At 36.5% G+C, this 72,089-nt stretch overlaps 3 protein-coding genes across 3 annotated transcripts; 2 read left to right on the top strand and 1 right to left on the bottom strand.

The window, feature by feature from the left end:
• The first annotated feature begins 31,861 nt into the window (after positions 1-31,861).
• LOC141674054 (uncharacterized) lies at positions 31,862-33,994 on the top strand. Its single transcript, XM_074480781.1, has 4 exons — positions 31,862-32,154; positions 32,257-32,338; positions 32,432-33,221; positions 33,474-33,994. The coding sequence occupies exons 1-4, from the start codon at positions 31,862-31,864 to the stop codon at positions 33,992-33,994; spliced, it is 1,686 nt and encodes a 561-aa protein (XP_074336882.1).
• A 2,759-nt stretch (positions 33,995-36,753) lies between these two features.
• On the bottom strand, positions 36,754-38,707 carry LOC141674053 (uncharacterized). Its single transcript, XM_074480780.1, has 3 exons — positions 38,600-38,707; positions 37,822-38,220; positions 36,754-36,927 (listed from the first exon to the last, which is right to left on the bottom strand). Exons 1-3 carry the CDS (start codon positions 38,705-38,707, stop codon positions 36,754-36,756), a joined length of 681 nt encoding a protein of 226 aa, XP_074336881.1.
• A 21,167-nt stretch (positions 38,708-59,874) lies between these two features.
• On the top strand, positions 59,875-60,396 carry LOC141674052 (uncharacterized). The gene has a single exon (XM_074480779.1). It carries the CDS (start codon positions 59,875-59,877, stop codon positions 60,394-60,396), a length of 522 nt encoding a protein of 173 aa, XP_074336880.1.
• The last annotated feature ends 11,693 nt before the right edge of the window (positions 60,397-72,089 follow it).

Genomic DNA, 72,089 nt, shown 5'->3' with positions numbered 1-72,089 from the left:
TTAAGAATTTAATTTTTGGAAATAAAATCTAGAGAGAGAATTATTTCTAAAGTGTTTAGAAAAATGATTAATAATTAAAAGGTGTTTTAATTATTAATGTGAATAATAATGGGTTAATAATAATAATATTTTATGGAAAAATTTTAGCTGAAAATTTTGCCTATAAATATACTATTATAAACCCTATTTTTATTCTAACCCGAACCCCAAAATTTTATAAAACCTAATTCTCTCCACCTCCTCCTCCTCCTCCTCCTCCTCCTTAACGTCGTTTTCTTGGTGGATACCGGTGGAGTGCTTCACGTTTGAGGAGCAGCTACTAAGGATCTCCGATCGTTGCTCTTGGATCGCATATTAAAGGTTAGTAATCGATCCCTATGTTTTACCACGATTTATATGCTTTTATTTGGATTTTGTATGTGTAAAAGTGTTTTACCATGCCTCCGCTGTGATTAAAATCCAACATATTCCTCACAATAGGGGGAACGTAATAACAATTATTCAAAATAATAGTCTAGCCCGTAGGCATATGATCCTACTTCCCTTTAGTCCTTGTAACGAATTGCAAATATGAGAACCACAGGCGGTATCTAATACCCAAGTAGAAATTTGACCTAGTGACATATTAACTTCGATCATGAACATGCCTGAATCAGAAGCGGTAGTCTTACTACCTTTCTTCTTCTTCAATTCTGCAAGGTAAACCTTGCAGTTCCTCTTCCAGTGCCCCAACTTGTTACAGTGAAAACAAACAGCTAAATTAGGACCAGTCAACTTGTGAGCATCTAGTATGCTCCGGAGTGATAGTGCAGAAGACATGACGAATATAGTAAATCTGTAAATGATAAACACATAACAACACTTAGCAAATATTCAATTTCATTTCAAAACACTATATGAATCGGGTCTTTATTCATAAGTGTATCCCACTAGTTTATCTAATTTATTCAACCCCCTAAGTGAAAATTAAGCATTCATAATGCTAGTGGGAATAGGGATCCTACATTCCATCACACAACCTCGGCTGTGGCACGAAACGTCATGTGATGTTCAATAGGCAGACAACTCTTGTCAATTACATCTTATGTTATTCCCTAATATAAGTTTAGCCTCTTGAATAATTGAGTCACGGCTGTGGCACGACAAACTCAATATTCTAAGTCAAGTCTAACCCAACATTTCGTACAATTGAACCAGTCTCCAACGGCCCACGGCTGTAGCGCGTACCGACCTTTAGATTCTAATTCAATGTACACATCTCTATGTAATAGAGAAGTATTTCTTATTTCAAAATCAAAGCCCTCGGCTGTAGCACGAAACGACAATGATTTAAAAATAAGAACCACTTTCTACCATGTTGGAAGGCTATGACCGACACATGCCCGTTGTGTCATTGGCCAATTACTACTTGATATTATTTAATTTTAGAGGGATTATATTACGTTACAATCATAATCATATTATAAAGAGATTCTTCCTTTTAAATTAAATATTTCAAATCAATAATCGATAAGTAGATGATTCCCAGATCGGGTGGAGCATTGTCAAGAGGCGTCACTTAATAACCCTTTCTTACAGATAGAAATCTGTTGTTGACAGAATCATCCTTTCTCTCAATATTGAAAATTCATATTCAATTACGTGTTTCATAAACACAAGAATCTCATGATCGTATTCATAATATTTATTGTTAAGGCAAGAACGATTCCTATTCTAGATTTTCTAGAGCACGCCTTATATTGATTTAAGTTCATCTAAATCTATCATCGCATGGTAAACATAGGCATATATCTCATATATAAAATTAAATAAACAAGTAAATGTAAAGTGCAATAAAGTAAATGTGTTTGGTTATGGCCCCATCCTATGTGATCTTTATCAAGCTCATGATAAAGATCAAGGTCAATCTAATATGGTGATGGAAATAAATACAACTACTTATTACATAAGTCTTCTCCTTTGTTTAGACTTCTTGTATGCCTCGTCTTCTTCTTTGTATCACCTCCATTGGATAACCTTCTTGAGTCTTCAATTACATTACATGATTGAAAGTAAAACTAATCTAATGAACTTACAAGAATAACTCGAGTTACATTCGAGATTTATGATTACAAAGATTGACGACATGCAAGTCGTATTTAAAACCAAAACCATTAAACTAAGGTCGAAAGGCCATAACCATCCACCATGCTCATACAACACATAAAAGAATGTTAAAACACATAATCTGATCTTAACATATCATATTATCCATGATCTAATCATAAAAAAAAATATGACAAAAATCAGAATCAAATCTGAAAAACAAGAATCACTGTTTATGGACAGTAAACGACATCAAAGGCCTTACAGACGCGTCGTTGATAGCTTTTGCTATCAGTTTTGTTCAGAAGCTCGTTTACCTATGGAATAGGGTATTTGTTTGCGTAAATCGGACACCAGACCCAGATTTCAGCAAATCTGCAACAGCCAATTCAGAATCCGTATCTAATATGATTCTCATAATTAGAACAAACATAAATTATATATATATATATCAGTATATATACAGATTATATAATCATCTTATGACTATACAACTCACATGAATATCATATATTCAAAACCATACATATATAAGCATATTATATTAACATCAAATCGTGGCGAATCACGTACATGCTCATATATCGAAAACAGTTAAACACATAAACGAATTAAAAACTTTTTGCAAGTAGCTCTGATGCCATTGAAGGGTTTTTAGCACATAGACGCAGCGAAAATGTAAATTTAAATCTTAAAAAAAAACCGAAACCCTCCGCAGGATCCATGCGAAAAATAATATTTAATTCGTAGTTCAGTATGTTTACCTTAAGAAGCTTTACGTTAATGGAAAGATGGAAGTTTTTAATGGCGATCCAAAAATGATGAACGGAAATCCTTAGCAGCTGCTCCTCAAGTGTGAAGCACTCCACCGGTATCCACCAAGAAAATGATGTAATGAAGGAGGAGGAGATGGAGAGAATTAGTGTTTTGTAAATCTTTTTGGTTGAGGCAAAAATAGGGTCTATAATAGTATATTTATAGGCAAAATTTTTAGCTAAAATTTTTTCCATAAAATATTATTATTATTAACCCTTTATTATTCTCACTAATAATTAAAATACCTTTTAATTATTAATCCTTTTTCTAAACTCTTTAGAAATAATTCTCTCACTTGATTTAACTTCCAAAAATTAAATTCTTAATTAATTATATTAAGAACCTTTTCTTAATTAATTTATAATCAATTAAATCTCATTTAATCAATTATTAAATTTTCCAATTAATTATTTTTTTCATAAATAAATAATTATCAGCCATTATTAATTAATTCCTCCACCATTAAATCATTCTCTTTTATGGTGTGACCCTGTAGGTTCAATATTAAGCCGGTAGTAGAAATAAATAATAATAAAACTATTTTATCATTATTTATATAAATTCTCTAATTCATTAAATATGATTAATTAATTAATCATATTTATTCTACATCGTGAGGGATACTTCTCAACATATCGCGACTATCCGGATAATACGAATTCACTGCTTAGAATATCAAGAACCTATTCAGTGAGTAGTTACCGTACAATCAATTCCTTCTACCCTGCAATGTCATGATTAAATACAAGGTATGGAACTTGTGTCAAGCCTATCTTATTTAATCCCTTGCTTTCCCATTCACTATGCTTAGTTCTATTTAATGTAAATTAGAAACTCCTTTCTAATTTCATTCACTCTAGCCAGAGATTCCTGAACTAGCAAAAGTGGATCAGCATTGAACATTCTCTTCCTTCACTGGAAGGGGTAGATCCTTTATTGATCATAAACTATCTTTGTGTACAAATTCCTATACCCAGTAGAGCCCTTATAATTGTCACTTGAGACTAAGAACTAAACCAAAGCATAGTTCAGTGTACACAAGATGACTATGATAACCTCAAGTCTAAGGATACTTGTACAACTATCACTATGTGAACAACTGCTGACACGTTAGTGAACTCCATCAGTTGTTCAGCTGTGTGAGTCATGTTCAATGAACTTATTCTATAATAAGCACCTAAATACTAGCTATAGTGTCACCACACAAATGTCTATGAGAACAGACATCCTTCATTATGAAGCAAGCATAGTATGTACTGATCTTTGCGGATTATTAATTACCAGTTAGTAATCCTACGACCAGGAACTATTTAAGTTTAGAGTTATCATCTTTTAGGTCTCATTATTATGATCTCATCACAATCCATAAAAAGCTTTACTCTAAACTGTGGTATATCTTATTTAAACATTTAAATAGATAAAGCCCGCAATAAAAACAAAACAAGTCTTTTATTAATATCAATGAAATCAAAACAGATTACATAAAAGTTATTCCTAAATCCTCATACATGATTGGACTTAGGACATATCTCTTTCAATCATTCGTTGAGATCTACAAAAACACTACATTAAATCTACTAAGGTATTTTGGTGAACTTATCAAGTCTTTGACATATTCCTAACTGATAGGGAATAAAATAAACCCTGATTGTGTAATTAAAATTGCATTAATTGTATTAGAATTGGGCTGGCTGTTAAGCCCATTAGAAGAGGCCCAAGACCCTTGATAGGGGCCCAAAAATAGCCTAGGAATATAATTGGCGTTGAAATTAATTAGACCACATACGGTCCAAAAATGAAGCCCAATTGGAAAGGGCCCAAAACCCTGAATATTAATTAATTTCGTAATTAATTAATAAAGGAGAAATCAGCTGTTAAGATGAGTCCTAACGAGGACATAAATCCTTGCAGGTTAGCCTCCAAGGGACCTAATAGGATAAAGAATCAGATTCCTACTTCCTAGGAATCCTAAGTCCATTCTAATTCTGAGACTTGGCCACCAAGTCTCTTAACCCAAGTCCAATTCAAGGACTCCCAATACCTATATAATGGGTCTAATCCCCACCAATTAGAACTACATTTTTTGGCTTGATTCTATAACTCATCTACGTAGACATCTCGTAAAGGAGCCCAAATAGGGGCAACCGAACCTCAGCCTTAAGGGACGATTCCCCCGGCTCCTCAAGGGAAGAATTCCCAACTTCAACAGCTACATACACCTGTGAATTCTCGACCCATTGGGTATGAGTATTCAACAATCGTGACCACTAACCTCCCCTTATGGGATGCCCCTTTACCCCGAGGTTAGAGAAAGTGGACATGCTAATAGGAGTGAAGCACAAGGGCAGACTCCCCAATATATAGTGGTTTGGCTCCCATCCCTGAGGATCAAAAATTTTCTGGTCCTTATACTGAGAGAGACTCTGAATCTTTGGATGATGATGTGGCCCCAAGAAGGAGGCGTGCTGGTAAAGAGCCGATGCCTGATGGTAACCAACGTCCTAGGAGCACCCGAGGGACGAATCCCCAAGAATTGCAGGAGAGAATCAGGGCTCACGAGGCTGAGATTCAAAGGCTGAAGCGCGGCTTGGAGGCGCACCAGACCCCCAGACCCCCACTACCTCCAAGGAGGAGAAATCCTCCTCCAATCATAGACCTAAATGGTCCGCTACAGAGAAGGACTGTTGTCCCAAGGGCTAATCCAAGCAATCTTCTTCTCCTTGGAGATCCTGATGATCCTACTCCACCATTCACTGAAGAAATAATGAGCGCCCATATCTCAAGGAAGTTCAAGATGTCCACCATCAAAGCTTATGATGATATCGGAGATCCCGCTAATCATGTCAGGATATTCTCTAATGCACTGCTGTTGCAGCCCATGAACGACGCTATTAAGTGTCGGGCCTTTCCTCAAACCCTGTCGGGAATGGCTCAAATATGGTATAGCCGTTTGCCCCCCAAAATTCTATTGGGTCCTTCAGAGAACTAAGTCAGGCTTTTATTAAGCAGTTAATCAGCGGGAGAGTGTATGAGAAAAGTTCAGCATCTCTCATGAGCATTGTGCAGGGAGCAAAGGAATCCTTGAGAGACTATCTGAATCATTTCACAAAGGAAGCTTTAAAAGTCCCAGACCTTGATGACAAGGTAGCTATGATAGCTCTGCAATAGGGAACTAAGGACGAGTTCTTCAAGATGTCCTTGGCCAAGCGCCCCCCTGAAAGTATGTTGTGGCTCCAAGATAGGGCCGAGAAATATATCAAAGTGGAGGAGAGCATGAGGAAGACAGTAGTGAATAACAAGCCTGCTGGAGGCAAGAAGCGAAAGACTGATCTGGAATATATTGCTAAGGACAAGTATCCTAGAACTGAGCAAAACCTTGATTCAACCCCGAAGAAGGGAGGACCTGGGCAAAAGTTCACTGAATATGCTAAGTTAAATGCTCCTAGAAGCTAGATCTTGATGAAAATCGAGAAAGAAAGAGATATTCATTGGCCTAAACCCCTGAAGGCTGATCCTACCAAGCTAGATAAGAGCAAATATTGCAGATTTCACAAGGATGCTGGTCATGACACCGATGAGTGTAGACAATTGAAAGATGAAATAGAGTTCCTCATTCGAAAAGGAAGATTGAGCAAGTACACTGGAGATGGAGGAGATAGGAACAACAATGGGAGAAAGAACTTTGAAGATCGTAGGAGGGACCAAGATGACCAGGGGTGGAATCCCCAGCCTAGGGGACCGGTGATAAATGCAATCTTTCGAGGACCGCGACCCCGAGGGCCTATGATAAATACAATCTTTGGAGGACCAACTGCTGCTGGATTATCCAGGAATTCTAAGAAAGCGTATACTAGAGAGGTTATGCATATTTTCGGGGAAGCCCCAAAAAGGGCTAGGACTGGAGTGACAATGGCATTTGATGATTCTGACTTGGAAGGTGTGAAATTTCCTCATGACGACCCGCTGGTCATAACATCGATAATAGGGAACAGCCCGATGAAGAGGGTCCTTGTAGATAACGGTGCCTCGGTGGACATTTTACTCCATGATACCTTTTTAAGGATGGGTTACAATGATTCTCAATTAACCCCGACCGATATGCCGAATATGGATTCGCAGAAGTGGAGTGCCCCGTGGAAGGGATAATTAAGTTGCCAATGACCATATGTCAGGAACCAAGACAAGAGACACATATATTGGACTTTGTGAAGGCTAGTTCAACTTACAACGCTATCATGGGAAGAACGTGGATACATGCTTTCAAGGCAGTCCCTTCTTCCTATCATTCAGTAATGAAGTTTCCCACCCGTAATGGGATTGGAGAAGAGAGAGGAGATCAAAAGATGGCAAGAAGTTGTTATGTGGCCTCTCTTAGGGCAGATAGAGTTGGGGGCAAGTTCTACCTATTGAAGACCTCGATATCCGTGAGAATGATGAGAAAAGAGGGAAGCCAGCAGAAGAATTGGTTCCGATTCCTTTGACTCTCAAGGATCCCGAGAAAGTGACTTTCATTGGAGCAACCTTAGAGGAGCCCCTTAAAGGGAAGTTGGTGAAATTTTTACAAGAAAATAGTGATGTGTTTGCATGTTCGACAGCTGATATGCCAGGAATAGACCCGGAACTGATCACTCACAAGCTGAATGTGGATCCAAATTGAAAGACAGTGAAGCAAAAGAAAAGAAGCTTTGCTCCAGAGAGACAAGAAGCTATTAAACACGAAGCTCTTAGAGGCTAGTTTCATGGAGGAGATACAATTTCCAGAATGGTTAGCTAACCCTGTGATGGTAAAGAAGGCTAATGGGAAATGAAGGATGTGTGTGGACTTTACTGATCTAAATGACGCGTGCCCTAAGGAATGTTTCCCATTACCAAGGATATATACATTAATAGATGCTACTGCTGGACATGAGATGCTGAGCTTCATGGATGGATTCAATGGATACAATCAGATCAAAATGCACAAGGATGACATCCCAAAGGTATCATTTATTACTGACTTTGGTGTTTATTGTTATCTTATTATGGCGTTTGGTCTCAAGAATGCAGGAGCCACCTATCAAAGGTTGGTAAATAAGATTTTCAAGGATCTTATTGGAAAGACCATGGAGGTTTATGTCGATGACATGTTAGTCAAGAGCCTAGTGAAAACTGACCATATAACCCATTTGAGGGAAGCTTTTGAGGTCCTGAGATATCATAAAATGATGTTAAATCCTGCGAAGTGTGCTTTTAGAGTGGGATCTAGAAAGTTTTTGGGACTGATGGTCTCTAAGAGAAGAATTGAGGCCAATCCCGATAAAATAAAGGCAATTTTGGACATAAAGCCACCAAAGACTATCAAAGATGTTCAAAAGCTCACTGGAAGGGTTGCTGCATTGGGGCGGTTCATCTCCAAATATGGGGACATGTGCTTGTTCTTCAAGTCCTTGAAAAAGGTTAATGATTTCATATGGTCTGAGGAAATCCAGAAGGCATTCGAAGAATTAAAGAAATAAATGGATCAGGCCCCGTTGTTGGCAGAGCCTAATCTGAATGAAACTTTGTACTTGTACTTGGCCGTTTCAAAAAATGCCTTGAGCGCTGTATTGGTTAAAGAGGAACTTAAAGTCCAAAAAGCCATATACTATGTTAACAAGATTCTACATGGAGCTGAGTTGAATTATTCAACCATTGAGAAGTTTTCTTTAGCCTTGGTGATAGCCTCAAGAAAGTTGTGCCCTTACTTATAGGCTCATAAAATTGAAGTGCTAACAAATCAACCCTTGAGAAATATTATTCATAGTCCCAAAGCTAGTGGAAGGCTGATTAAGTCGGCAATAGAGTTGGGAGAATTTGACATCAAGTACAAGCCACAAACGACAATAAAAGCCCTAGCATTGGATGACTTCGTGGTGGAATGTACCATACCCAACCAAGAAGTCGGGGCGCAGGAAGATACTATACCTCAAGACACAGAAGGTGATAAAGGAGGCAAAGAAAAGGCCGTTAAGGAGAAGTAATACTGGGTTCTCTATTTTGATGGAGCATCAAAAATAAATTCAAGCGGAGTAGGATTAGTTTTACAAAGGCCTGATGGGTTCTTAATTGAATATGCTATGAAGTTAGACTTCCTGACTATAAATAATGAAGCAGAATATGAAGCTCTGATAGCTGGCCTCGGCCTAACAGGGACACTAAGAGTCAAGAACTTAAAAGTCTGTGGAGACTCGAAGTTGGTCATATCCCAGGTCAAGGGAGAGTTTGAGGCAACGGATGATACAATGGCTAAGTATATCCGCCTAGTAAGAGCTGTGATGACTCAGTTCAATGAATACCATGTTGAGCACATCCCAAGGGAGGAAAATGCTAAGGCGGATGCATTGTCAAAGTTTGCTTCATCAGAGATAGAGAAAAGTTCAGGAAGTGTATACTTCCGCGTTTTGAAAACACGGAGCATTGATGTTAAGCTTGTAGCCCCCATAGTGCTGGGAACATCATGGATAGATCCTATTAAGGCCCATATTCAAACTGGTTGGCTTCTAAATGATGTGACTGAAGCACGAAAGTTGGCTGTTCGAGCACTGAGATACTCCTTGATCGATGGGATTTTGTACAAAAGATCTTATGTGGTTCCTTACTTAAGATGTCTCAGGCCCGATGAGGCACGCTTGGCTCTTGAAGAGGTACACGAAGGCATCTGTGGGCAACACCTGGGGGCAGGGCATTGGCTCATAAAATAACCCGTTTAGGCTTTTATTGGTTAGAGATGATGGCTGATGCCAAAGAATATGTGAAAAAGTGTGACCGTTGTCAGAAATATGCACCGGTTGTTCGACAACCACCCGAGATGTTGACTTCAATTAACTCTCCCATCCCCTTTGCCATGTGGGTAATGGATATACTTGGGCTTTTCCCCATGGCCACGGCCCAAAGGAAGTTCCTGATTGTGACTATTGATTATTTTACTAAGTGGATTGAAGCCAAGCCTTTGGCCAAAATCACAACTAAGCAAGTTGCACAATTCCCGTGGAAAAATATCATGTGCCGATATGGAATCCCGCGCATCTTGGTCCCTGATAATGGAACACAATTTAATAATGAAGAGTTTAGGAAGTACTGCGAGGAGAATGAGATTAAATTGCGGTTCACCTCTGTAGCTCATCCACAAGCCAGTGGGTAAGCGGAAGTAGTGAATCGTATAATTCTAGATGGGTTGAAGAAGAGGATTGAGAAATCCAGGAATAATTGGGTGGATGAAATACTCCCAATACTTTGGACTTACAGAACTACTTGTAGAGTCACTACCAGAGCAACTCCCTTCATGTTAGCATATGGGGCAGAGGCAATTGTTTATGTAGAAATATTGCACTCATCTCCCCGAATCCAAGCTTTCAATGCTGAGGAAAATGAGGAGGGGCAAAGATTAGCCCTGGATTTAATAGATGAAGTAAGAGATTCGGCGTATGCAAGGATAGTGGAATGTCAGAAGAAAGCCTCCTTTTATTACAACCTAAGGGTAAGAGAGATTCTTCAAGCAAGGAGATTTGGTCCTAAGGAAGGTAGAAGCCTCTGGTGTAGGGAAAAAAGGTAAACTCGCCCCAAACTGGGAAGGGCCATACAAGGTTAAGAGCGTTCAAGGAAGAGGGTCTTATAAATTGGAGACCATGGATGGGGAAGAAGTACCTCAGACTTGGCATGCTCAAAACCTGAAAGTTTACTACCTATAGCTCATGCATACTATAGTGGTAAAAAGGTTGAAAAACACCTTGAAGCTTTGCTTGATTAAGGTTTCATGTGTTAATAAGACTATTAATTTAGATTCTAGTTCTACACAGAATTATGTAAAGGATGAATCCCAAGAGTTTCCATAAACTTGTTTTAGAACTGTTTGGTTCATCTCATCCTAGAACTGTTTGGTCCATATTATATATGGTTGAGTTTGCTTATTTATTTTTAGTACAAGTACGAAAAAATGAGAGGGAAAGCTACGAAAAGGCAAGAAAACTATCTAACTCCCGTAAATAATGCAAGTACTTGGAAAAAAATAAAAGGCAAATAAATTGCTGGAAAATGACATAAATAAATCCCCAAAGGGAATGAGTTCAAGATACAATAAGTTAAGAAAATAACAAACATAAAAACATTACTCCTCCATATGGGAGCCTTCCTTCCCCTGCTCCTTCTCAGCATTAGTGGAAGGCTCAGCATCCTTCACGAGAGAAGCAGGAAGAGAGGTAGTGTTGGGGTCCAGGATATGATCATCAGGCTGAGGAGAGTTGAAGAGAACATCCAAGCTATCCTCCGTCTCTGGCTGTTAAGGACTTATAAAGTCCTTAGGATCTACAAAGCCAGGATGCTTCTCCGAAACTGCCTTCACAACCGCATCCCATCCCTGGGTAAACTGCAGAGAATAAAGACCCTCATCATGAATTTCAGTGAGATTCTTGAATTTTTCAGAATCCATGTAATTATCAATGATGGTTTCCTTATCACTCCGAAGCTTAACCAGCTCAGAATGAGCCTTAGACAGCTCCTCCCCTTTGGTCGCCAGCTTCTTCTCCAGAATCTCAGCCCTATCTTTTCACTTCTTCATCTCCCTCTCGAACTCATCTGAGTTCCCCTTCCAGGACTTGGCCTGATGAAGGGCCGCCTAGAAGTAGGTGTTGCTCTGCGCAAAGAAACATGAGTTAATACAAATTTATGAAGAGAGAGAAGTTGAAACTGAAAAGAAAAGAAAGAGATATTACCGAAGCTTGGGCATGTGAGTCCAAAAGCTCAATAGTCTCAATATCACTCCCCGTGACAATATCAGTGAAATTATGGGGAGTTATGGAGTGGTATGACCAATCCTTAGCATGCTTGGTGGATCCAACCACCGTATCACTTCTCCTAAGACCCCAGTTGGGCCTAAAGGAGTGTTCCTTGAGTGGAGAATCCACATCATCCCCCAGTTCCACCACCTGAGCATGTGGCCTAAGAAAGGAAGGAGCATCAGGTTTGCTCCTTGGGTCCTTGTTCAGCTTGGCCCTCTTTTGGCGGTCAGATTCTCCCTCCTTAGGCCTATTTATGTTATTAATGGCTTCACAAGCTGAAAGAAAAAGAAGAAAAACATTAAAAATATGGAAATAATAGAGTTGCAATAAAAGAAAGAATGAAATAGTTACGCAGGTAAAGTTACCCTTATCACTGGCATGAGATAGACCAAATTTATTCAAAGAGAACTCCTCTAAAAGGGTCCAGGTATCTGTTTTCCCATCATATGAAATAAGGGCCTGATAGGCCACCTCCTCCTCATCAGTTAACCTAATGCTAGCGGGACTACCATCTGACACTCTACAAAAAGGCCTGCGGAAGAGAGTGGCCCAATCACCTCCAGCCCAAGTCAGCCTAACAAACTCATCCCTCCACTTGGGGTTATTCTCAATAATGGAGTTACCATAAAAAATGTGGGGAATTTTGGGCCTTTGACATATCAAAACCCAGCCCGGTTGAGATAAAGCACTGTTATAAAACTGGAATTTTTTTCTAAAAACATCAACGGAAATTGGAAATTTATTCCTAAGACATAAAAACCATAAAAAAAATAATATTCCTCCATGCTTAGGAGGGAGCTGACATGGGTTTATTTTTATATCTACAAGCAGATGAGGAATGAATTCATAGAACGGGAACCTAAGACCTGCGGTTAGGGCTCCTCAATAAACAAAAAGTTTATCCCCCTCCCAATTACATGTCCTATCCCCAGGGGCGGCAGGAGTAATCCTAAGGTAATGAGGGAGTTTATACATGGTGTTGAAGGCTTCTATCCTACCCTCTAACTCATGGAAAGTATTTCCATGATTATATGAATCTAAATCAGATAAAGAGGGATATTCATCGCCTCTAGAATTTATCATATCAATGAGAGAAGTATAGGGAGATTGGATTTGAATTACAGTACCTCTCTTGGAAGAATTCATCTTTCCCAGTCGAATTAGATCACAATACGCCATTAATGTTCTTGGGATGAAGGCTTGAAACCCAGAAAAAGTTTGAAGATGGTGGAGCTGTGGTGGCTGAAATCGCCGGAAATCGCCTTTCTCAGGGAAGAAACTAGAGAGAAATTTGAGAAGTTTGAGAGAAATTTGAGAAATGAAAAGTGAAACGAGGATTCTCACTTCTCACTTCTCTTTTATAGCCGAAAATCTCGGGATACGAAGCGCCTAAAGCCCATAAGGCAAGGCCCAATTTGAGAAAAGCCCACCAATAGGGAAGCTTCAGGGATATTCTAGAAACAGGAAAAGAAACTGAAAGGTCAAAAATCGACCAAGATTTTGAAGAAAGTATTCGATCAGAGTCCTGATCGAAAAAAGGAAGTACTGTGATCGAAATTTCATTCGATTACAAGGGTAAAAATCACTTAGTTCGATCAGAGTTCTGATCGAAAAAAAGAAGTACTGTGATCGAAATTTCATTTGATTAAAGGGGTAAAAAGTCACTTAGTTTGATCAGAGTCCTGATCGAAAAAGGAAGAACTGTGATCGAAATTTCATTCGATTAAAGGGGTAAAAATCACTTAGTTCGATCAAAGCCCTGATCGAAAAAGATAAAATCCTGGATGAATTTTCATTCGAACAAAAAGACAGAAGTATGTTTAATTCGATTAGAATCCTGATCGATTTCGATTAGGATTCCTGGCCTATTTCACCTCAGACCTCATTGTCAAAAATATACTTAATTTGATCAGGATCCTGATCGATTACAATCAGGAATCCTGGTCGAAATTTCATCGACTAGAGTGACAAATCGGAAGCTAGTTCGATCAGGATCCTGATCGATTTCGATCAAGAATCCTAATTGATTTCGATCAAGAATCCTGATTGTTAGGTAATGAATCACACAGAGGGGGTGTGAATGTGTTTTTCTAATTTTAGGCTTTTCTTAAAAGTTAATGGTTGAACAAAGTAAATTAAATCTTGTATAGAAAAGTGTTCATGCAGAATATAAACTTGCAGAAAATAAAGAACACAGATCTTCAAAACTCACTTAATTTTTGTATTAAAAATTAAGATGTTTTGCTACAAAAATTCTAAGCTCTTTGAAGTTAAAGAGCTCAGCTTCTTCTCGAGAGTGTTACAAGAATTTTAATCTGAATTGTTACTCCTAACTAGAGGACCAGTGTTAAGTTTATATCTCAATTAACTGCCGGTTTACATAGTAGATAATAAACATGCTATTAACTTTTCTAAATTGTCACTTGTCATTTCTATTTATAGAAAAGCAAATCTTCCATTTCTGGCTTAACATATCTTTGGCATCCCGTGTTTACTTTAATCTTCCTCTGTTAGTTAATCTTTGCCATTGATCTTGCACACTCTTCAAGCTGCTTTTTGTAGACTTGTCAATCCAGTTGTTGGATTGTTTGTTGATTATTTATCTTGGTTGTTAAACTGATCTGCAATTCTGTACTTTGAGACTGTACTTCGAGATCTCTAGTTTGAATTTATAGAACACTTGACATCTCGATAAGTACATAGGCTTATCGAGATCTCTAGCTCTCCATAATGAGTTTGGCTTGCAGAGGTCTTCAGCTTATCGAGATCTCTAGTCTTCATATCTTCACTTTGACTCATAGATATCTCTGAGTTCTCGAATGAATGTAGACTTATCGATAACTCTGATTTCTCTAGTGAAAGAATGACTTATCGATATCTTCTTGAGTTCTCGAGTAGCTTTCTTGGCTTCTTACTCCCGGTGGATAAGGCTTATCCGTCGAGTAGACATTGTTCATCCATCGAGTAGACATTGCTCATCCATCGAGTAGATGTTGTTGATCCATCGAGTAGACACTGCTCATCCATTGAGTAGAAGTTGCTCATCCATCAAGTAGACACTGCTCATCCATCGAGTAGAAGTTGCTCATCCATCGAGTAGATTTTGCTCATTTGTCGGTACTCTCTAGAGTTTGAATGACTTCTTGATAAGTCATTCTGGAGTTCTCGAATGACTTCTCTATAACATTAAATCTGTGACTTGTAGAGATCTTGACTTAGAACATTTTTCTCCAAATAGATTTATTCAACTCCAAGCTTCTTCAAAATTCTTCTGAGGCATGATCTTCTTGATCTTCTTCCAGATAGAATCCTTAGGCTTGATACTGTTTTAGGAAAAAGACTTTAGTCTACTCCTTTACATTTTTAAAGACTTTAAGTGTTACAAGTACAAAATACAAATTTAGATAACAATACAACTTACTTAGGGTTAACAAGTTGTCTTAGTCTTGTTAAAGTACATGCATGTCTTTTACAACAATCTCCTCCAATTTGTGAGAAGATTGCTTCACAAAAATTCATGTCTGTTAACAAGACTTACCCCAAGTTTAAAAATGATGGAAGATAAGATTAAAACATTAAGCTTGATAGAATTACAACTTGTATAACATAAGATTCACCAGGTTCCAAGATTACAAGAATCAGGTAAAGACAGTTTTTACATCTGTTTCTTCTCTAAGTTTATCCTTCAAGTGATCAAGACTTTTAAGTTCTTCTATAATGAGTGTTCCACTTAGAGCTTCCATAAATTTTTGCCTTGCTGCCTTAGGATACCCCTGGTCCAGATACTCTAAACTGAATCTTGAGAATCCACCAACAAATATACCATCTTTAGAAATTCTACTCATTCCTTTTTCTTTCAACTCTTCTGATATTTTTATAAACATATCTATTTCTTCATCATGTTTCCTTCTTCTTTCTTCAGCTTCAGCCTTATCTCTTTTCTTTGTTTCCTCCATTTCAATCAACCATTCGGCCAAAGATGATCTCCAAGTCCTTGTAACAGTGTCCTTGCCTTTTAACAAACTTAACACTTTATTAATTTCTGCAGGAGTCAAAGAGTCCATTAAGTCTTTATTTAGAAGAGTGAATGTACCATCCTTAAAATAGACTCTAACTTCTCTCAGGGATACAACCCAGACTTTGACAATTTCCTCAGCTGGATTTTGGAAATGGTCTTCATCTGAGATGCACCAATTTAGAGGTAGAAAGTCAGATTCTTTAAAGCAATTACAGATGGCCCTTTCAGTGACTTCCACTTCTTTTACAGGCTTGACTTCTTAGGCTTTCTCCCCACAGATTTGAGTTTGAATTTTAGTGAAGGTTTGGCTAAAGGTAGGGTTGTTATTTTCTTGAGATTTGTGAGGCTTGAGGTGATTGGAATTTTTAGGAAGGAGTTGGCGGTTTGTCTGTAAAAATTTTTTGGCTTAGGTGTTTGGGAAGATTTGATTTTAGAGATAGTTGATGCTGTGGGTTGAGCTGAGGTCATTGAATTCACATATTGGTCATTGAATTCTATTCGTTGGCCTCCAATTGTAACGCCCCCAAATCCGGGGTCAGGAACCTGGGTTGTCACGCAATCCTTCAATCATGTGTAACTTGTATTAACTCAATAATCCAATAATTCCATTTCACAGACTCCCAATCTCACACACTCACAAGTTATAGCCTTAGAAATGACGTACAACAAGTATCATCTGTTATTGAAACTCAAATGTACTTTACAAGATCTCGAACAATTATTCATAACCTCTACATGAAGTTATAATAATTACGACTGATATCTTATACCTATATGATACTCTGGCCCATCTGAGACAAAGCTGCCATGGATTCTCCCCATGACTGCAAGCGACTAAGTTCCACACTGGCATGCTTGTTATCTGTTGTGTTGTGTCATTTAAAAGAAAGCAAGAGTGAGCTATAATGCCCAGCATAATAATGTACAGTATGAAATGACTATATGATAAACTCAAGTAAAACGTCATATATGATAAATACATTTTATTCAAAAATAGTTTTCTTTGGTGATACACACCATCTTTTGAAAACAATTCTTTGGTGAATTTATTATCCTGCGAATACCTTAATGGTAAACCCAACACCTAGGCTTGGGTTACGGTATTGCATCACAATTCTAATTGGAAGAATAGGACATTCATTGGAGCCACCGCATACAATGATCAGTCATACTACGAAAATAGTAACCTTTTCTACTAGTAGAAGGACGACACCTTTGAAAGATATGTGTCCTAAGTCCAATCATGTATGATGATTTAGGAATAATTTTTATGTAATCTGTTTTGATTTCATTGATATTAATAAAAGACTTGTTTTTTAAATATTGCGGGCTTTATCTATTTAAGTGTTTAAATAAGATATACCATAGTTTAGAGTAAAGCTTTTTATGGATTATGATGAGATCATAATAATGAGACCTAAAAGATGATAACTCTAAACTTAAATATTTCCTGGTCGTAGGATTACTAACTGGTAATTAGTAATCCGCAAAGATCGGTACATACTATACTTGCTTCATTATGAAGGATGTCTATTCTCACAGACATTTGTGTGGTGACACTATAGCTAGTATGTAGGTGCTTATTATAGAATAAGTTCACTGAACATGACTCACACAGCTAAACAACTGATGGAGTTCACTCACATGTCAGCAGTTGTTTACATAGTGATAGTTGTACAAGTATCCTTATACTTGAGGTCATCATAGTCATCTTGTGTACACTGAACTATGCTTTGGTTTAGTTCTTAGTCTCCAAGGAAAATTATAAGGGCTCTACTGGGTATAGGAATTTGTACACGAAGATAGTGTATGATCAATAAAGGATCTACCCCTTCCAGTGAAGGAAGAGAATGTTCAATGCTTGTAACACCCCCAGATCCGGGGTCAGGGATCCGGGTCGTCACGGTCTTTCTTTCCACAATATCACTTCACTTAATTAATAAGTAACCTTATGATGTGACCCTACACTAACACACACCACAACCTGTTATAGTCTCAGAGATGAAATTGAAATAAGTACAAGTCCTTGAATCCACAATTAAAAGTTATTACAACCCAAAATGATTACTTGATAAATTTACAGTTAATTGCCATTATCTACCACAAGTTATAATTATACATAATTAATTCTCAAAAGTAGAATGCCTGATCTACCAATAGATCTCCCTCTGCAGCTATAGCAGCTACAACATCAACGGGAAGACGCGGGACGCTTCCCACGCGCTTGCGCTGGGTCTGCTGGAGTCTGGCCATCTTTCCTAACTGTTGTTGTGTGATGAAGAAATAAAGCAAGAGTGAGCCTTACAGCTCGCAAGATCATACATAGCGATAACAATAATACAAGTATCTAAATGGATACTTACTAGTATCTTTTATCATGTGTAAGATAATTACTTACTAGATATAAGTTTTAAAAGAAGATAAAGTTACCAATTACTTCACTATACTTATACCATTTTTAGAAATCTACTTGAACTACTACTGTTCAAAGTATAGTAAGATTCATGAGGTCATCCCATAGATGAGACCACAAATAAAACTTGAAAATATTTGATCTTTGAAATATTTTGAAAAGAAATGAAGTTACGAGATACTTCATTCAATGGATACACCAATAAAACTATTTGACCCTGTCAATGCTTCGGCAACCACCCATTAGTAGCCTTTCGATCGAAATGCTATGGGTAGGGTTGCAGAATTATCCAAATGGATGATGAACTCATTACGGGAGTTTGCCGCGCCAGGAAGACCACTTACGATGATCAGTCGTAGTAGTACAACCCCACCATTTTCTACATGTAGAGGAGAACCTGTCGGATTTACTTGTCAACCGAACACTGAACTCCTAAGGAATGGACCGCCTTAGCGGAACTTCCAGGCCATTTGGGCCAATATAATAATACGGCTGGGCCGGCGCTACTCGGCCACTTACGCCACTCCTAGTTCAGATAAAATCCATGACTCTGAAACGTAAAGCTCGTCCCCACTTTCCCCAAGTAGAAACTTGTTGATACGGCTCCACCAAGAAGTCGTATCTAGTTGGAAAGGAAAACTCACCGATATTTCCCAGGCGATGCCTGTTAATGGATTAACTTGTTCCAAGAATTTTACTTCCCGAGTATTGGGTAAGTAATCAAAAACTCTTTTATCAAGACAGCAACCTTGTTGCGAATATAAAACACACCACAGAGCCGGATCCCTCAGGTTTTGAGCGAGTATTTAAATCCCCTTCGAAAGGAGGATCTTAAATATAAAAAAATGAGTTTTGGGATCCGCTCTAACTTTTAAAAATCATTTTAAAGACTCGAACACACTTTAAAGAGTGTTTGGAATAATGCTGATTTAATAAAGTAAATCAGCCTCAATAAAAAGAAATATCTGGATATTATTATTTAAATAATATTTCCATAAAGAATAATCTTTATAAAAATAATTGAAGTAGAAGTTTTAAAACTCTTACTTGAATGAAAATTAAATAATAAAGGATATACTTATACAAAAGTACTATCTTTATTTGAATAATCAAAAATAAGTTTGATTATCGAAACATTATTCTTTAATAAATTAAAGAATATTATTAAATAATAAGCGGAGTCATAATACCTCGAATGAATATTATAATTAATATTCATTAAATAAAATAACGGAGTCATACATCCTCGAATGAATATTCAAGTAATATTCAATAAATAATATAAAGGAGTCATAAGTCCTCGAATGAATATTCAAGATAATATTCATTAATAAAATAAAGTTATCGAATAAACCTTATTCGATTAATAGTTTTGAAAACTATTACCATATATATATATATAAAATCTACTCGGGATCCTCGACACCCGGTTTTAGAAAATGCTTCTACCTTTGGGTCCCTATACCAAGGGTATATGCAAATTACCGCTATTCTCTAGCATAGGTATTATCAACTGAACCAACAGATATATATGGCAAGAATACGAAACAGGCATGCATATATATACCATATCAGCATGCTACAATATATCGCAAGAATTTGCTAATATAACCATCATGCATCTACTACAAGATAATGCATATACAAGCGTATACATCACAACAACAGTATAACAGATAGAAAACTTGCCTGAACGACTGGGGGTGATAAAAGGCTCGGGACGAGTCTGGTAACCTATAAACAACAAGTAAGTTGGAACTAAACCAAAGTCACTTGTAAATCTATACTTTAACCAACTTAGACTCTAACGCTCGTTTTGCGCTCACTGATTCTCTTAAGTCACTCGAGTACCCTCGGCTCCACCATTTTTAATAAATTAACCATTACGAGTTTTAAGGCGATTCCTTCGCGAGTGTCTTTCCAACTGCCTAACACTCTTACCATAATTGTTTCATGCATTTATTAACCCTTTTTGGTCTTTAACCTATGTTTCAAAGTAAGGCGAGGGGAAAAGTTTCGTTCGCGAAACGCCGTTACTTGAAACGGTCGTTTCTCCTAAACCGTATATCGGAATCAAACGAACTACATATCAAAACGAAGCTCGTAACATGAACTATCTAAACATGGCAATGGTCAAAATCTAAAGGGGGTTCTCGGGTCCTAATGTTATGAATAAAAGCAGTCTAAAGTAAATCAGACATTACGACGGCTATGTTTACGCGATTTCCCAAATTCAAACCAATTCAAACAACCACAATTTCAACTCCAATTCACAACCCAATCAAACCTCCATCTAAACTACATTACAACAGCCCCAACTCAACTCATTGTAATCAATTTACTTAACCCCAAAACTTGTATTTAAACTATACTACATTCTTTAACCAACTCTTAAGATTTCAACAAATCAACCACCACCATTCCAACCCAAACTCTTAAACAAACAAGTTTCAAGCTACTCTATCACCATAATAATCAAAATCATCTTATTATACATAGGAATCTAGGGTTTGGAGATGATATACCTTCCTTGAAGTGGTGGGAGTAGCTAGGAAGCCTTAAGAAGCTTTGAGAAGTCTTAGGGATGCTTGGATCTTAAAGGAAAACAAGAAAAATACAAGTTAAAAACTTTGAAATCACTATTCATTATCTTCTTCATTGATTTATTGAAGAAGATTGAGAAAGAATTGAAGGCTTAAACTCATGATATAGCCATAACTATGCATAAGGATGATTAGGGAATTGTCTTACCAATTTAGGAAGCCTTGATCTTGAGTTTTGAATTTTCTTGCCTTTGAAATAGTAAAAAGCCGAGAGCAAGCTTTTGTTGAAGAGAAAGAAATGATTTTGTGTTTTGATGAAAATGATTTGTTTGGCTTGGTTGATTTGGTTTTGTTTTTGTTTTAGTTAATTACCTATTTAACCTTGGACTTTGTGTGGTTCTCATTCAACCACACCTCCTTCCTTCCCATGTCATGCTTATGTCATGTTATGATGTCATCTTCCCCTCTTTGTCCTCTTCTCATTGGTTGGGTGACATCATCTTCTCTTATCCCTTTGATTAACTTCCTAATTGTTTGCCTAATGACCGCTGATCTGTTATACGGTTCGCTTAACTTTCGTTTTCGTTTATCGTTTGAGGGATCATACCCGGGATCTTATTACTTAGGTTCCCTTAACCTTTCTCAATATATTATATTCCTTTTATGATCCTCTCTTATAATCCTTTAATTTAAATCATTTTTATCCTGTTACCTTATACTCAATTCCTTCCGTATCTAGTGGATTTCAGGGAAAATCAAAGTGTTCGGAATTGGATTCTGACGATCTTTACATACACTTATATACCATATAGAGTACTAATAAAATCTCAGAATATCCATAACAGAACCCCTACATAGTGTGGCATGAAAAGTTTTCTCATTCAGCAAAAACACTATTCATAAGGGTTTCAAAAATTTCCAAAAATTGGGGTTATTACAATGCTGATCCACTTATGCTAGTTCAGGAATCTCTGGCCAGAGTGAATGAAATTAGAAAGGAGTTTATAATTTACATTAAATAGAACTAAGCATATTGAATGGGAAAGCAAATGATTAAATAAGATAAGCTTGACACAAGTTCCATGCCTTGTATTTAATCGTGACATTGCAGGGTAGAAGGAATTGATTGTACGGTAACTACTCACTGAATAGGTTCTTGGTATTCTAAGCAGTGAATTCGTATTATCCGGATAGTCGCGATATGGTGAGAAGTATCCCTCACGATGTAGAATAAATATGATTAATTTATTAATTAATCATATTTAATGAATTAGAGAATTTATATAAATAATGATAAAATAGTTTTATTATTATTTATTTCTACTACCGGCTTAATATTGAACCTACAGGGTCACACCATAAAAGAGAATGATTTAATGGTGGAGGAATTAATTAATAATGGCTGGTAATTATTTATTTGTGATATAAATAATTAATTAGCAGATTTAAAAATTGATTAAATGAGATTTAATTAATTCTTAATATTATTAATTAAGAATTTAATTTTGGAAATTAAATCATGTGAGAGAATTATTTTTCTAAAGTGTTTAGAAAATGGATTAATGATTAAAAGGTGTTTTAATTATTAGTTAATTGGTTAATAAGAATAATCAATTAAAAGGTTAATAATAATAATATTTTATGGAAAATTTTCAGCTGAATATTTTGCCTATAAATATACTATTATAAACCCTATTTGCCTCAACCCAAAATAATTAACCCTATTTCTAAAGTAGAACAAGAGGGAGGCAACTAATTCTCTCAACCTCTTCCTCCTCCATCACATTGTACTCTTGGTGGATACCGATGGAGTGCTTCACACTTGAGGAGCAGATGCTAGGGATTTCCGTTCATCGTTCTTGATCTCTATTAAAGACCTCCATATTTCCATTAACGTAAAGCTTCTTAAGGTAAACATACTGAACTACGAATTAAATATTATTTTTCGCATGGATCCTGCGGAGGGTTTCATTTTTTTTTAAGATTTAAATTTACGTTTTCGTTGCATTTATGTGTAAAAAACCCTTCAACCTTCGTATCCCGGTTATCACCCTGGCCGCATTCGGGCTACGTGTCCCATTTTGGGTATACACGTACTTTACAAGTTCCTGAGTACACAGAGTACCTTTGCCTGCGGTACTTTTGGTAGTCCATCTAGCACAAATAGTATCAGAGTCTACCCCTCCCTTGTCCTTTAAAAGAATTCTATCATATTTCGGGAACTCGAACCACATCGAAGTTCCCCCAAGCGTTTTGCTTGTCGATAGAAACAACTTGATTTATTAGCGTATATATGTATATGTATACGTACTTTCGAATTTTTTGGAGGAAGTACTAAGGATGCGTAAGTTGACCGTTGTCAACAGATAATTAAATAAGGGGGAGTTTCTTTTGAAACTATATTCAAAATATTTAAAATTAGTCGAGATAATATTCTCCGACGATCTGAAATTATTCGAATGATTTTCCAAAAATCAGAAGGTATTTTAAATCAGGTTTTATAATTTTTAAATCACAAATAAATCCTTTAATAAATAATTAATAATTAAATATTAATCGATAAATAGTTAAACCTCGAATAGTTATACTTTTAAAAGAATATTGGAATAATATTCCTCAACTTATTTATGTTTAAGTAATATAATCATCTTTAGTATTTAATCTAGTTTGAAATAAATATTCACTGGAGAATACTTCATCCATAGTAAATTAATAGTTAATAAATATTTGTTATTCGGGCAATAAAATATAGTTGAGGGAATACGATCTTTGAAAATTGCTTTAATAAAAGTTCGAGGTGTTTAATATTTCGTAAGTGGACGTTGATTCCCTTGGAATAAAATAATTACGGATTTTTAATCATCCAAAACATCTCCGGGATGTTTCCCGAGTTTATATTTTATAAAATAAAACTGACCGACTCTCGGTCTTACGACTTATACATCACGCTCTACTATAGCGTTAATATTCTTAATTAAAACACCTCCGGAATACTTCCGGGTTTTCATCAATTTTTACCGATCGATCCCTGGTCTAAATCATATACGTACCACGCTACTCGTTAGCGTTAATGTTTTCAAATATAAACTCCTCCGGGATACTTCCGGGTTTTTATAACTTACTCCGACCGACTCTCGGTCTAAATATAACATTTCAACTTGGTATGAACATATACAAAAAATTATTAGTAATTGAGCAATGTAATATATCTCAATTTCATAAAACGGTTTAAAGCAATCTCATGCATATATCACAGTTTATAAAATATTCACAACACAAGAGTTCTCAAAAGGTAGGGTTTGAAAACTTGCCTGGGTATCTTGAGGTGGAGGATGCTCTAGGTTCCGCTCAGAAATCTATAATCATAAACACAAGTCGTTTTGTTAGGTCCCGTTGTAATTTACGGCTACCCGCACTCATGCGCTAATCATTATGCACCCTCTCAACTTATATTACCCTTATTATTTCTTTAAGTCCTTATTCACATTATGGTCGCTTCCTTTTTTAAAGTATCTTAAGTCCATTTTCATTTTCGTCGTCGGCTCCGCTTATGGATTCTACGATTTCTAATCGTGCGATCTGGATCCGATATTTTTATAAAATTGAAAATTAATTATTTTTACTTGAAATTTTTATGAAATTTAGGAAACTCAATTTACTACTCTCTGTAAAAATTTCATGATTTATGAATATTTTTAAGTCGATTCTTTTTTATTTTCAAAGTTCGTAATTCGTAGCAGTTTTTGTCGCGTAAATCACTTTTAGTAAAACGGCCATAACTTTTGATCCGTAAATCGGAATCAAGCGATTCAAGTTCCTAGACGATCCTTATAACATTGTATATCATAATATAGGGTTATTTTTCAAGAAAATACAGTTTACATCTTCGGTACTTTCTGCAGAAACTTAATGTTACGTATTGTTCGTTTTAGCGAGATTACGATTACGATCGGAGTTTCGTTTATGCCTTAAATCATTATACTACCACCAAAAATCAACATATCATCATCACCACACTAAATCCTCTCAAGAACATCATGTTCTTGAGGCAACATCAATCAATCTTAAATTTACTTAGCTAAACATCAAGATTATAACAATACTTCCACCAAAACTAGGTTTACACCTATGTTCTAAAAGGATCTTGAACTTAAATCTTAAATAAGGTTGGGTCAAAGATTTATAACTTTCTTGAGATCTTGAGATGTGTTCTTGATGATGGTGAAGTCTTGGGAGTGCTTAGTATGGTTTTTGGAACCTAAAACAACCATTAAAATCAAGAAATCAAAGAAGAGTTACTATTCACACTATTCATTATCATCTTTGTTGAATTTATTTCACCCATCAAACCTTGATAAAAAGAGCTCAAAGATTTATCTTACCTTATTTTGGTTGGTTGGAAGCTTGAGAATTAATGGGAGGATTTATCCATGGCTAGAGCTTGATGATTTGTTTTTGATTTCTTTGTTTTAGAGAGAAGGGCAGAATTGAGCTTTGTTTAGGGAAAGGGAGAGAAATTTTGTGTTGCTTCTTGGGAGCTTCTTGAAAATAATGCGGTGTTAGCTTGTAGTTGATTTTTATTCCTTAGTATATATCCTAGGATTTGATCTTGGTTGCCAAATCTTGAGACAAAACTAGCTAGCCTTTGTAGTTTACAAGCTAAACTACTTGGTTTAGCTCTTTAGCTCACTATTTGCTAGCCCTTGGTTGATCATCCTATGCCTTAGCTCACTATTTGATAAAGTAAGCATGGTTACTTTTCTACCATGGTTAATTAGTGCGTTACGTTTATTTAATCGTTTACGCGTTCGCTCGATCGCTTAAACGTTTTCGTAATACTTTCTCATAAATGGTTCGCGACGTAATTTCCTTCCGTATTTATTCCTTATGTTTTGAATTATCATATATGGATATAAATCCGTAGGGTTTTAAATTCGTAATTATATTGTGATTCCTGTAATCCTCGTCGATTCGTAAATATGGTCATTTTTCAAAGTTCGTTTTCTTCGAAAACTAATAGCGTTTACATACACTCATTTGGTACGTATAATCATAATATCAACTTCGAAACTCATTTTCTCGTGCACTACATAGTGTGGGCTAAAAAGTTTTCCCCGTCCGTCAGGGTTACTATTCATTAAATGTTTTTACAAAGTCTCAAAAATTCGAGTTATTATAAAAATTGTGCATGTCACTACCAGAGAGAGAGAGTTGTTGTTAACATCAGTCCTCACTACAGCTGTAGTCCAGAAATCATGCAGCACATCTAGATACAGTACTGGATTTGCAGTCGAAGCACCTACAAGATAGGATTCAGACAACAGCTTCACAAACCCTTTGAAACTATCAGGAGCTTGGTTTGCATCAGTGAAAGCAAGATAGTTGGTTCCTTTCTCCGGGATAGATGCCCTAGCAACATTTTGAGCCATAGTTAATTGATGAGAATGAATGGGTAGGAAAATGTCTGAAAACGGATGAAAATGAGAGAGAAAACGGTTATGGATTGAAAGCTAGGTCACTTTAGATCTCGAAAGCTGTAAGTATGAGTATGTATCGAGAAGTCTGGGTATTTATAGTAAAAGAAGATGACTTGTCGAGAACTCAAAAATAGAAATTTGGAGTTTGTCTATCGAGAAGTCATTTAGAGAAGTGAAGTACATATCGAGAAGTCATTTTAAATTACTTCTTATAAAAAGCTCAAAAACGACTTATCGAAATGTCAGATAAATGCCCAGTTTATCCAAAAAGGACTGAATTAATTCTAACTTTTATTTGAATAAATTCAAAATAAAATTAGAATAAATTTTCCAAAAGTAATTTACCAAAATAATTTATCAATTTAAATTATCTCAGTTCTGAGTTATTGATAAGTCAAGAATTGTACTTGTAGAGAACTCCGTGAATGAACATTATTAGAGAATTCTACAAGGATTTATCGATAAGTCATTTTTAAACCTATCAAGAAGTCACTCGAGAAGTCAGTAAGTTGACTTATCGAGGACTCACTCGAGAAGTCCTAAAATGACTTGTCGAGAAGTCAATTTATACTTATCGAGAACTCAGTTCTCTAGATATTGTTGGTTATTGTAATTCTGCCTTGAGTTAATTTTACATATTAAGGATGTAAATTAACAACTATGCAGTTTACTCAGAATTTGAAAAATTTCAAGTTAAATGAATTTGAAAAACAAATATGCAGAGATTTCTGAAATATTTATAATTCATATTTAAGTTAATTTCCAATTTAATCAAATTAATTTTGATTTACTGGAGATTAATATGCTGCAAAACATTAGCTGAGTTCTTGCCTTAGGATGAAGAATTGAGCATTCCAATTTTACTTATAAGTCTAGTGAAAGTTGCTTCATCCAAAGATTTAGTAAAAATGTCAGCTAGTTGTTTTTATGTGGGTACAAAAATAAGCTTAATGTTAAATCAGGATACAGGTCTTTGAAAGACAAAATTGACATTTTCCACTGGAACTCTTTCTGTCAACTCTCCATCCAGCATAATCTGTATCTGTGAAACCAACAGCTCCAAAACTGATTCCCTTGGAATGTCATAATCCGAAGTTGAGCTTCTTTCCAGTATCTGAAGATCCTCTTATTCCCCCTAAAGTTGCGCAATCAAACTCATGTGTATGAGATGAGCTTCCATTTCCATGATTCTCTTGTTGAGTAGTTTCTTCATTTTCTTAGTCTGACAAACTTTGTAAACTTCAACTTGAGCAAGCTCCATCTTAGGCATGTCTCTTACAAACTCCTTTTTGACAAGGAGTTAATTTTCTTGAAAATCAAGAACGATAGATTTTTAAGCCAGAGCTTGTTTTTTTCTCCTGATACCTTGGTGTAGAAGCAACAAATACCGTCCTTATTTGTTAAGTCAAAATCTTCAACAAACAAGCTTCCTTTCCTTGCTCCCTGAAGAGCAACTTCACCAGTTTTTTTGCTGATAACAGTGCATTCTCCTTGTAGAATAAGACTTGAGACCATTGTCTACAATGTGCTAATTCTGAAAAGACTCACTTCAAGATCAGTTACCAGTGCTACATTAATCAAAGACAACATTTTCAAAACATTCTTGCCATATCCCATTTTGAATCCTTTGCTGTTGTCTCCGAAGGTCACAAATGGGCCAACTTTCTCCTCAAGTTATGATAGCAGGGCTTTACCACCAGTCATATGCCTGGAACATCCACTATCTATGATCCAAATGACTTTCTTCACTTGCCCTGCACACAATGAGTCTTAAGTGTGTTTGGAAACCCAAGCAGTGTTGGGTAGTTTCTTCTTGGTAACTTTTTCAGGAGAAGTAAAATAAGTAATTTTAGAAGAAACAGAATTCAGTTATTGTTGTGCATGTTTTCCTTCTGATGTAGACTCATTTCTTGATTCTTTAAGATCTACTCTCAGTTTATGACAACTCTTCATTACCTTCATGTTGCAAGGAATACAGTCAAACTTGTCACATAATGAATAGGGATCATTAGAATTAGCTTCATTGTATTTGCAAGCTCCTTCAACTGGCTTGCTAACAACATTTTTACAAAGGTGAGTTACATGATTTGAAGAGCCACATTTTTCACACTTCTTTCTAGGAGCATTTGCAACATAAGCAAAATTATTGCTTTTGTTTATCCCTATTTTTCCATTTCTATTTCTCTTTTTCTTTCTTGCATCTTCAGCTTTGGTTTCTTGAACCGGAGTCTTGGGACTGTGTTTGTTCATGAGCTTCTCTTCAGTTTTTGAAGACTAAACTGATTCTTCAGTTTTCTTTTCTTTATCTACATCAACAATTTCTTGCTTGATTATCAATTCTTCTTCACTGAAGTTGACTACACATGCTTTGAATGTCGTTGCATTAACATCTTTCAAAAAGGTTGGAGCATTCTTAGTCTTCTTGGCTTTCCCTTTGTCACCTACAGTCATCTTTTTGTCACTAATGTCTTCATAGTCAAGGCCAATAGCAATGTTTGCATATGGCTTATTCTTCTCATGATACTGTTCAACCAGTTCATATGCATTTCTGAAAGATTTCATCTTTACTTCATTCTTTTCTAGCTTTCCCCTTAACACTGCTTCAATTTCATTTGCACATTTGAGCTTGTTCTTGAGATAAGCATTTTCTTGTTTTAAAGCTTCAAGCTCAACCAGCAACAATTCAGTTTCTTGCTTCTCACTCTCGAGCTTCTTATTTATCTTTGTTAATCTGCTAACTTCTTCATTAGCAGCAACCATGCTTGTGTGAATGTGAAACATTTCTGTGCTCATCTTTTCAAAAGTTTCCTTGTATTGATTTATGTTTAAATCAATAGTGGTAAGAATTGGTGTTTGTCCTTTTGATGAGGATGATTCACCTTGCTCCAAGGCCATTAGAGCATAGTTTCTAACTTCCTCATCTTCATCATTATCTGAATCGTCCCAACTCTTTCCTTCTGCAATGTAAGCTTTGCTCTGTTATTTTTGAAAGGAATATGTCCTAAGTCCAATCATGTATGAGGATTTAGGAATAACTTTTATGTAATCTGTTTTGATTTCATTGATATTAATAAAGACTTGTTTTATTTTTATTACGGGCTTTATCTATTTAAGTGTTTAAATAAGATATACCATAGTTTAGAGTAAAGCTTTTTATGGATCATGATGAGATCATAATAGTGAAACCTAAAAAGATGATAACTCTAAACTTAAATAGTTCCTGGTCATAGGATTACTAACTGGTAATTAATAATCCGCAAAGATCGGTACATACTATGCTTGCTTCATTATGAAGGATGTCTATTCTCATAGACATTTGTGTGGTGACACTATAGCTAGTATGTAGGTGCTTATTATAGAATAAGTTCACTGAACATGACTCGCACAGCTGAACAACTGATGGAGTTCACTCACGTGTCAGCAGTTGTTCGCTTAGTGATAGTTGTACAAGTATCCTTAGACTTGAGGTCATCATAGTCATCTTGTGTACACTGAACTATGCTTTGGTTTAGTTCTTAGTCTCCAGGGACAATTATTAGGGCTCTTCTGGGTATAGGAATTTGTACACGAAGATAGTGTATGATCAATAAAGAATCTACCCCTTCCAGTGAAGGAAGCGAATGTTCAAGGCTGATCCACTTATGCTAGTTCAGGAATCTCTGGCCAGAGTGAATGAAATTAGAAAGGAGTTTCTAATTTGCATAGAACTACGCATAGTAAATGGTAAGCAAGTGATTGAATTAGATAGGCTTGACACGAGATCCATGCCTTGTATTTAATCGGGACATTGTAGGGTAGAAGGAGTTTATTGTACGGTAACTATTCACTGACAGGTTCTTGGTATTCTAAGCAGTGAATTCATATTATCCGGATAGTCGCGATATGTTGAGAAGCATCACTCACGATGTAGAATAAATGTGATTAATTAATTAATCATATTTAATAAATTAGAGAATTTATATAAATAATGATAAAATAGTTTTATTATTATTTATTTCTACTACCGGCTTAATATTGAACCTACAGGGTCACACCATAAAAAGAGAATGATTTAATGGTGGAGGAATTAATTAATAATGGCTAATAATTATTTATTTATGAAATAAATAATTAATTGGCAAATTTAATAATTGATTAAATGAGATTTAATTGATTATAAATTAATTAAGAAAAGTTCTTAATATTATTAATTAAAGGATTTAATTTTTGGAAATTAAATCGAGAGAGAGAATTATTTATAAAGTGTTTAGAAAAAGGATTAATGATTAAAAGGTGTTTTAATTATTAATGAGAATAATAAATGGGATAATAATAATAATATTTATGGGAAAATTTCAGCTGAAAATTTTGCCTATAAATACACTATTATAGACCCTAATTTTATTCCAACCTCGAAACACAAAACCCAAAAAATTTGGAAAACCCAATTCTCTCCACCTCCTTCCTCCTCCTTAACATCGTTTTCTTGGTGGATACCGGTGGAGTGCTTCACACTTGAGGAGCAACTGCTAAGGATCTCTGATCATTGTCTCCGAATTATTTTTAAAGGTTAGATTCGATCCCTCGAATTTTTATTCATGATTTATATGCTTTTATTTGGATTTTGTATGTGTAAAAGTGTTTTGCCATGCCCCCGTTGCGTTTAAAATCCAACAGTTTTTTCAGAAGAGCTTCATACTTTGCTTCCAGTTCAAGATCAACTTTGTCTTTCTTTGCCTTCTTGGGTTTCTTGCATTCTGTAGTAAAGTGGCCTAGTTCATCATAATTTAAGCACCTTATATTAGATCTGTCAACAGATCCAGTTTTGTAACCACTCTTGCTGTCAGAATTGTACTTCCCTTTCTCTTTCCAGCTGTTGTCTTTGTTGAAGGATTGTCCTTTATTCCTGAAGTACCTTGGCTTCTTTACTCTAATGTTAGAGAATTTTCTTGCTAGATAGGCCATAGACTGATCTAGCTCATCCAGTTCTTCAAGAGTGTAAAACTCATCCTTTTCCAACTCTAATATGACTTGCTCCTGTGAATCATTTGTTCTTTGCTCACTTTTTGAGGCAACTAATGTCATATTTAGTTGGAATCAGAGCAGGGATATGATTCTTAGGACATATATTGATTCATGTGCATATGATAAGTTATTTTATATAGTTTTAACCTATATGCATATATTTATAGGTCTATGGATATGAATCAAGATATTCATGTTCCTATTGCACAAGGGAGTGGAGGAGTAGCTGGCCAACAGTCTAGAAGTGGATCACATGCTCCACAAGTACACTTGCATGCACAAAATGTAGATATAGAACAGGAAGTGGAATGATCTAGGATTGTTCCTGGAGATGAACATATAAAACGTGACTATAAAGAACTTAGGAAGTTAGGGGCAATTGACTTCTATGGCACTGTAGATCCCGCTGAAGCAGAAAAATGGTTGAAAAGAACTGAAAGGGTATTCATTATGATGCGTTGTGCTCTAGAGGAGAAGTTTGATTATGCAGTGTCATTGCTGCAAGAAGATGCATATGATTGGTGGGAGACCGTTCCGGACTCAGCTGTACAACCACCAATATTGACTTGGGATGATTTTCTACGTGAGTTCAAAGACAAGTATATGCCTGAGATATAAAGGGATGAAAAGCAAAGGGAGTTTTTGACTTGAAACAAGGGATTATGAGTGTGGCTGAATATGAGGTAAAGTTTACACAATTATCCCATTATGCAATGGCTATGGTCTCAACTGAAAGGGATCGATGTAGGCATTTTGAAGAAGGTCTCAAATATGATATTCGAAGCAAGATTACTCCTGGAGATCTTCGTAGTTACACTGACTTGCGAGCTGCCGCCATTAGGGCTGAACGTTTAATCAAGAAAAAACCAACTTTCTTTCAAAGGCCCAAAAGAGAAGGATCCGGATTTCCTGGTGGATTTGGTGGAAGACCAGGCAAACGTCAGAATTTTAGTTCACCCGCACAATCATTTACAAGAGGAAGTACTTTCGTATCTAGGGGTGGAAGGTCCTATTTTTCAGAGAATGCTAATAGAAATCAACCAGCAACAATGCAAACAAAAACCACATGTCCGCACTGTAATAGACAACATCTTGGGGAATGTTGAAGAATTTCTGGAGGATGCTATTTTTGTGGTGAACAAGGACATTTTGTGAGAGAATGTCCCAGAAGAGTAAACAGTGGGCAAGCTGTATCAGAGACAACTGTTCAGAACAGAGGAACAAGAACATCTTTTGGTAGAGGTTGAGGAAAAGTTACTAACGCTGGTGGTGGTATTGGCCAGTCTAAAGCACAGAGCTCTAGGGCACCTATACATGCACGAGTTTTTGTGTTAACCAGAGATGAAGCCGCAACAGCACCTGAAGTAATCACTGGTAAAGTTCTTTTCAATAACTTAGAAGTGTGTGTTCTTATTGATCCTGGATCTACACATTCATTCATATCATCTAAAATGACATCACATATGCACAAGAATCCTGACACATTAGATTATAAAGTGAATGTTTACACTCCACTGGGTGAGGTAGTAGTTGTAGATAGAATATATAGAGATGGTTTTATTCAGATAAGCGAGGCAAAGTTACATGCAGATTTGATAGTCTTATCATTTCGTGAGTTTGATATAATATTAGGTATGGATTGGTTATCTAAACATCGTGCAAAGGTTGATTGTTATACCAAGGAAGTTGTGATTGATTCTCCTGGTCAGAATAGAGTATTATTTTGTGGTGATCGTCAAATGATACCAAGTTGTTTAGTTTCTGCTTTGAAAGCTTTTAAGATGATTAGGAATGGTTGTGATGCTTATTTAGCACATGCAGTTGATAATAATGCCACTACAAGTAAATTTGAAGATATTCCCGTGGTTAAGGAATTTTTAGAGGTATTTCCAGAAGAATTGCCAGGAATGCCACTGGATAGAGATATAGAATTTTCTATTGAGCTTCTTCCAAGTACAACACCAATTTCCAATTCTCCATATCGAATGGCACCGGTAGAATTGAAAGAGTTAAAGAAACAATTTATAGAGTTACTAGAGAAAGGTTATATTCGTCCAAGTGTTTCACCTTGGGGTGCGCCCTTATTATTTGTTAAAAAGAAAGATGGTACCATGAGATTATGTATAGACTATCGGAAGCTGAATCAGGTCACAGTAAAGAACAAGTATCCATTACCAAGAGTTGATAATTTGTTTGATAAATTACAAGGTGCATGTGTTTTCTCAAAGATTGACTTGAGATCAGGTTACCATCAGTTAAAGATTGCAAAGGAAGATATTCCCAAGACTGCTTTTTGCACACGATACGGTCAATTTGAATTTCTAGTTATGCCTTTTGGATTAACTAATGCACCAGCTGTATTTATGGAGCTGATGAATAAGGTATTCCTATCTTTTCTTGATAGATTTGTTATAGTATTCATTGACGACATACTTATTTACTCCAAAAGTGCACAAGATCATGAACAACACTTGAGGACGGTTTTGCAAACCTTAAAAGAGAAACAATTATATGCCAAGTTGAGCAAATGTGAATTCTGGTTAAACCATATGGTATTTCTAGGACATTTTATTTCTAGCAGAGGGATAGAAGTTGATCCAAAGAAAATAGAGGCGGTACTTAATTGGGAGGCACCAAAAAGTGTCACAGAAGTAAGAAGTTTTCTGGGTATGGCTGGTTATTATAGACATTTTGTAGAAGGATTTTCGAAGATTGCAGGACCAGTGACTAAGTTACTTCGAAAGAATGTGCCTTTTCAATGGAATGAAGCAGCACAACAAAGTTTTGAGGAATTGAAGCATCGATTGACCTCGGCTCCTATTTTGGCTACTCCATCAGGTCAATGAGGTTTTGTTATTTATAGTGATGCATCTCACTAAGGATTAGGATGTGTTCTTTTACAGCATGGAAGGGTTATTTCATATACTTCAAGACAACTAAGGCCACATGAAATTTCATATCCGGTTCATGATTTAGAGTTAACAGCAGTGGTATTTGCTTTAAAAATTTGGAGGCACTACTTATATGGTGAAACATTTCAGATTTTTACTGATCATAAGAGTTTGAAGTATTTAATGAGTCAGAAGGATTTAAATATGAGACAAAGGCGGTGGGTCGAACTTTTAAAAGATTATGATTGCACCATTGAGTACCATCCAGGAAAAGCAAACACAGTGGCAAATGCATTGAGCAGAAAAAGTAATAGCAGTTTGTCAAGTCTTCAGGTATCTTCCCTACCATCCTTGATTGAATTGAGGGCAATGAATGTAAGTTTAGATATTGAGAGTATTGGAGTGTTGCTTGCTACATTAAAAATACGACCAGTGTTGAAAGAGAGGATACAAGAAGCACAACCACGTGATCCAAAATTGGCAGATATTATCGAGAATGTGAAGCAAGGAAAAGATACCAACTTTAGATTGAAAGACGATTGCCTTATGTGTGGTGAGAGAATTTGTGTTCCTGATGCTGATGATCTACGTCGAGAAATTTTGGATGAAGCTCATAATGCACCATACGCTATGCATCCTGGAACAACCAAAATGTATCAGACTATGAAACCTCATTATTGGTGGCCTGGAATAAAAAAAGAAGTAGCAGAATTCACAGCAAAGTGTTTAACATGTCAACAGGTGAAAATAGAACATCAAGCTCTAGCTGGTAAGTTGCATCCTTTATCAATTCCTGAATGGAAATGGGAACGAATTACTATTGATTTTGTAATGGGTTTACCTAAGAATCAGAAGGGAAATGATGCTATATGGGTTATTGTTGATTGTTTGACAAAGTTGGATCATTTTCTACCTATTCGTTAGGGTTGCACACTTAATCATCTAGCAAAGAGGTATGTCAATGAGATTGTGAGACTACACGGGGTACCTTTATCAATTATTTCTGACAGGGATCCTAGATTTACATCACGATTTTGGAAAAGTTTTCAACATGCCTTGGGTACTCGGTTAAATTTCAGTACATCATTTCATCCTCAAACTGATGGTCAATCAGAAAGGACAATCCAAACTTTGGAAGGTATGTTGAGAGCCTGTATACTTGAATTTAGAGGTTCATGGGATGAATATATCGCTTTAATGGAATTTGCATACAATAATCAGTTTCATAGTAGTATTGGCATGGCACCTTATGAAGAATTATACGGAAGAAAGTGCAGAAGTCCATTGTATTAGGATAAAGAAGGTACGACAATCTTGGAGGGACCTGACATTGTTCAAAATACACTTGATAAGGTTAACATCGAGAAGGATAAGTTGAAGGCAGTTTAGGATCGTCAAAAGAGTTATGCTGATCAACACAGACAAGAAATGGAGTATCAGGTGGGTGAAAAGGTGTTCTTAAAAGTATCTCCTTGGAAAGGGGTGATGAGATTCGGCAACAAAGGAAAGTTAAGTCCGCGGTATATGGGGCCGTATGAAATTATTGAGAGAGTAGGACCCTTAGCTTATAAGCTAGCATTACCTTTAGAGCTTTCTCAGATTCATAATGTTTTCCATGTTAGTATGCTAAGGAGGTATTGTTCTGATCCCACACATATTTTAAAAGATCCAGAGATAGAGATCTATGAAAATGCAAGATATGTAGAAAAACTAGTAGAAATTACGGGTCAAAAGATCAAACAATTAAGGAATAGAGAGATACCACTAGTTAAGGTATTATGGAGGAATCATTCTCGAGAGGAAGCAACGTGGGAAATAGAGGAAAGCATGAGACGTCAATATCCCTACTTATTCAACAATACAGGTATCTAATTTCAAGGATGAAATTTTTATTAGGAGAGGAGAGTTGTCATAACTGAAGTTTGGGATCTTAGTTCATTATTGAATGAGTGGCTTTCATTAACAATTAAAGCACTTGAGCCATCCACAACATGTCCTTGACCAGACCTCAGTGATTTCCTTTAAATCATCTTTAGTTCATATGTTTTGAGAATCCCATATAGAACTTCCAGAGTTATTCTGCTCAAGTCTCTTCCTTCACTGATTGCTGAGATTTTCTGTTCCAAATGGTCAGGGAGAGTAAGCAAGAACTTTAGATTCAAATCTTCAGCTTCATAGTATTTGTCATGAATCTGCAAGTCATTTATCAGTTTGTTGAATCTTTCAAACACATCAGTAATGCTTTCCTTAGGCTTAGCCATGAAACCCTCATACTGTGAAATCAATATCCTTCTTTGATTAGATCTAATCTCCTCAGTTCCTTCACATAGTATCTCAATCTTTTCCCATATCTGCTTGGCAGTATCACAGTTGATAATATTGTTGTACATCACATTGTCAAGTGACTCAATCAATATCATTTGCAAGCTACTATCCAGGGAAACTTTCTCCTTTTCAGGATCAGAATACTCTACAGGATCTTTTGGAGCATAATGAGCTGGTATGACAATGTCTCCATCTGTATATTGCTCAACTCTTCACGTTACCAATTCTTGAAAGCTTTCCTCACATTTTTCATTACATGTAAAATTTTCGTTCTTTCGAGTCAAATTCGTTAATGGCGTGGCTATCTTCGTAAAATCCTTAACGAATCTTCGATAGTAACCAGCTAATCCCATGAAACTTCTGACTTCCGAAGGCTTCTTCGGTCTTTCCTAATTCAAAATAGCTTCACTCTTTGCAGGATCAACTTTAATTCCTTCAATACTGATTACATGGCCTAGAAATTGTATTTCTCTTAGCCAGAACTTGCATTTAAAAAAATTCACGTAAAGTCGTTCATTTCTCAAGATTTCCAAAGCAATTCTTAAATGCTCTGCATCTTCAGTCTTCGAATAGATTAAGATGTCATCGATAAACACAATCATAAATTTATCCAAGTATTTTTTAAAAACTCTATTCATTAGATCCATGAATTCCGCTGATGCATTAGTCAATCTGAATGCCATTACTAAGACTCATAGTGACCTGGTACGAAATACAGTTTTAGGAATATCCCCTGCCTTAATCTTTAGTTGATGATAACCTGATCTTAAGTCAATCTTCGAGAACCATGCTGCTTCTTTCCGTTGATCAAACAAATCATCAATCCTCGATAAAGGATATCTATTCTTAATGGTCAATTTGTTCATCTCGCGATAGTCGATGCACAATCTCATGCTACCGTCCTTCTTCTTAACAAACAGTACCGGTACACCCCATGGGGATATACTAAGTCTTATTATCCCTCTATCTAAAAGATCTTGTAATTGTGTAGCCAACTCCTTCATTTCAACTGGTGCCATTCGATATGGTGCTTTTGAAACTGGTTCAGTATCCGGTGCTAGATCCCTAGTAAACTCAATTTCACGATCCAGAGGTAACCCTGTAAGTTCATCAGGAAATACGTCTGGAAATTCACATACAACCGGAATATCATCAATTCTCGGACCTTTTTTGTTAACTTCTAACACATAGGCTAGATAAGCTTTACATCCTTGACGTAACAATCGCTTAGTCCGCATCATCGTGAGGAATTTCGTCTTCCATTTCTCACCTCTAATTATTACCCTTGCATCGTCCGCGGTTCATAGATTCAACTTTTTATTCGCATAACCAATTTGGGGATTATGACCGCCTAACCAATACATTCCTAATATAACATCAAATTCTCCTAACTTGAAAGGTATCAAGTCAGCGGAGAAGTGATGTCCTGCTATTTTGATGACACAATTTAGACAAACTTGATCCACGGGAACTTGGTCATCATTAGCTAACTTTATAATTAATGTTTCACCCAACCATTGAACTTCACAACATAACTTATCAACAAATTCTTCAGAAATAAAAGATCTTGTAGCTCCAGAATCAATTATTACTTTTGCATTTACGGAGTTCACAGAAAGAGTACCCGTAACTACGCTTGGATTCTGCACTTCCTTCTTCATTGTCATGTTGAAAGTCCTTGCCTTGGACTGATTTTGTTGCGGTGGTGGCGGTGGTGGTGGGGCCATAATCCTCGGAACATTTGTAGCTATAGCCGGTCCTTTACGATCTCTGGAAATATGTCCTTTCTTCCCACACTGGAAACATGTAACATCTGTCTTTCCTATTGGGCACTCATTAGAATAATGCCCCTTCTGCTTGCATATGAAATATATAACATTCGGCTTATTACAGACACCTGTATGCTTTCGGCCACATGTCTTACAATCCGGTAATGGTGGTCTTGCTATCCTCTGCTGATTTTTAACTTGGAAATGATTACCTGATCTTTGGTTTCCCTGGTCTAACCTTCTGAAGTTTATATTTTCTGGGCCTAAAATCCCGGCTTCTTGTTGAAACGGCTCTAAAAATTTCCTTGTCCTCTTTCTTTCTGGGACATCTCACTCTCTCCTTTAATTATCATAGTCTTCTGAATGACGACCATATATGTTGTCAATTCAGAAACTGTTACTCTGTGTGAATCCATGACTTCAACCCCTGCTGAAATGTCTTCGCCCACTTTTCTTCCATGTCTACCTGCTCTGGCACAAACCTAGACAACTCAGTAAACTTTGCCTCATACTCTGCCACTGACAGGTTTCCTTGCTTCAATTCCAGAAACTTTAATTCTATCCGGTTCTTCATATAGCGTGGGAAATACTTTTCTGAAAATAACTCAGTAAACCTATCCCATGCCACAATCTCCGTACCTTCTAGAGCCCTCTTTGACTCCCACCAATAATTAGCTTCACCTTTCAGAAAGTAACTTGCAAATTCAGTCTTTTGATCTGCCTCAACTTTCACTTATGCAAATGCTTTCTCAATTTCCTTTAACCATGTTCTGGCTGTAGTATGATATGCGGAACCTTCAAACTCTGGTGGCTTTACTGCCTGAAACTGTTTGAAGGTAACAGTGGGTACAACTGATTGTGGTATTTGTGGTGAATTTTGAGGTTGTTGTTGATCCAACATATGTTGTTGAAATTGTTGCATTTTCTGTTGCATCATGATCATTTGTCGTTGCATTAAATTTAGCATCTGGTTCATGGTTTGATTATTCTGTTCTTCGGGATCATTATTGGAAGTTTCTAACCTCGTCTTTCGTTTATGTGCCATTTTCTGATGATAAGACAAGCAATTTATTTAATAATCCACTAAATAGTTGATAATCAATAAATAAAGAAACAATTTAACTTTTCTTGGGAATTTAGATAAATAATTTTTTTTCAACAGTCCTGTCCCCACACAATCTCATTATCAAATAATTTGCTTGTCCTTTCACAAGGTTAAACACAATTTAAAAATATGGAATGGACTACAGGTTAAATAAAGAAATGTAAATAATGCAGAAATTAGAGTTTAAATAAATAAATAAAAGAAAAGAGGTTATAAAAGGGTTTATTTTATATATTTCTAGCACACCAGCATCAGGTGTGAGTGCTTGAACAAAACACTATCAACTACTACTGCCGACTACAAACCAAAATCGTGAGATATACACACCTAGTCTCACTACTACAATATACTCCTGCCTCTATGAACATATAATACATATCATACATCCAGTGTTTATCGGTCTAGTCATGTCCTCAGTAGCCTGGCAGTGCTCGATCAACCTCCTCACGAAGTGACAGTAGTATCACATCAATAAGTCTCACTGCACGTTGGTACTCTGAGTAAGTATGGACTCCCTCATGTTGTAACTCCTCCAACTCTCGAGAGGCTCCTCTATAAATCTGCATGACCCTCTCTAGTAGGAAGTGATCTAGCTGTAGTGCCACTAACGGTCCTGTCTCTCGACGGTCTACCATACCCAAAATCTCTCGGCACTGGTGTAACACCCCCGAATCTGGGGTCAGGGATCCGGGTTGTCACGAGTTCCATTTCCCTTAATAACACCCAATCTTAATAAACAATCAACTACTCTGTACTGTGACCCCACAATAAACACACACACCACAAGTTATAGTCTCAGAGATGAATATCCAAAAATAACACGAGTCATTTTATTCCAAAATTATATGCCATTACACCTTAAAAGGGTTTCTGAATAAATTTACATTTCTTTGCCATTATTACAATTGATAAAGATACATAAGTCTGGTACATCAAAAGTTGAAAGCCTAGCCTATTGGTAGTTCCTACCTCAGCTACAGCGACATCAACGCCTATAGAAAACTGCAGAATGTTTCCTATCCGCTCGCGAATTGGGAGCTTGGTCCTGTTCATCTTGTCTATCTGATGTTGTGTGATGAAAAAAGAAAGCAAGGGTGAGCAACAAGCCCACTGTAATAATATGTATAATAATTAACAATATATGAGCATTCTCATAGTACTCATGAAAGTCTTGGTCAAGAAGAAATGAACCAAGCTGATATCTTAACGCGACCAAGTCGCAAAATATTCAGTATATATATACATATACTTTTCACAATCTTTGAAATCCTCTGACATGTATAATATACATAGAGTTCTAGTTTATAACTGTATAAAAATATCGTTGCAAGGTGATCTCATATATCTAACCTTGTCTCAACGTTTTTCTGAAAATCTTTGACATGCACAAGATAATCATTTACTAGATATAAGTTTAAAAGATGAAGTTACAAGATACTTCAATATACTTATATCTTTTCCGAATACTACTTGAACTACCACCGTTCAATGTATAAATAGTTCATCCCATATATTAAGCTACAAGACAAAACTTGTATAGAATCAATCTTTAAAATATCATCAAAATAAAATGAAGTTACGAGATACTTCATTTGATGCAAACATTATTTTGAAAACTTGACCCTGCCAACACTCAACAATCGCCCAACCATAGCCTTTCTATCGAAGTGCTCTGGGTAGTGTTGCAGAAATATCCAATTGGATGATGAACTCATTACGGGAGTTTACCGCGCCAGGAAGACCACTTACGATGATCAGTCGTAGTAGTGCAACCCCACCATTTTCTACATGTATAGGAGAACCTGTCGCATTTACTTGTCAACCGAACACTGGACTCCTAAGGAATGTACCATCTTGCGGAACTTCCAGGCCATTTGGGCCAATATAATAAGGCTGGGCCGGCGCCACTCGACCACTTACGCCACTCCTAGTTCAGATGAAATCCATGACTCTGAAACGTAAAGCTCTTCCCCCTTTCCCCAAGTAGAAACTTGTTGATACGGCTCCACCAAGAAGTCGTATCTAGTTGGAAAGGAAAACTCACTGATATTTCCCAGGCGATGCCTGTTAATGGATTAACTTGTTCCAAGAATTTTACTTCCCGAGTATTGGGTAAGTAATCAAAAACTCTTTTATCAAAATAGCAACCTCGTTGCGAATATAAAACACACCACAGAGCCGGATCCCTCAGGTTTTGAGCGAGTATTTAAATCCCCTTTGAAAGGAAGATCTTAAATATAAAATGAGTTTTGGGATCCGCTCTAACTTTTAAAATCATTTTGAAGACTCGCAAAACATTTTTAGGAATGTTTGGAGTGATGCTGATTTACTAAAATAAATCAGTTCCGATATATTAGGAAATATCTGAATATTATTATTTAAATAATATCCTCATAAAGAATAATCTTTATAAAAATAATTGAAGTAGAAGTTTTAAAACTTATACTTGCAATGAATATTAAATAACCAAAGATATACTTATACGAAAGTACTATCTTTATTTGAATAATCAAAAGTGAGTTTGATTATCGACACATTATTCCTTAATAAAATAAAGAATAATAATTAGTAGTTAATCAGAGTCATAAGTCCTCGAATGAATATTCAAATAATAATATTCATTAATAAAATAAACGGAGTCATAAGCCCTCGAATGAATATTCAAAATAATATTCAACAATAAAATAAACGGGGTCATAAGCACTCGAATGAATATTCAAAATAATATTCAATAATAAAATAAGGTTATCGAATAAACCTTATTTGATTCATAGTTTTAAAAACTATTCATATATATATATATATAAATATATATATATTATACTCGGGAGCATCGACTCCCGGTTTTAGAAAAAGGTTCACCTTTGGGTCCCCTATACTAAGGGTATATGCAAATTACCGCTTATCTCTAGCATAGGTATTATCAACTGAATCAACAGATATATGTATCAAGAATACGAAACAGGAATGCATATATACCATATCATATGCTACAATATATGGCAAGAATTTGCTAATTAACCATCATGCATCTAACACAAGATAATGCATATACATATGTACATCACAACAACAGTATAACGGGTAGAAAACTTGTCTGAGTGCTCCCGGATAGACTTAAGCTTAGAGTGGGTCCGATAACCTATGAACAACAACATAAGTTGGAATTAAACCCCGGTCGCTTAAGAAACTAGACTTTAACCATTTAGAGTCCTAACGTTCGCTTTCGCGCTTAACGATTCACTTAAGTCGCTCGAGTACCCTCGGCTCCACCATTTTTAATAAATTAACCATTAAGGGTTTTAAGGCGATTCTTTCGCGAGTACCTTACCAACTGCCTAATACACTTTACATAAATGTTTCATACCCCAATTAGTCATTTAAGGTCCTTAACAAAGGTTTCAAAGTAAGGCGAGGGGTAATGGTTCGGTCGCGAAACGCCGTTACTTAAAACGGTCGTTTCTCCTAAACAGTATATCGGATTCAAGCGTACCACATATCAAAACGAAGCTCGTAACATGAACTATCTAAAAATGGCAATGGTCAAAACCTAACAGTGAGTTCAAGGGTTTTGATGTTAAGAACAAAAACAGTCTACGGTAAATCGGGCATTACGACGGCTATGTTTACGCGATTTCCCAAAATTTTACCAAACCAATTCAACACCAAACCATCACCAATCAATCCCAATACAACCATATGACAATATCACTCATCAACCACTTTAAACCATTTAAACCAAGCCCACATCATACCATGAGTCATCAAGAACAACTAGTGCTACTCTTAACTCCCAAAATCAACAAAAACACTTAACAACTAAGATCTCAACATGACAAAACAACTACTACACTTAATCTATCATTCCATCATCATAATCATTTATACCAAACAACTTAATGCTAAGATAATTTAGAGTTATACCTTCCTTGAAGCTTTTAATCAATGAAAGATCCTTGGAATGCCCATGGGAGCCTTGATTTATGCTTAAGCTACCTTGAACTTTCATAAAAATCAAGAAAACCAAAGTTATTTCTTGAAGGTTACTATTCACCATCTTCTTCCTTGATTTATTGGAAGAGATTGTGAAGGAATTAGAAGTTTAAACTTATAGGATATCCATATCTATGTACAAGGAACCTTAGATAATTACCTCACTAATTAACAAGGCTTGGATCTTGAATTTTGGAATTTTCTTCTTTGAAAAAGAAGAAAAGCCGAGAGCTCTTCTTGAAAATGGAAGTGTTTTGTGTTTTTTTTGATTTGTTTGCTTGGTTGCTAGCTTTTGTTTTTGATTAATTACCTTTTTACCCATGAAAAATTGTGTGGTTATTAATCAACCACACCTCCTTCCCTTATGTCATGCTTAGGTCATCATGTGATGTCACCTTGTTACACTTGTCTTCCTCTTGTTGGTGTGATGACATCATCATCCACTAACCCCTTGATTAACTCCTAATTACTTGGCTAATGACCGCTGATCTGTCTATATCCCTTCCTGGTTGCTCCATATAGGTTACGTCTGGTTGTATGTCTATGCGCTCATATGCCCCTATTTATCTGGCATTCGAATTACACTTCCTTAACATTGATACGTGAAACACGTTATGACTTGCTACATGTTTGGGGGTAGGGCTAGCTCGTATGCTAACTTCCCAATACGTCTTAATATATCCAAGGGTCCAACAATTCGTGGACTTAAACTTTCCTTTCTTTCCAACCCTCATCAATTCTTTTTTAAGGGAATACTTTTAACAATACAAGGTTCCCTCCTTCATACTCTTTGTCCTTTCATTGTCAAATCAGCATACTTCTTATGTCCATCTTGGGCTACTCCCAGCCGTCCTCTGATTAGATCTATTATATTCTTGGTCCTTTGGACCACTGCTGGTCTGAGCATCTTGCGCTCTACAACTTCATCCTAACATAAGGGAGATCGACATTGTCTTCCCTCAAAGATCTCATAAGACGACATCTCGATAACTGACATACGATCTATTATCGTGAGAAAACTCAATCCGCGTTAAGTGTTCATTCCAAATTCTTTCAAGTCTATTGCACAGACTCTCATTATAGCTTTTAGCATTAGAGCTTTTGCTTCTCAATACCCATTCTTTTCCAGTTCGTAATCGCTACTACCTTCCGTTCCTAATATTATAATGGTTATACTTTTGCTCGTTAGCGTTCTATAACCTTTTAATTACCACGTCAACCTTAGTATCACTAACGCGTTAGAATCGGAATACCACCGTACTGATACTACTTCCTTTAGCTGCTTCCATCTTCGAAAGCTTGATCCATCATATAGAAGTAAAGGAATTTGTTGAGAGATCACTATGATCATGAACACTTGTTCTATTGCATAGTTAGTACAGAAGGTGGCCAGCCTTTAGTACTTGACAAGCAATTAAACAACATGTGGTATCCTACTAGGCTTCTATCACACAGATAGATAGTCATTCGGCAATACCTCCCCTTCTGGAAGGGTTGTTCTTCTCAGCTTATATGAAATGAAAAGAAGAGAAAAGAACGAATTGAAGAGAATTGTATATATGAAAAAAAATATACTGCCACAAAATATCTGGCTTGGAACCTACCTCTGAACTATAGAGGTTTGTCATAGGAGAACAAAACATATATGTATTTATATCAACATCAAGTATTATAGCATCGTATTTCACATGCCTAAATATTATCGCTATTCCGTCTATCATTCTATGGACCCATGCTCTTCCTCGAGCTTATACACGATCACCTTTGAAACTCCCTCGATATCGAAAATCGAATCTGGGATCTCATTCTAGACATCATCGTTCCTAGAATTCTATGCTTGCACCGCAACCTTCCTCGTATAGTAATACGACTCTCTATTGATAAGAAGGAATAAATATTCAATAGGTAAATAATCGACCTAGTTTTTCTATCAAACATAACTTATACGTCAACATGACGCGATTAGTGGTACTCAATCTCAACATCCATTCCAATACAACTCTCACGGTTGTAATCAGCTCATTACTCGCAGAATCATTGCTGCATTACTATGGTCCACCACTGACCTACTGCCGTCATTCACTTTCCATGAAATCTTAATATCTAACCATACGGAGTCCATACATGTAGTATAGAATTCTTCTAAGGAGTTAACATAATCACCATTCATAATTCATGAAGAACACTCCTGATCCTGACATACATACATGACATGAAGCATATAAAATTGCAGAAGAGTTTCAATCAAAGCACCGATAGCAGGTTAATACCATTCTTAATCATATGCCTTCAATAGAAGATTAACTCAAAGGTTTGTTTAGTCCTTTTTGAAATATGGTCCTGGCTTATTCTCAAGATGGTACCTTCTGAGATAGATAGCCCGCTCATGGCGATTACACGAATTAAACCTTTACCAACTACTATTACGGTTGGGTATTGCACAGTCATCAGAAGGAATGTCAATCTTCCAAACCACAATACAACCATCACAGCTTTAACCATCATCACTGTATTCCTTTGGCACAAGAACCTATAATTATCCTCTTACATTTAAAGTGTCGGCCACCTCTTTGGCCTTTCCTGATAGTAAAATTTCCTTACAATCAATGTCATTTTAATCACATCCAACTAAATTTTCTACCTCATTTCAATCACTGCTTATGTGAAAATGCTTTCCTTAAAATCTGATGAGTAAAAAAAAAATACCACCATTTTTCCATAAGTTATTGCCTCAATCTTTAGAGGTTAATCATTGTCACGACTGACTCTCGATCGTACTTAGGACGTCTCTTATTTTGGGTCCTTCTTGTTTTCACCATTCTTGACCTTCGTTGGGTTCAATCTATACTTTCTCATGGTTTAACATGTGCCCCACTTGGCATTATTTTTATTACGTCATATTTCCTTTATCAAAATTTCTATTCTTGAGAATTTTGAATATTACCTTTCTCCTTGTAAAACCTCTAAGGTTATCCTTGAATCGTTCCTCCTGTATTCCCTAGATACAGGGCATATCAAAATACCCTATACTAATACTAGAACCATTGTCTATATGTTTCTGAAAAAAAAATTCTCCACTGATACTTAAAGGTTGTTATTACCTTAATCTTTTCCAATTCATACTGTCAAAACTCATACTATCCCTATTAAGGGTGAAATGCCAACCTTTATGCATTCCCCTAGGATTCATTTTAAGTTACCGATGTTCTATCTTTAATTCCACCTTTAAAAAGGTACATGCATCCTTTCATTGATAAATCAAGTCATATATCCCTGATAAGGGTACCTTATTCAATCCTTCCCACCTCGATAGTATATGCCTAATTTCACAATAACATCTGTATTCAAAATGAGGTCAATCAATATGGCTTCCAAAAGATAACTACGATTATCTACTTTTCTTGCTTGATTTGGTAACGATAACAAGGATATTCTGGAAGATATTGGTCGTGTTCAACGTGAACCTCTTCTTAATAATTCCGTATTTACTTTTGTTGTGTATTTCAACAGTCATCTCAATGTTGGGATATCTCTCATACCTGGCGTCTCCCTTTCTGGGTATCAAGCCACCAGTCTTACACTTCACATTCTTGAAGGTCACTTCCTTCATCCAATTTTCCTAATTTCTTACTTTCTTGTCTCCTTAGTCTATCCGCGTCTCATTATTTATCCTTCGAACTATCTCAAGGTTTCCTCGAATCCTCCCAACTTACAGGGAATAAAATATATGTATCTCTTATGCCTTCAACCATCAATTATAACTCATGGTGAATCACCCTCATCCTGACGATTACATACTTTTCTATTTCTATTGCTACGAGTCTTTAAGGTTTCCTCATACCCAACTCCCTTATCATTCCTCAAACTCTATTGCCTTTATATTCCTTTCCACTTCAATTCCTTTTTATTTTCCTTTCTCTTATCATTATTTCATGAACCCACTAATCATTGACTTCAAACATCACATCATTCTGGGATTCTTGTCATCAGAACGAATCTTGACAACTTTTACAACTTAGCTTCATATTTCATCATACTCGTCCGCCTTTGTTCTGGCTCTAAAGCTTTTACACTCTCTTCATAACCTTGGGAATTACTTTCCCGAAAACAATTGACTGAACTTTAATCAGTTTATTATAATCTCTTGCTCCGTGCCTTCCTTGGCCTTTCACCAGCGGGTGGCCTCTCTCTTAGGAGGGTAAGTGACAAAAAAAGTCTTTTGTGATTCGTCAATCATTTAGAATCTCAAATGATTCCTATATTTCCTTTAGCCAGGATCTTGCCTCGACTGGGTCAGCTTGTTCCTTGGAACTCTGAGAGCTTAGTGACTTAAAGGTCCTGAAAGAATTTCACACCACATTGTTTCCTCAAGGTGGTGGTTAGGGGTAAAAGTATAAGTTTTGTTTTAGGCAGGTCCATGGATTGCCCAATAGGAGTACCATCTTGGTTCTTCCTATCTTGCTCGACTTCTGTTTTCTCAGTCTAAATATTTCTTCCTATTCCCCATAATTGGGGTCATCTTTTAATATAAATCCTCATTTTCCACTTCATTATATTCTGGGTTCCTTATATCTTAATTACGACCTCCCTAATTATCACATTCAATGTTTGCCCCTAATCTTATTCCTCATGGGGCATAATGCTTGAAAAAAAATTTTGAGAATCTCTGGATATTTGTCTTACTTACTTTGCTTTAATCTTTCCCTCGTACAGTCCTTGCATGATTGGAAATTATGAATTCTCAAGTTCTATAAACTTCATGACACTCTCTTGAGTGTTAACATCGCAATTAGCAATATGAACTTTTATCACAAACAAATTGATCTGAACTGAAATTAATGAATATATACATAACCATTTGTTCGAGGGTACAACAACTGAACACATTAAAGAGAATTACATCATTTAATCTGATCGCTTCTATCTCAAAAGTACTACCATAAATAATCATCTAGTCATTAAAACTAATCAATCATAACTTAGGCTAATCCTCCAAAAGTGGTGCTGCATGAAATTCTTGTCAGATTGCTCAGACTCTGCACACTATTATGGATCAAGAAATGCGGGCACATACAACATCCCTAACCTGCTCCATTAAAGCGGTGATGAGGTCTAAGATAGTTGCAAGTAGAGCTGGATCAATCTGACCCTCAAGATGGCCTTTAGCTGTAACACGGGTGGTAGCCTCAATCCTTTCCATGCTATAAGCTAATCCTACCGGAAGTACCCCGCCCTCAATCCTCGGTGTAGTAAGTCGATCCAACAGATCACTCCTAACATTTCAGGCCTCAGACAAGCCACCCAAAGTCATATAATAATCGGTGATAAGAGAAGCCTGAGTGGTTGCATCTAGCAGTCCATGGGGTGCAGGTGGTGCAGACCCAGGAGATCCAAATGGATAACGAAGCACGGTATCAGGTGACAATGGTGCAGGAGATAAAGGTGGCATTTCCTCAGTAGGTGCTGGGCTCTGTACAGGGGAGGGAACAGGAATTGGTGGAAGCTCATGGATGTCTTCAGGAACCTCGGGAAGAGGGTCTGATACTGGTATAATTGGTGCCGTGGAAGGCCCCACTCCTTCTGCCCTCATTAACCTTTGTGCCCTTGGTAACTCTTCATCCTCTAGTGCCACCCTCGCGACCATTCTTGCTCTGGGTCGCCCTGACTACGGTCATCAATTCCTCAGCGGTCCTCTCTTCATTCCCTTCAGGATCCTCCACGAGATCCTCCTCAGCAACAATCCCTTCTGGGATAACATCCTCAACCGCAACATTCTCAATATGGATCTCATCCGGTCCCTCGTTAGGGTACTTTATCGGATTCACAATTTGATCTCCAACATGTAATAAAACATCCTCATGCTGATGCTCCTGAACCTCAGGGTTCGGTGCCCCGCTACCCTATACGAGAACTAACTATGTTACTATCATAATATTTATAAGGGTTCCCGTAAGGGTTTTAACTGTCAGTACTACGTTAGGTAGCCCGACTATGAACTTAGCAAGAGTTCTTATTATCTTTGTGAACTTATTATCTTAACGTCACATCATCTCTGAGGTTTATAACGCTTAGCTCTGATACCATTTCTGTAACACCCCCAAATCCGGGGTCGGGGATCCGGGTTGTCACGAGTTCCATTTCCCTTAATATCACCCAATCTTAATAAACAATCAACTACTCTGTACTGTGACCCCACAATAAACACACACACCACAAGTTGTAGTCTCAGAGATGAATATCCAAAAATAACACGAGTCATTTCATTCCAAAATTATATGCCATTACACCTTAAAAGGGTTTCTGAATAAATTTACATTACTTTTCCATTATTATAATTGATAAAGATACATAAGTCTGGTACAACAAAAGTTGAAAGCCTAGCCTATTGGTAGTTCCTACCTCAGCTACAGCGACATCAACGCCTATAGGAAACTGCGGAACATTTCCTATCCGCTCGCGAATTGGGAGCTTGGTCCTGTTCATCTTGTCTATCTGATGTTGTGTGATGAAAGAAGAAAGCAAGGGTGAGCAACAAGCCCACCATAATAATATGTATAATAATTAAAAATATATGAGCATTCTCATAGTACTCATGAAAGTCTTGGTCAAGAAGAAATGAACCAAGCTGATATCTTAACGCGACCAAGTCGCAAAATATTCAGTATATATATACATATACTTTTCACAATCTTTGAAATCCTCTAACATGTATAATATACACAGAGTTCCAGTTTATAACTGTATAAAAATATCGTTGCAAGGTGATCTCATATATCTAACCTTGTCTCAACGTTTTTATGAAAATCTTTGACATGCACAAGATAATCATTTACTAGATATAAGTTTAAAAGATGAAGTTACAAGATACTTCAATATACTTATATCTTTTCCGAATACTACTTGAACTACCACCGTTCAATGTATAAATAGTTCATCCCATAGATTAAGCTACAAGACAAAACTTGTATAGAATCAATCTTTAAAATATCATCAAAATAAAATGAAGTTACGAGATACTTCATTTGATGCAAACATCATTTTGAAAACTTGACCCTGCCAACACTCAACAATCGCCCAACCATAGCCTTTCTATCGAAGTGCTCTGGGTAGTGTTGCAGAAATATCCAATTGGATGATGAACTCATTACGGGATTTTACCGCGCCAGGAAGACCACTTACGATGATCAGTCATAGTAGTGCAACCCCACCATTTTCTACATGTAGAGGAGAACCTGTCGGATTTACTTGTCAACCGAACACTGGGCTCCTAAGGAATGTACCATCTTGCGGAACTTCCAGGCCATTTGGGCCAATATAATAAGGCTGGGCCGGCGCCACTCGACCACTTACGCCACTCCTAGTTCAGATGAAATCCATGACTCTGAAACGTAAAGCTCGTCCCCCCTTTCCCCAAGTAGAAACTTGTTGATACGGCTCCACCAAGAAGTCGTATCTAGTTGGAAAGGAAACCTCACCGATATTTCCCAGGCGATGCCTGTTAATGGATTAACTTGTTCCAAGAATTTTACTTCCCGAGTATTGGGTAAGTAATCAAAAACTCTTTTATCAAAATTGCAACCTCGTTGCGAATATAAAACACACCATAGAGCCGGATCCCTCAGGTTTTGAGCGAATATTTAAATCCTCTTTGAAAGGAAGATCTTAAATATAAAATGAGTTTTGGGATCCGCTCTAACTTTTAAAATCATTTTGAAGACTCGAAAAACATTTTTAGGAATGTTTGGAGTGATGCTGATTTACTAAAATAAATCAGTCCCGATATATTAGGAAATATCTGAATATTATTATTTAAATAATATCCTCATAAAGAATAATCTTTATAAAAATAATTAAAGTAGAAGTTTTAAAACTTATACTTGCAATGAATATTAAATAACCAAAGATATACTTATACGAAAGTACTATCTTTATTTGAATAATCAAAAGTGAGTTTGATTATCGACACATTATTCCTTAATAAAATAAAGAATAATAATTAGTAGTTAATCGGAGTCATAAGTCCTCGAATGAATATTCAAATAATAATATTCATTAATAAAATAAACAGAGTCATAAGCCCTCGAATGAATATTCAAAATAATATTCAACAATAAAATAAACGGGGTCATAAGCCCTCGAATGAATATTCAAAATAATATTCAATAATAAAATAAGGTTATCGAATAAACCTTATTTGATTCATAGTTTTAAAAACTATTCATATATATATATATGAATATATATATATATATATTATACTCGGGAGCATCGACTCCCGGTTTTAGAAAAAGGTTCACCTTTGGGTCCCCTATACTAAGGGTATATGCAAATTACCGCTTATCTCTTGCATAGGTATTATCAACTGAATCAACAGATATATGTATCAAGAATACGAAACAGGCATGCATATATACCATATCACATGCTATAATATATCGCAACAATTTGCTAATTAACCATCATGCATCTATCACAAGATAATGCATATACATATGTACATCACAACAACAGTATAACGGGTAGAAAACTTGCCTGAGTGCTCCCGGATAGACTTAAGCTTAGAGTGGGTCCGATAACCTATGAACAACAACATAAGTCGGAATTAAACCCCGGTCGCTTAAGAAACTAGACTTTAACCATTTAGAGTCCTAACGTTCGCTTTCGCGCTTAACGATTCACTTAAGTCGCTCGAGTACCCTCGGCTCCACCATTTTTAATAAATTAACCATTAAAGGTTTTAAGGCGATTCTTTCGCGAGTACCTTACCAACTGCCTAATCCACTTTACATAAATGTTTCAAACCCCAATTAGTCATTTAAGGTCCTTAACCAAGGTTTCAAAGTAAGGCGAGGGGTAATGGTTCGGTCGCGAGACGCCGTTACTTAAAACGGTTGTTTCTCCTAAACCGTACATCGGATTCAAGCGTACCACATATCAAAACGAAGCTTGTAACATGAACTATCTAAACATGGAAATGGTCAAAACCTAACCTTGTGTTAAAGGGTTCTGATGTTAAGAACAAAAACAGTCTACGGTAAATCGGGCATTACGACGGCTATGTTTACGCGATTTCCCAAAATTTTACCAAACCAATTCAACACCAAACCATCACCAATCAATCCCAATACAACCATATGACAATATCACTCATCAACCACTTTAAACCATTTAAACCAAGCCCAAATCATACCATGAATCATCAAGAACAACTAGTGCTACTCTTAACTCCCAAAATCAGCAAAAACACTTAACAACTAAGATCTCAACATGACAAAACAACTACTACACTTAATCTATCATTCCATCATCATAATCATTTATATCAAACAACTTAATGCTAAGATAATTTAGAGTTATACCTTCCTTGAAGCTTTTAATCAATGAAAGATCCTTGGAATTCCCATGGAAGCCTTGATCTATGCTTAAGCTACCTTGAACTTTCATAAAAATCAAGAAAACCAAAGTTATTTCTTGAAGGTTACTATTCACCATCTTCTTCCTTGATTTATTGGAAGAGATTGTGAAGAATTAGAAGTTAAACTTATAGGATATCCATATCTATGTACAAGGAACCTTAGATAATTACCTCACTAATTAACAAGGCTTGGATCTTGAATTTTGGAATTTTCTTCTTTGAAAAAGAAGAAAAGCCGAGAGCTCTTCTTGAAAATGGAAGTGTTTTGTGTTTTTTTTGATTTGTTTTCTTGATTGCTAGCTTTTGTTTTTGATTAATTACCTTTTTACCCATGAAAATTGTGTGGTTATTAATCAACCACACCTCCTTCCCTTATGTCATGCTTAGGTCATCATGTGATGTCACCTTGTTACACTTGTCTTCCTCTTGTTGGTGTGATGACATCATCATCCACTAACCCCTTGATTAACTCCTAATTACTTGGCTAATGACCGCTGATCTGTTATGCGGTTCGCTTAACTTTCGTTTTCGTTTATCGTTTGAGGGATCATACCCGGGATCTTATTACTTAGGTTTCCTTCACCTTTCTCAATACATTATATTCCTTTCATGATCCTATCTTATAATCCTTGAATTTAAATCCTTTTTATTCTGTTACCTTATACTCAATTCTTTCTGTATCTGGTAGATTTTCGGGAAAAATCAAAGTGCTCGGATTTGGATTCTGACGATCTTTACATACACTTATATACCACATAGAGTACAAATAATATCCCAGAAGATCAATAAAAGAACCCCTACATAGTGTGGCATGAAAAGTTTTCTTATTCAGCATAATCAGCAAAACACTATTCATAAGGTTTCCAAAAATTTCAAAAAAATTTGGGGTTATTACAACTGGGCCCTCCAAAAGTCATGGTCCTCCCTCATACTAGATAACTCTCTATATGGGACAGTACGGGGCTCTCCTATGTGTTCGACTGATCCCCTCGATGCTACACCCATAGCCTCGGCCAAACCCTGTTGTACTACCTCTGGTGCTGGACCTGGTGGAACTACCGACTGGTCGACCTCCTGCTCACCTATACCTTCCATCTGGGGCATCTGAAAAGTATCACGAACTGGATCATAAACAACCAAGGGAAATGGGTCAAATACCGGATGTGGCTGCGGCTCAAAATCCTGTGGATAGTAGTATACTTGTGGTGGATGCGGCTCGAAACATGGTGGATATTCTATCTAATCTGGTATGTGTACTGGAGCAGGTGAATCTGATGGTACAAACTCTCTGCGTTTATTCTCTGACAAAGTCTTTATTTGATAAAATGATCATAACATAAGAGAAAGACAACTTTATATCCTAAAATCCACAAAATCCTAACCAATCTCCAAAAATAACCTAATATAAACCATTACAACTCTATTCCTATCTGATGTGATCTTCATATCCTATCTTAATCCTAGTATTCTTGTTTCAAGGACCAAAACCTACAGCTCTGATGCCAAACTATAACGCCCCCAAATCTGAGGTCTAGATCTAGGGGTTACTTGCCAACTATTAACATAAATTAACCTTAAATATAATTATATGAACATACATTTAACCCCTTCTTACTACGACTCAGGATCTTTAAAGTTATGGTATGGAGACAAGAACACAATACTACTATTATTACATGAGAAAAATGGGCATGAGGATAACCTCAGGTAACTCCCCTGAGGTCCCATACAAATTTAATGGAATTTTTTGTAAATTCTAGTAACTTATCCTAAAATTACATATTTACCCTCCTGTATTTATATGAGAAAATGTTATAACCTCAGGTAGTACCCTAAGGTCATCCTCAGGTACATGATTCTTTTATTACATTCTCAAATTCAAAATCTTACAAACATCTTTATTTATTACAACCCAACTGTCTAAACCTGTTTTAAAACTAGTTTCATTTTATTCAAACGCACACAAGAACTATCCAAGCTAAACTTGATGTGGTAATTCAAAGCTCTCTTCCTGGATTGGGATTAGCACTCTTGGTGCCAGAGGGTCCCTCCTTTTCACTCTCTTCTTTACTACTCTAGAGTGAGTAGGCTTCATTCTCAAGCTTTATTGAAAGATAAAAGTGAGTAACAACAAGTGTGAGCCATAATTTTCCTAACACGTCCACTATATATATATATATATATATATATATATATAGTATCACCAAGTAAAGTCAAGTGAATCTGATAATAAATGGGTAAGAAATTCCTAAAAGTTCTGTATAAGGAATGCCACTATCGGCGATCAATAATTAACTAGACCGGACACAAGAACCAACATATGCACAATAACCTGCTGATCGGTCAGGATACGGTGCAGATCTATGTCCATCTGCATCGACCAACCATCATATCAGGTACCCATGCCTATTCTGGACTAATAACAAAGGGTCCATATAACGACTCGTGTATTTTCGTATTATTTCGATGTGTGGTTATTGAATTATTAAATAAATAAAATTTGTATGTGGGTTTTGTCAGCTGTGTTTTGTTTACTATTATTTATATGTGATTGTTGGGTTGTGAGGATTATTCGTATAATTGTTTGTTGAACTGTCTTATTTTGTTTCACTTTTAAAAGTGATTTTATGAAAATTTTATTTTTCATAAATATTGGATTATCTCTAAAATTGTTTTTATGATTTTATAATTTCAATAATTATTTGTGAGATTTTATAAAATTTAGAAATCAATATTTCATTAATTATTTATTTCTAAATGATTTTATGATTGCATGTATGTATAAAATCAGTATTTAATTTCAGAATTCTTCAAAAATTACAAAACTCATATTTTATGAAGTTTATAATATTCTGAGAATTTTAAAATTATTTTGGAAATTTTTGGGATTAAATTCACCCGCGCGTTATTTCATTTAATCGTTAAATGCGGGTATAAGTTGCATTTCAAAAATAATTTAAAAATTACGAAATTTATGTTTTATTAATTTCAGGATATTTATAAAATTTTAAAACTAGTTTGATAAATTTTCGGTATATTATCTCCTACAAATGATTCATTAAAAACCAAATATCGGAACAAATCGGGTCTCAGAATCTTCGTAATTATCTCAAAAGGGCTATGTGTCTAATTCTTATTAATTACAACACACGTGTTTGTGTATTGGTGTGACAGCAGATTGAAAAAAATAATAATAAAACAAATACCCCCACCCCTCCTGTTTATTGTCTCTTTCGACCTCTGCCATCTCTCTCGCTCTCCTCCTCAATCTCTCTCATTTATCTCTCTTTCCTTCCCTTCGGTTTCTCCGTTTATTCCCTGTGTTCCGCTTCTCTCCCCTGTTACCCCGGTTTTTCCGCCGTCGCGTTCTTTTTACGGTGAGCTTGGTGGTTCCTGTTACTTGTATGTATGTATATGTATTTATATATATGCGCATATGTGTGAGTGTCGTTGTGTGCTTATTCCCCTGTGTTCTCTGTGCCGCCTGGTTTCTGGCCGTTTTCCGGTCGCCTTGTGTGTTTCGGTTGCTATCCGTGTTGTGGCGCGTGTTTCTGCGCGTGTGTTATGGATTTTTTAATTAATTTTAATTATTTCTGCAGGAATTATTTTGAGTGATTTTGTGAAATTAAATATAATTTCATGGGGGAATTTGATGTAATTATCGGTTCATTGTCTCTCTCGACCTCTTCCATCTCTCTAACTCTCCTCCTCAATCTCTCTCATTTATCTCTCTTTCCTTCCATTCGGTTTCTCCGTTTCTTCCCTGTGTTCCACTTATCTCCCATGTTGCCCCATTTTTTCCGCCGCCGCGTTCTTTTTTCGGTGAGCTTGGTGGTTCCTGTTAGTGTGTGTAAGTGCTGTTGTGTGCTTATTCCCCTGTGTTCTCTGTGTCGCCTGGTTTCTGGCCGTTTTCCGGCCGCCTTTTGTGTTCCGGTTGCTGTCTGTGTTGTGGCGTGTGTCTATGCGCGTGTGTTTTGGATTTTTTTAATTAATTTTAATTATTTCTGCAGGAATTATTTTGAGTGATTTTGTGAAATTAAATATAATTTCGTGTGGGAATTCGATGTAATTATCGGTAGAATTTTTGTGTTGGAACCCGAATAATCGGGTGCCCCGAAAATTTTGCCGTCGTCCGCGATAAAATTTTACGAGCGGACGGTGGACGGTGATAATTTTTATCTGAGTCCTAAATATTTAAAACAAATAAAGACGATTCATATAAATTATTTTTGAAATTAAATAAGTAATTGTGTTGCGAGTCGTATGGAATTGTAAATTGTGGATTGTGAATTATTGGGAATTTGACGTCGATGATGTTTCGAAGGGTAGGCCTATAAATAGAGGAGTCGCTGTCCTAATTTTTTGAATATTATTTTAAATACAAGTCGAGCGTATATATTTAAGTAAATACTAATCGAACCCTGATTTTTACGTGTACTATATTATGCGTATAAGTACGAGTCGGGAATCATTATCATTTGGGTAAAATGTCTAGCGAGGATATGTCAAGCATAACTAGTCGTCTAACCTAAGGTATTTCGCTTCTGTAGGTTCAAGTCGAAGGACTCAATAGTTAAATTCGGTTTAAAGTCAAGCCAGTGTTAGTTGTAAAGCTTCGCAAGGCAAGTACCCCTGAACAATCTTTTACGGTTCAGTATATATGAATAGTTGTAATTTGATTTACGTAATGGAACAGAACATTTTAAGTTACGTATCCACTGTGTTTGAAAATATTCGTTAAAATTATGTTTTGGGGAAAAGTAACTTCTGAAAATGCCTATCTCTAAATTGTGATTAAAATTGGAAACATTTTGGAAAATGTGCTGTGGTATAATTGTTTTAAAAGAGGTAGGTATAAGTGATTTTGGAAACTGGATAAAACAGATCAGATATGGGATGATTGCATAAGAAGGTCGTAACGGCTCAACGGGTTTGCGTAAGAGGCTAAGTCGGTTGTGCGCCCTATTTAAACCGCTTTGTCCAGTGTGACAGAGACCTAGCTAGTCTCTAAGTTCTGGAACAGGTTTTTGGTGGGATAGACTGATCAGCTGTCCCTGGGATTCATCCAATTATGTATCTGATTTTGGTTTAGTGGTTCCCGTAACGGAACAGATGATTTTGTATTTCCTCTAATGGAACAGTGGATTGATAAATGAAAACAGCATGCTAAAATTGGACTATAGTATTCACACAGCACACAACTGATGTTACATTTTACAGAGCATGCTAGTTGATGATATCCAATTTATAACTGTTTTACTTGTTTTCATAAATGAGCTATGATTCCTGTTCCTATAACTGATTTTATATAAACTGCTTTACTTGTTATTCATATAGTGGTACTATTAAGAAATTGATTGCTCACCATTGCATCTTGGTTTGTATTTATCTATTGCAGATGCCTAGAAGACCAGTCAGATCTTGGCAGAATAGAGTGTCAGCCCCCTCCGGTCCCGGCTCCTCCGACGTAGTTTGTATCAGACCATGAGGTCTGATGAGTTGTTGTAATAAGTTAGAGTGTCATACTTGTTGAATAAGTTGGTTGTAGTTTTGTAACCTAAATAATACTTGAACCTGTATCGGATCTTGGTTTGGGGTCGTGTTGGTATAATAATGTTTAATTAGTATTTTATATTTGTGGTTTGTTATATTTTAGTGACCTCAGCTCCTGACCCCAGGGTTGAGGCCGTCACAGTTGGTATCCGAGCTACAGGTTCAAATCCATGAGTTAAAAAGGTATAGGAAGTGTGTCCTAAAGTGTGAGTCAGTAACTCATTTAGAGGAGCAACCCTAAGAGTCAGTCGAGGGTTCCGACGGTGTTACCCTTACATCTATTGATGTTTTGATATAAATGCCTTAAACTTGTTGTGTTTTTCCTGTATATTTATATTGTCAACAGTGGCGCATAGTGATTTCCAGTTCTCCATCCCGGGAGAACAGATCAGACTCAGACAGTTCAGACCCTGAGAGGACCTTAGATGTTATAGCTGAGGAGACTCCTTTGCCTCCCCCACCAGTTCCTCCATTTAAACTGAGAGGTATGTCAGGACCTAGTGCCCATCCTCGTTGGGTACAGAGGTCAGTATCTGCTGTTAGGGACTTTCCACCAGGCTGTGGACCCAGCTCTTCTTCCTCTAGACCTCCAGTCCCTCCATCTGCTCCTACATGTGCTTCCTGTCGGATTCCATACCATGTTCACCGGGTAGTGAACATGTCCTTTATTAAAGAGTAGAGCCCGGAGCTGGCCGCGTATCTTGACCGGATACCAGTTACACCTTTTCAGGGCATCCCTGCCCCTTCACCCGATATTCAGGCCCGAGTGAGGTCTTTGATGCAGATTGCTATTGAGAGAGCTAGGTCTATTGACCCTTTTATTATATTCGAGTTCAGGTCCATTTAGTATCAGGATTTGGTTAATTGGTTGGTGTTCAAGTTAGGGACTATTGGTGGCAGCGGTAGTGGTAGTGGTTAGAGCAGAGGGGAAACAGTGATAGACAGAGCTCAGAGTTGGTTTTCAGGAGTTATGTAGTTATTTTATATGTATATTATGTTGTTGTATCATGTATTAGGCGGAGGCTGCTTCAGTTCTTCTATTAGGGTTGTACTGTAGCTGTTGATTGGACATTTGTACTGTTCTTGTATGGTAGTTCATTTATATACAAGTTGTTGTTGGTTTTCATTTTTGCACTGTTGTTATTACTGTTACTGTTTTGTTGTATTTGTTACTGGTTTTGTTAAATCTAGCTTTGCATCATGGGTAGACCCCAAGTAAATAAGGAGGGGAATATTTTATTGTGGAAGCGTTCTCCTAATGCATAAAAAAAGTTGCTACCTGGGGCACAATTTTCATATAAAACTTTTTATTGTGTTTAGGAGAATGCCGCCCAAGAAGAATATCCCGTCCAATTCCTCCAGTAGAAACTATGATGGGGGCCCAGTCATGGGTGAATTGCTATATTTGTTGCACCGACAGTCTAATCAGATGGCTCAGTAGCAAGAACAATTCCAGCAGCTGTAATGACAATTTCTGCAATAGCAGCAGCAACAACAACAACAACAACAACAATTCATACCACAACAACACCAACAACAACAGTTGCAGCTTCAGCAGCAACACCAGCCAAGAGAGTCAAACCAAACCGTTAGTTTCAAGTCCTTCTAGTCAGTTAAACCCCCACTGTTTAAGGGCGAAGTAGACCCAGTTGCCGCTAGAGTTTGGCTTAAGGAAATGGAGAAGACTTTTACCCTTATTCAGGTAAGTGATGATTCTAAGACGGATTATGCTAGTTATTTGCTCAAGGGTGAAGCAAATTTTTGGTGGAAATCCACGCGTGCGTTGGAAGGGGAAGGTCCTATTTCTTGGACCAGATTTACGGAGTTGTTCTTGGAGAAGTACTTTCCAGATTGTCTACAAAATCAATTGGAAGTGGAGATTTTGGAATTGAAACAAGATAAGAAGAGTGTGTCGGAATATGAGGCCAAGTTTACAGAATTGGCCCGGTTAGAACCTGGATATGTGAGTACTGAGATTCAGAAAGCAAGGAGGTTTCAACAAGGATTGAAGCCTGAGATTCGCAGTGGAGTGGTGGCTTTGCAGCTCAAGACATATATTTCCGTAGTCCAGGCCGCCCTAGTGATTGAGAGTGATCAGAAGCTGGCCGTCAAAGAAAAAGGCGATAAGAAAAGAAAGTCTGATAGCATTACTGACAAAGCAGATCAAGAGGAATCCAGCCAGAAGTTCCTGAGGTGATTTGGCCGAAACAGGAATAAGAGATTCAGAAGACAAGGTTTCCCTCTGATGAGACCAAGTGTCACCTCAGTTGCTTCTACCCCAGCTCAGTCAATCAAGCAAATAGTGGAATGTAAGCCGTGTGGTAAGAAGCATAGTGGCCAGTGCATAAAGGATGTCCAATGTCTTAAATGTGATCAGAAAGGCCATTACGCGTCAGAGTGTAGTTTAGGGAATCCCGGAGTTACCTGCTTCAATTGTGGTTAGGTTGAACACATCTCCAAAAACTGTAAGGTCGCTACTCAGAACCTTCAAGATGACCAAGAGATCTAATGCTCAGGATTCAGATGTAGTTGCAGTTACGCTTTCTCTTAATTCCGTACATGTTAAAGTTTTGTTTGATTCGGGAGCGTCTAAGTCCTTTATATCAAAAGAATGTGGGAATAATATGGATTTAAAGTTGGAAGATTTAGTTGAGCCCTTGACCATAGAAGTGGCCAATCAGGATAAAGTTTCAATAAGACAATTTTGACCTAAGTGTCAACTAGAAATCCACGGGCATTCCTTTTCAGCGGACTTAATACCCTTCGAGTTAGGAGAGTTTGACGTGATTCTAGGAATGGATTGGTTATCCCAACATAAGTCAAGTATTGCTTATAAGAAAAAGAAAAATTCGATGTACACAGAGAGTAATGTCAAGATAAGCTACCAAGGACAGAAACAGGAAAAGAAATTTTTCTCGATATTGAAAGCCAAGAAATTATTGAGACAAGGATGTAAAGGCTACTTAGCCCATATTGTAGACACCGAGAAAGATGCACCTAATCTGGACGAGATTCCAATAGTTAGGGAATTTCCGGATGTTTTTCCAGATGAGTTGCCAGGATTGCCACCAGATCGTGAGATTGAGTTTTCTATTGATCTAATTCCTGGAGCAGAACCAGTTTCAAAGGCTCCTTATCGTATAGCCTGTTGGATTTTAATCGCAGCGGGGGCATGGTAAAACACTTTTACACATATAAAATCCAAATAAAAGCATATAAATCGTGAATAAAAATTTGAGGGATCGAATCTAACCTTTTAAAATAATTCGGAGACAACGATCAGAGATCCATAGCAGTTGCTCCTCAAGTGTGAAGCACTCCACCGGTATCCACCAAGAAGACGATGTTAAGGAGGAGGAAGGAGGTGGAGAGAATTGGGTTTTCCAAACTTTTTGGGTTTTCGGGTTTGATGTGGGTTAGAATAAAATAGGGTCTATAATAGTGTATTTATAGGCAAAATTTTCAGCTGAAATTTTCCCATAAATAATATTATTATTATCCCATTTATTATTCTCATTAATAATTAAAACACCTTTTAATTATTAATCCTTTTTCTAAACACTTTAGAAATAATTCTCTCTCTTGATTTAATTTCCAAAAATTAAATCCTTAATTAATAATATTAAGAACTTTTCTTAATTAATTTATAATCAATTAAATCTCATTTAATCAATTATTAAATTTGCCAATTAATTATTTATTTCATAAATAAATAATTATTAGCCATTATTAATTAATTCCTCCACCATTAAATCATTCTCTTTTTATGGTGTGACCCTGTAGGTTCAATATTAAGCCGATAGTAGAAATAAATAATAATAAAACTATTTTATCATTATTTATATAAATTCACTAATTTATTAAATATGATTAATTAATTAATCACATTTATTCTACATCGTGAGGGATACTTCTCAGCATATCGCGACTATCCGGATAATATGAATTCACTGCTTAGAATACCAAGAACCTATTTAGTGAATAGTTATCGTACAATAAACTCCTTCTACCCTACAATGTCCCGATTAAATACAAGGCATGGATCTCGTGTCAAGCCTATCTAATTCAATCACTTTGCTTACCATTTACTATGCGTAGTTCTATGCAAATTAGAAACTCCTTTCTAATTTCATTTACTCTGGCCAGAGATTCCTGAACTAGCATAAGTGGATCAGCCTTGAACATTCGCTTCCTTCACTGGAAGGGGTAGATCCTTTATTGATCATACACTATCTTCGTGTACAAATTCCTATACCCAGAAGAGCCCTAATAATTGTCCCTGGAGACTAAGAACTAAACCAAAGCATAGTTCAGTGTACACAAGATGACTATGATGACCTCAAGTCTAAGGATACTTGTACAACTATCACTATGTGAACAACTGCTGACACGTGAGTGAACTCCATCAGTTGTTCAGCTGTGCGAGTCATGTTCAGTGAACTTATTCCATAATAAGCACCTACATACTAGCTATAGTGTCACCACACAAATGTCTATGAGAACAGACATCCTTCATAATGAAGCAAGCATAGTATGTACCGATCTTTGCGGATTATTAATTACCAGTTAGTAATCCTATGACCAGGAACTATTTAAGTTTAGAGTTATCATCTTTTTAGGTCTCACTTTTATGATCTCATCATAATCCATAAAAAGTTTTACTCTAAACTATGGTATATCTTATTTAAACACTTAAATAGATAAAGCCCGTAATAAAAACAAAACAAGTCTTTATTAATATCAATGAAATCAAAACAGATTACATAAAAGTTATTCCTAATTCCTAATACATGACTGGACTTAGGACATATTCCTTTCAAACTCCCACTTGTACTAAAGCCAATCACTCTGGTATCTAATACCCATCTTGTCTTTATGACGATCAAAGTGACTTTCATAAAGTAGCTTTGTGAGTGGGTCTGCTATGTTGTTATGTGTGTCAACTCTAATTTAATACAATATAAGAAATGTTACCGCACTCCCACTAACCATTTTGTAGACGCATGGTTCATCTACGTTTTTTGATAAAATCAAACTCTTTGATTGTCTCATCAAAACGAATGTTCCATCTTTCGAGAAGCCTGCTTTAAACCACATATGGTTCGCAGCAGCTTACACACTAGGTTTTCATTTCTCTTGGAAAGAAAACCATCTGGCTAATTGCCAGATCTCATAGTCGTGGTAAGCAGCAATCGCAAGCAAAATCCGAACTGATTTTAACATGGCTACAGGTAAAAGGTTTCATCAAAGTCAATCCATTACCTTTGTTTGAATCCTTTTGACAAAACCCTGGCCTTAAAGGTCTCCACCTGGCCATCTGCTATAATCTATCTTTTGTATACCGTATACATAGATTCCATTCCGGATTTCATGGCACTTTGCCATTTCTCTGAGTCAACACTACTCATAGCCTCATTATAGGTCACAGGGTCGTCATCATCAATGATTGACAACTCATTGTCATTCTCAATGACAAGGCCATATTACCTCTCAGTTGGCGAGACACTCTCCCTGATCTATGAATGGGCTGTTCCACAAAAGGTTGTTCAGTCAGAACAGGTGTTTCCACTCGATCTGTAGTAGTTTGTGCTTCTTGAACTTCATCAAGTTCAATTTTGCTCCCACTGTTTCATTCAAGGATAAACTCCTTTTCCAAGAAGGTAGCATATCTGGAGACAAACACCCGATGATCGGTGTAAAAGTAATACCCTAAAGTCTCTTTAGGATATCCCACAAAACTATATTTTACGGATCGATATTCCAGCTTATCTGGGTCAACTTTCTTGACATAAGCTGGACATCCCCAAATCTTAACGTGTTTAAGACTCGGTTTCCTTTCTTTCCATATCTCATACGAAGTTTGAGGAACAGATTTTGGAAGGCACCATATTCTAGTAAATATGCTGAGGTTTCCAATGCATAACCCCATAGGAATACTGGAAGATTTGCATAGCTCATCATGGACCGAACTATGTCTAACAAAGTTTGATTTCTCCTTTCAGATACCAATCTGGAGGCGTCCACTGGGAGACTATACCATTTACTTTGAGATAATCTAGAAACTCCTCATTCAAGTATTCACCACCTCGATCTAATCGAAGAATTATAATACTATGTTTGGTTTGTTTCTCCACTTCATACTTATACTCTTTGAACTTTTCAAAGGGCTTCAGACTTGTGTTTCATCAAACACATATCCGAATCTAGATCTATCATCTATGAAAGTAATGAAGTATGAAAATCCACCCATGGCTTGCGTAGACATTGGTCCACATACATCTGTGTGTACCATTCCTAGCAAATTTGCAGCCCTCTCTCCATGTCTACTAAATGGAGACTGCAGTGCCACTATAAAGTGAGATTTTCATCATCCCTTTTCTTTTATTAGTTTGTTCAATCTGAAGTAAATTATGTCACATTTATACAGACCATTATTTAAAGCACCACGTCCATAAAGAATATTATCTCTAAGAATAGAACATTCATTATTCTCAATAATAAATGAAAATCCAGCCAAGTCTAACATGGGAATAATATTCCTCACAATCGAGGGAACAAAATAACAATTATTTCAAACAATAGTCTTGCCCATAGGCCTATGTAAATGAAATGATTCTACATCTACAGCAGCAACTCTTGCTCCATTTCCCATCAGTAGAACCACCTTCTCTTCTTCAAGAGTCCTACTCCTCCTTGGTCCCTGCAACAATTGCAGATATGAGAACCACAGGCGGTATCTAATACCCAAGTAGAAATTTGATTTAATGACATATTCACTTCTATCATGAACATACCTGAATCAGAAGCGGTAGTCTCACTACCCTTCTTCTTCTTCAATTCTGCAAGGTAAACCTTGCAGTTCCTCTTCCAGTGCCCCACCTTGTTACAGTGAAAGCAAACAACTTTGCTCTTGGGGTCTTCAGCTTTTGGTGGAACCGGTGTTTTCTCACCTACTTTCTTCTTCTTGGAAGGGTTCCTCTTCCTTTTCTTAGGATTGGAACCTTCACCAATTAGAAGAACAGAACTCTTCTTAGGGGGAAAATTCAATTCCGCAGTCTTCAACATGTTGTGGAGTTCAGGCAGGCTGACATCCAACTTATTCATGTGAAAGTTCACAACAAACTGCGAGAACGAACTCGGAAGCGATTGCAAGACCAAGTCTTGGCTCAGCTCCCCATCCATGGCAAAACCAAGTTGTCCAAGACGTTCAATCAAATTGATCATCTTACGTACATGGTCATTCACAGATGATCCCTCAGACATCCTACAACCGAACAACTCCTTCGATATCTCATATCGAGCTGTCCTCCCCGCCACATCATACAACTCTTATAGATGCATGAGGATAGTGTGAGCATCCATATGCTCATGTTGCTTCTGTAGCTCAATGTTCATGGAAGCTAGCATGATGTATTGAGCAACATTTGCATCATCTATCCACTTACGATACACAACATGTTCATCATTATGCGCATCACTAGCAGGTTCAGTAGGCTTAGGTGAGTCAATCACGTATTCCAGCTTCTCAATCCTGAGAACAATTCTCAAGTTTCGAAGCCAGTTAGCAAAATTAGGACCAGTCAATTTGTGAGCATCTAGTATGCTCCTGAGTGATAGTGCAGAAGACATAATGTATATTGTAAATCTGTAAATGATAAACACATAACAACACTTAGCAAATATTCGATTTCATTTTAAAACACTATATGAATCGGGTCTTTATTCATAAGTGGCTCCCACTAGTTTTCCTAATTTATTCAACCCCCTACGTGAAAAATTAAGCATTCATAATGCTAGTGGGAACAGGGATCCTACATTCCATTACACGGCCCCGACTGTAGCACGAACCGCCATGTAATGTTCAATAGGCAGACAACTCTTGTCAATTACATCTCATGTTATTCCCTAATCAAACTTTAGCGTCTTGAATAATTGAGTCTCGGTTGTAGCACGACAAACTCAATATTCTAAGTCAAGTCTAACCCAACATTCCGTACAGTTGAATCAGTCCCCAAAGGCCCACGGCTGTAGCACGTACCGACCTTTAGATTCTTATTCAATGTACACATCTCTATGTAATAGACAAGTATTTCTTATTTCGAAATCAAAGCCCTCGGCTGTAGCACGAACCGACAATGATTCAAAAATAAGAACTACTTTTCTATCATGTTGGAAGGCTATGACCGACACAAGCCCGTTGTGTCATTGGCCAATTACTACTTGATATTATTTAATTTTAGAGGGATTATATTACGTTACAATCATAATCATATTATAAAGAAATTCTTCCTTTTAAATTAAATATTTCAAATCAATAATCAATAATCAGATGATTCCCAGATCGGGTGGAGCATTGTCAAGAGGCGTCACTTAATAACCCTTTCTTACAGATAGAAATCTGTTATTGACAGAATCATCCTTTCTCTCATATCGAAAATTCATATTCAATTACGTGTTTCACAAACACAAGAATCTCATGATTGTATTCATAATATTGTTATTAAGGTTATGAAACAATTTCACTATACTAGGTTGTCTAACAAACGCCTTATGTTCATTTAAGTTCACCTAAATCTATCACCGCATGATAAACTAAGCATATATCACATATATCAACATTAATAAACATCAAGGTAGGCATGTTATATCATCTAGCACATTAGTCTAAGCATTATACATCTCTATGTATCACATGAAGCATTTAAAAGCAATTAAAAATAGTCAAAAACAGCTTTAAAATACTTCATGGAAATATAAACAGTTCAAAACTTTTATATAAACTAAAATTGATCACTCCATTAGATCCGTCTCAGAAAAACGAATCCAACGGTATATTGCACGCCTAAAACGGAGTTACGAAACTCCCATAAAATCAATTTTAAAATCAACAGACGGGCTGTAACGCATTACAGGAACGCGTTACAAGCCCTGTAACGCATTCCGGTGATGCGTTATAACCCTTTTAAGCCATTAAAAGGTGTAACGCATTCCGTGAATGCGCCAAAGGTGTGTAACGCATTCCCGGAATGCGTTACACCCCTATTTTTTTTTTGTTTTTCAGCAGCCGCCTGTTGCTTCTCGAACTCCGTGCGTGTCAGACTTCTCTGTCTTCTTCGATTGTTTTTCTCCGTGCAGCACAGAAACAATAGCAGACAAAGTACAGATGGAGATATATATACATGCTTTCAATTTATATATATATATGATTTATTTAATTACGAATTTAATTGTAAGAACTTCAAAAATTCATAATAAAAAATCTATACATCATAAAATTATGAAAAAATACCCAGACGATCTACAACACTTATAGAACCCAGATCAACATTCAAAATTATTATGAGAAACGATTTCTCATCAGACAAAATTAATCCATAATATAACTTGTAAAAATCATAATTAATTCATACAAGCACATAAAATTCTGAAATTTTTACCACAGATCTATATGCATACAACCTATGCTCTGATACCATTGTTGGATTTTAATCGCAGCGGGGGAATGGTAAAACACTTTTACACATATAAAATCCAAATAAAAACATATAAATCGTGAATAAAAATTCGAGGGATCGAATCTAACCTTTTAAAATAATTCGGAGACAACGATCAGAGATCCATAGCAGTTGCTCCTCAAGTGTAAAGCACTCCACCGGTATCCACCAAGAAAACGATGTTAAGGAGGAGGAAGGAGGTTGAGAGAATTGGGTTTTCCAAACTTTTTGGGTTTTCGGGTTTGATGTGGGTTAGAATAAAATAGGGTCTATAATAGTGTATTTATAGGCAAAATTTTCAGCTGAAATTTTCCCATAAATAATATTATTATTATCCCATTTATTATTCTCATTAATAATTAAAACACCTTTTAATTATTAATCCTTTTTCTAAACACTTTAGAAATAATTCTCTCTCTTGATTTAATTTCCAAAAATTAAATCCTTAATTAATAATATTAAGAACTTTTCTTAATTAATTTATAATCAATTAAATCTCATTTAATCAATTATTAAATTTGCCAATTAATTATTTATTTCATAAATAAATAATTATTATCCATTATTAATTAATTCCTCCACCATTAAATCATTCTCTTTTTATGGTGTGACCCTGTAGGTTCAATATTAAGCCGATAGTAGAAATAAATAATAATAAAACTATTTTATCATTATTTATATAAATTCTCTAATTTATTAAATATGATTAATTAATTAATCACATTTATTCTACATCGTGAGGGATACTTCTCAGCATATCGCGACTATCCGGATAATATGAATTCACTGCTTAGAATACCAAGAACCTATTCAGTGACTAGTTACCGTACAATAAACTCCTTCTACCCTACAATGTCCCGATTAAATACAAGGCATGGATCTCGTGTCAAGCCTATCTAATTCAATCACTTTGCTTACCATTTACTATGCGTAGTTCTATGCAAATTAGAAACTCCTTTCTAATTTCATTTACTCTGGCCAGAGATTCCTGAACTAGCATAAGTGGATCAGCCTTGAACATTCGCTTCCTTCACTGGAAGGGGTAGATCCTTTATTGATCATACACTATCTTCGTGTACAAATTCCTATACCCAGAAGAGCCCTAATAATTGTCCCTGGAGACTAAGAACTAAACCAAAGCATAGTTCAGTGTACACAAGATGACTATGATGACCTCAAGTCTAAGGATACTTGTACAACTATCACTATGTGAACAACTGCTGACACGTGAGTGAACTCCATCAGTTGTCTAGCTGTGCGAGTCATGTTCAGTGAACTTATTCCATAATAAGCACCTACATACTAGTATAGTGTCACCACACAAATGTCTATGAGAACAGACATCCTTCATAATGAAGCAAGCATAGTATGTACCGATCTTTGCGGATTATTAATTACCAGTTAGTAATCCTATGACCAGGAACAGTTTAAGTTTAGAGTTATCATCTTTTTAGGTCTCACTATTATGATCTCATCATAATCCATAAAAAGCTTTACTCTAAACTATGGTATATCTTATTTAAACACTTAAATAGATAAAGCCCGTAATAAAAACAAAACAAGTCTTTATTAATATCAATGAAATCAAAACAGATTACATAAAAGTTATTCATAAATCCTAATACATGATTGGACTTAGGACATATTCCTTTCATAGCCCCAGTGGAAATGAAGGAACTAGCTAAGCAACTATGGAACTTCTGGACAAAGGAGTAATTAGGCCAAGTATATCCCCGTGGGTGCACCAGTGTTATTTGAAAAGAAAATGGATGGAAGCATGAGACTGTGTATTGATTATCGGAAACTAAATAAGTTAACCATTAAGAATAAGTATCCCCTACCCAGAATTGATGACTTGTTTGACCAGCGTGCTGTTTCTCAAAGATTGACTTAAGATCGGGTTATCATCAGTTGAGGATCAAGCTTGAAGACATAGCAAAGACCGCATTTAGAACCTGGTATGTACATTATGAGTTCTTGGTAATGTCATTTGGATTGACCAATGCACCAACAACTTTTATGGATTTAATGAACCGGGTGTATAAGGAGTACTTAGATAAGTTTGTTATTGTATTTATTGATGACATCCTCATCTACTCAAAGACTAAAGACGACCATGCCGAACATCTGAGGATTGCTCTACAAAGGCTAAGAGAAAAGTACTTGTACGCTACGTTTTCAAAATGTGAATTTTGGTTGGATGAAGTTCAGTTTTTGGGTCATATGGTGGGTAAGGATGGTATTAAAGTTGTGACGGCCTCAACCCCGGGGTCAGGGGCTGACGTCACCAAAAATATGATAAATTATAACAAAAACTGCTAAATAAACTTTATTATAATACACGACCCCAACCAGGAGCCGAAACAGGTTCAAGTATTATTTAGTTTATAACACACACACTAACTTATTCAAAACCAGAAATTCTCACTTATTACAGCAACTCATCAAACCTCAGGGCCTGATACAAACTACCTCAGAGGAGCCGGGACCGGAGGCTGACACTCTACGCTGACCTGGTCTTCTAGACATCTGCAATAAATAAATACAAAACAAGCTGCAAGGGTGAGCAATCCATTGCTCAACAGTACCTCTATATGAATAACCAGTAACAAGTTATATAAAACAATATAGGAACATATATTAAACTGATATACGAGAAATCCGTAAAATAGGTATAAACTGGATATCAAAACTAGCATGCTTTGCAAAATAACATCATCTGTAGTGTGCTGTGTAAAAATACCAGAGTTCAATTTTAGCATGCTATTTCTTTTCCAAAACCACTGTCCATTGCTGGACCAATAAATCACCGGTCCCATTACGTGGACTATAAACTATTCCAACTTTATCAGATATATAAAAGAGGATGAATTCTAGGGACAACTCATCAGTCTATCCCATCACAAATTTTGTTCCGGAACTCAGAGACTAGCTAGGTCTCTATCATGCTGGACTAAGTGGCCTACCAGTGCGCGTATCCGACTTAGCCTCTTACGCAACCACGCTGGGCCGTTACCTAATAACGGACCTCTTACGCCAACTGACCATCCAATATCTGATTTATGTTTATCCAGTTTCCAAAACCATTTACACCTATCTCTTTTTAAACCATTACAGCACACATTCTAAAATCCCTTTTTAATTTTAATCATAATCTAGAGATAGGCATTTTCAGAAGTTACTTTTCCCGCAAAATCTCAGTTAACAAAACATATTTAAATATGGGGAATACATAACTTAAAACATTCTGTTCCAGTACATCTTTTAAATAAACAATTATTCATATATACTGAACTGTAAAAGATTAGTTCAGGGTACTTGCCTTGCGAAGCTTTGCACTAACTTTGGCTTAACTCTAATTGACTTGAACTACCGGGTCCTTTGACTCGGACCTACGAAATTGAAACATCCTAGGTTAGACAACCGATTATGCTTGACTTTTCATCACTAACTAATTACCCAACGCTATAATTTTTCGACTCGCAAGTATATTAATATCAATAACATATACTTAATAATGGTGCACATAACAATCAGAGTTTAATTTGTATTAAACGAGATATATGTACTCGATTTGTAATTTAAGGTAATTTTTAGAAAAATTGGACAGCGACTCCTCTGTTTATAGGTCTACCCGTCGAAACATCAATCGACGTCAAATCCCAACAAAATCAATTTGAATCGTCACATAACTAAATTTTAGTCCTGAACATAATTTATACAAATTTTATTTATTAAAATATTTAGGACTCAGAACAGGGTCATCACCGTCTACCGCGTGCTCGTAAAAAATTCATCGCGCGCGGCGGCAAAATTTATTGGTGCCCGAAAATAAACGGGTGTCCTAATAAATTTCACCGATTTATTAAAATTCCCGCACATAATTATCTATTTCACGAAATCAGTCAACAATATTCCTGCAAATAAAATCAAATAAATCACATCAAAACCAGCTATACAATACTCGACCTGGCCCAACTGCCAGGCCCAATAACGGGCCTCATATCACAGCCTAACAAAGAACAGGAAAGACAGAGGTGAAGCACAACCAAAAACATGGCTGACACACGGCCGAAACACGGCCGCACCGCACACACTAACACACACCAACGCACGCACACAGTACATACATACACATAACCGTATATATACATACAAGTATGCATGTTTATAATCTGAAAACAGGGAGAAATTGAAGGAATCACCGGAAAAATCCCAACCGGAACTCACCGGAAATCCAGAAACTGGGGGAAGCAAATCGGAAAATAGAGAGAAGAGAAAGAGGGAGAGGAAAGAGGAGGGACAGAGAGAAGAGATGGAGAGATTTCGAGATTATAGACGAGAGAGAGACGAGGTAACCGAGAGATGAGACTAGGAGAAAGAAAAAAAATTGATG

The sequence above is a fragment of the Apium graveolens genome, chromosome 7 (genome assembly GCF_009905375.1).
Source record: "Apium graveolens cultivar Ventura chromosome 7, ASM990537v1, whole genome shotgun sequence".
NCBI lineage: Eukaryota > Viridiplantae > Streptophyta > Magnoliopsida > Apiales > Apiaceae > Apium > Apium graveolens.
The sequence above is the reverse complement of the archived record's forward strand: the minus strand, read 5'-3'. Positions and strand labels throughout refer to the sequence as shown.

Bases quoted from the DNA above. Each gene is read 5' to 3' on its own strand.
- LOC141674053 (XM_074480780.1), bottom strand. From the start codon at position 38,707: ATGAAGAACCGGATAGAATTAAAGTTTCTGGAATTGAAGCAAGGAAAC. The intron at 38,221-38,599 runs GTAGACATGGAA...TTCATATGCAAG, and splicing joins CTAGGTTTGTGCCAGAGCAG to CAGAAGGGGCATTATTCTAA. The intron at 36,928-37,821 runs GTTTGTCTAAAT...ATCTATTCGAAG, and splicing joins ACCAAGTTCCCGTGGATCAA to ACTGAAGATGCAGAGCATTT.
- LOC141674054 (XM_074480781.1), top strand. From the start codon at position 31,862: ATGGCTATGGTCTCAACTGAAAGGGATCGATGTAGGCATTTTGAAGAA. The intron at 32,339-32,431 runs GTATCAGAGACA...GGTATTGGCCAG, and splicing joins GAGTAAACAGTGGGCAAGCT to TCTAAAGCACAGAGCTCTAG. The intron at 33,222-33,473 runs GTGCGCCCTTAT...TTGAATTTCTAG, and splicing joins TCCAAGTGTTTCACCTTGGG to TTATGCCTTTTGGATTAACT.
- LOC141674052 (XM_074480779.1), top strand. From the start codon at position 59,875: ATGGAGAAGACTTTTACCCTTATTCAGGTAAGTGATGATTCTAAGACG.